The following is a 72089-nucleotide window of genomic DNA, read 5'->3' as shown; positions in this document are numbered from 1 at the left end:
CCGTCTCTGCAGCCGGCTTCCCCGCTCCGATACCTGGTTGCTCTGCTGCACTCAGGCACCTCCAGTCTTTCTGTGACCCCAAGGGTCCTGAGACCACATGGTCCCGGGAGGATTCCACCTCCCCGCTTAGCCACTGGAGCGACGTCCCTCAGCGGAGCCGACTTCTAAAAGTTACGATTTTGTGCTCTGTGGCTCTATCACTTGCCAGAAGCGGCCCACGGAGGCCCCCTCCCCTGCCGTCTATGCTCCCAAATATCGCCTTGGATTCACTTCTCCGCACGTCCTACCTTCCAGTATGTGGTCGCTTCTCTGTTCAGAAAGTTGTTGCTACTCTCCTCTTTGATCTCCTGTTGAGTTCGTAGGTGTTCAGAATGGTTTGATCCCTATTCAGCTGAATTCCTGAGACCAGACGAAATCCAGGTCTCCTCCTCCTCTGCCATCTTGCTCCGCCCCTCAGGAGTGCTTTGTTGACAGATTTTCTGGAAAATTTCTCCTGAGGTCCTCTAGAGACATTTCCTAATATTTATTAATGCCTTGCCAAGTTAGAGTGTTTGAATTTCCTCTAACTATATTAGTACCAGATTTTTCACATTACCATCTGTAATGTTGCTAAAGGAAGGGAAGGGACCAAAAGGAAATGGGGCGTTGATGTCATGTGATTGGGCACCTGCCACTCTGTTGAAATATTCTCAGATGTGTACATTCATTGTACACCTGCATTTTATGATAGATCATGGAACTGCAACTCATAGCATCTATGTGGGTCCATATGGTCTATGCTTCTTATCTATTTTATATTATTTCAGCACTCTCTCATGCAATTACTCTCTATTTAAGCTTTTAGTTTCCTCCTTTTAGAAAGGTCGCATGCAACAGAGGAAACATTTGCTTAAAATAAACCATCTTTGACTGCTTCCTCTTCTGGCAATGTCAAGTGACAATACCTCTGAGCTTCGATTTCTTCATCTGTGAAATGGGAATAATTTTAACTGCCCCACATAATTGGGAGTGTTAAATCACAAAAATATGTTAAGTCCCTGGCTGGGAGGGTTCTCAGTAAATATTTACTCAACATATGGTAGATAAAATTGTGACCCATTCTGGAAAGCATCTGTGAGGTTAGGGAGTGTGGGTCCAGTGGCCTGTTCATCACTACTGTCTCCGGGCTTGTAGAGATGCTCATAGAAGTGGCATGGCTTGTCAAGGTCATGCAGTGAAATCTGGATAGATGAAAACTCTAACCCACTTCTTGCCCATGTTCACTGCGTTCACTGTTCCTTCTCTCACAACTTGATATCCTTTGCTAAACATCGTGGTTCTAAAACTAAGTACTTTTCACCTCATCCTACTAATTAATAGGTGATCCTGTGGGAGATGTTCCAAATAATTTAATGCCCTTAAAACCTATTGTGAAATAAATTTTGTGTATAAATTGCTGAAGGGAAAAAATCCTATCATTTCAAAGTTCTATAATTGCCACTAATGCAAATAGTATTCACATGTACATATACTCATTTTCAAAGCTAATCAGTTAGATGAGATTTTAGAGAAGCTAACCTATTTTTCTCCTTAATAAGGCACAAAAACTTCAAATTAGAAATGATGTCATTCTTTTTACTATGAGAGCCTGATAGTCCCAAATGATTATTAGAGAAATATGTTTCTCAGAGGAGTCATGCTGGAGATCTGAGCATTCTACTGACATGAAATAATTATCTTTCACCCTTTGGGAGCCCTCACATGCAGAGTTTAAAAGAGGAATGAAATGCCTGTAAGATGATTAGTACAATGGTAATGCTGTTTTTAATACTTCTCAAGCCAAGAAACTTGTAATAGACATCATTGAAAAGAGGAAAAATGATATGAAGTTAAAACAAAAATGTCAAAATGGAATATTGCTTTGAGAATTTTTTTTTAAATATTCTACTTGGCTTTTTTCTTGGGTTATGGTAAACATATTCTGTTATCATGTAGTAAGAGTAACATTTGTGTATCACTTGACTCATGTGGCCAGAAATGTTTTCCATACATGACTTCAGTTTTTTTTTTTTTTTTTGTGCTTAACTAGTTTAAGCAAAGCTGAATAAGTTTAATTACACTCCTTTTAAAGATAACACAGGTGAAGCTTAAGGTGATGAAGTAACTTTGGAATTCATCAAATAAGTGAATAGAAAGGGCTTGGGAAAAAGAGAAGTCACATGTTCCTTAGAGACTGGGGAGAAATGGTTTCTAGATGGTTACCCATGTGATTTGGATCTGGAAGCCGATGATATTTGCATCCGACATAATCTGTGACGCTGAAGGCAAAACCATCTTTGGAGAAAGAATGGAACAATATAAGTTGGGACATGAGGAGAATAGTAAGTGGTGGCAGAGGGCAGAGTCACCAAGACCTAATTCAGAGCATCCAAGCTAAGGACAGGGCTGCAGGCTCAGACGGGAATAAAACCATCTCTGGACAGTTACCTCTGAAGGTCAATTATTGCTTCAAAATAGCATTCTCGGTTCCTCCTTCTCTTCCCTAAAATCTGAGAACTAGAATATCGGTGTGGTTAATGTTATACTTTTCAATATAATATTTTGGACCCTAAGAGTTACAACTGAGCACAAAAAACACAGCAGGATTGAAAGAAGTAACTACCTCCTCACCAAACGGAGTATAAACTCTTGAGGACCTCATGAGCAACATCTGTGGTGTCATCCTTGGTTCAGCAGCTGTGACAGCGCTGCATGTTGTCATCTATTTCCCACCCTGCAAAGAATCCACTGAGTGTCTCAGTCTTGGATACTCCAAATGGTCTGTCCTTGCATTCCAAGCCTGGACCCCCATTTCTCTATGCCTTAATTCAACTGGTTCAAAGGTCATAGAGGGAGGAAATTCAAGATTTGTAGAATTGGGGATGAGACAAGGTGAAGAGATAAGATGAAGTGGGATGAGAGGAATTATTCAGGGAGGTACAGAGTCAGAACATTGCACCTCAAAGTCCCTAAGGGGTAGCATGTACCCCCTACACATATGATTCATGGATTCCAATGGGCCAAATAGTAGTTTAAGACGGACACTTCCTTCCACTTACAATGCTTCTCAAGGCAGGATTTTGTTGTGAAAGTTACGTGGGCTTTGGAACTAGATAGTTGTGACTCTCACCTACAAGATCCACAAAGGATTGCTGTACCAGCTAATACTGACAGAAAATTCAACTTTAGGTTATTTATACAGTGAAGGAGATGAATTGAGTATTTTAGATGGAAGTCCAGGGCCTGGTTGTGTTTCATGGTTGGTTTGATTCAATAGCTCAACAATGGTATCAGGACCCAATTTCCATCCCATCTCTCAACCAAAGACACTAGATAACTGACTACCATTCCCACACTGCATGCTACCTTAGCCCTGTCCAGATTGTTGACTTCAGCCAATCAGCACATTGCATTGCTCTGGACACCATCATTGTTTCAGAAAAGAATATAAGTTCTGTGCTTGTTAACTAAGGTAAGTTTTAGATTTAGATTCTGGGACTGGAACCACCTCTCCTGAATGAACCACTTAGTTGTGACTACCTCTGTGAAGGCACCTTAGAAAGGGTCATTGAGAATGGCAAACTTTGCAAGGCTTGGTAGACAGGTTAAATGGTAGTCTGCAAGCTTTGCGTTTTTCATCTGTACATTATGGAAAATGTCAGGGCTGACAGGAATGTTGCATTTCGTAAACATCCGAAAATCTCCTAGTGTAGCACTTGGCATGCAGTATGTTGGCTTCTTTTTCTTTCCCTCTTGTAAAGCAATAATATTCTGAATAATGAAACACAGATACAGAATTGGGTAAACTAGTTTGCAAAGTACTTTCCGGCTCTCATATTTGATACTTCCATGATAATCTGTGTCACTTTGTTTGCCTTTTATTACCTTAAAATTTCCAAGGACTTTAGGGCAACATTCAACCACTGATAGACCTTTGTTTTTTTCTTCCTCCCCTTGTTCTTTTACTTTACCCATTTTTATTATAAAATATAACAGGGACACGTGGGTGGCTCAATTGGTTAAGCGTCTGCCTTCAGCTCAGGTCATGATCCCAGAGTCCTGGGATCCAGCCTCCCTGCTCAGCTGGGGGGTGGGGGGGAGGTGCTCTTTGCCCCCTCCCTCTGCCCCTCCCCCCGCTGATGCTCACTCTCTCTATTTCTCTCTTTCACGCACTTGTTCTCCCTCTCTCTCTCCAATAAATAAATAAAATCTTTTAAAAAATATAACATCCATTACACAATCCTTGCTCCATTTTTAAGTGTTAAGCCTTAACATGATCTGTGGGAGTAGTAGAAACAATTTCTCTTAAAGTTAAATTTTGTACTTGTGAGTAAAGTGGAGTTCAATGCAATGTTTGCACCCGTTTACTTTGTTGGTTATGAGAGCCATTTGTCATTTGTCATGAAGCTGGATACAACTGTGAGAAATGGAAAAAAGAGGCAATGAAGCCAAGCAACATTCTATGAGAACTTTGGAGAAATTCTTAACCTCCTAGTTCCTCCATTTTCTGACCGGCAAAATTGAGAGAAAGAAAGAAGGAAAGGAAGGAAGGAAGGAAGGAAGGAAGGGAGAAAGGAGGGAAGAAAGGAAGGGAGGAAGGAAGGAAAACATGAATTATGAGGATTAAATAAGGAACATGAAGGCTGAAGCAATTTCTGCCAAGATGATATGATAAATAAATGATCCTTATAATCATAATCTCTAAAATTAACAAATTTGCTTTTAAAGTTGCTTTTAAGTATGTTTAATAAAATGAATTGATGCTGTTAGAAGTCAGAATATAGGTTACCCTTAGAAAAACAGTGACTGTTTATCAGTCAGGTTCTCCAGAGAAACAGATCCAGTAGAAAATGTATATGCATAATGTATATAGTATAGGTGTGTTTACACACACACACACACACAAAGAGATTTAATTGAGGAATTGGCTTACACAGTTGTGCGAGCTGGTAAGGCTAACATCTGTTGGACAGGCTAGCAGGCTAGAAATTCCTGGGCAGGATCCTATGCTACAGTCTTGAGGCAGATAAAATCTCAGTTTTAAAGGACTTTAGAAGATTGCATGGGGCCTACCCACATCATTGAGAATAATTTCCTTTATGTAAAGTCAAGTGATTGTAGATGTTAACTAGTTCTATGAAGCACCCTTACAGCACCTAAACCAGGACTTGATTGAATAGCTTAGCCACATGAACACATAAAACCATCACAGACTGGAAAGAAACATGAAGGGAACTTCTAGAGCAGTACACTGTTTCTTGATTTGGTGCTTCAATTTGGGAAATTCTTCCTGCAGTACATTTATGATATGCGTATTTCTCTCTCTCTCTCTCTACACACACACACACACACACACACACACACACACACACAATACTTTAATAAAAGCTTTTAAATTTTATTTATTTCTATTTTCTCTACAACCCAAATCAGAGAGAGCAAGGGATTTCTTCTCATGCAGATTTATCTGGTGGCTGCTTTTGGGACCGAATAAAGAAGAATTCTGTGATTGCATCCAATCTTGGTGGGTGTGATTATTGTGATCAGTTGGTGATAGCTACAATAAACAGGGACAACATGTCACTCCTGTGTTGACCATCTTACTGGTTATTACAGTTTTAAAGTATATGGACTCTATGAAGTCCTAAAATACTTAATACTATGAATTTGTTATGTATTAAAATAATGCTATTGCTAAAATGGTCTTTGTATAAGTGGTTAATTTAACAACATTTATTCAGTTATAAGAGCCCTTAATATGACTTTCTTGTCTACATTCATTTATCTTCCCATCTGCTTTTTCTCTTGTTCTTTTCTTTAGTTACAAATAATGAATAAAGTACATATGACAAGATATAGTTGGAAAACAGCACCGTGTAAACACTACTTGGACTGGCAGTTAGGAGACTTGAAATCTAGCATATATTCTGATGAAAGTTGCATGGTTTTCTGCATCCTGATTTCCTCTCAGTCTTACTTGATGAACCACTCATTAGGGCCTAGACTCTTAACATTTCTCATTGACAAAGGAAATAAAAAATATGAGATCACTGTTCTCCATTCACCCTTCATAGTTGGCCCGATATTGCCAAAGATCAGGTTGAAATCGAAAGAAATTTCCAGGTACCTCTCTCCCATCTGACTCTTTACACCTGACACAGGCTACATTTTTGTTAACCAGGTTCCCTCATGGTTTAAATTATAATGGCTGCTGGCAATGATTATACTGAAGAAGGTGGCATGGAAGGGACCTGCTTTCTGGTCATGCCAGGTTGTTAATACTTACAGTGTACAAATGTCATGGTCATCTGTGAGTGATTCTTTTCTCTGTATGGACTCTAAACAGAAAAGCCTTTTTTTTTTTTTTTTTTTTAAATGCCAGATAACCCTTTCATAAACAAATGATCAGGCCATGTTTCTCTCTGGCATTGGGTGGAAGGGTTAGGACTAGGGTGAGCGAGTGAGGCACTTGCCTCATGTACAGAATTTTAGGGGGCTCCAAAAACTTAATAGTCAAGATCAATATTACATTAAAATAGTATTGATCTTGTTTAATGAGTTGTTTTTGGCTTCCCTTAACTACTGTCCCAAAGCAAGTTGAGTAGAACACAACTGATGTCTTTAGGGCCCTTTCTTTTCCTTTCTGTTTCCTAAACCCATGTGGTTTGGAGTTTACACTTTCTCTTGAATATGTAGTTTCTCTTCCTTAGGTATTTCCATTTTAAATGTATCCAAGCTTAGAAATACCCAGGGGAAAACAGCAGGCAAGGTTTTAAGGTGAACAGTGGTAATTCAATAGATAAAATGAGCCAAATGGGCAAAAGAAAATACAAAGGGAACATGGAGGCAAAACCTATATAGAAATATTTTCCGATTAAGTGGTGAGTGTTCAATTCTTATTATGAAATTTAAGATTTATAAATTTCAGAAAATTGTGAAGAGTAGGAATATTACCTTCCAACCATCTTTACTGCCAACAAATATGTTGATGAGTATCTTCGCATTCTCTCTCTCTCCCCACCTCTGTACATCTAATATCTATCATCTATCTATCTATCTATCATCTACCATCTATCACTTATCATCTATCATCTATGTGTGCAAATACATATAGTCAAAAATTATATCTATATTTATATACCATTTTGTATACTTCCTTTTCCACTTAAAATTTTATAAGCATTGTCCTATGTCAACTCAAATGTACATTTATAAATATTTGTGTTACAAGGCACTCAATTTATATACTAAACTTCAGTTAAATATTTACCTCTTGCTATACATTTAACTCTATTCATTCTTTTTTTGCTATTGTAAATATTTATAAACATGTCTTTAATCATTGTCTAAGGAGACATTCTTCAAAGTTAAACCATAAAGTCAAATGCTATAGGCTCTTAGGTAGCTAACGAGGCAGACTGCCAAATTGTTTCCTAAAAAGTCTTCTTATAGAATTATTGACAACATTTCCTCTTTTTTCATTATTTTTAATGCTTAGAAAGTCCTTTCCAAATCTGAGATACATTATTCAGATATGTTTCCTTTTTTGAATTTGTTTTTCATTGTTTGACTTTTGACATTTAACAGTGTAATGCATTGGGGTTTAATTTTAAAGTAAAGAGTGAGTGTTGCAGTTGCACTTTGGGATCTAATTTAATGTAGAGAAAGCAGAGGTCTTGGTCTGTGTGGTAAAATGTATAATTCTGGATTATGGGTTTTTCTTTTTTTCTCATGGATATGATTCTCCTTGCTCTGTTTAGCAAAGTTTATTTGGTATTAAATTAGACTAATATAAATCATATCACTCATGCTTGCCTTTGGCTTGTTTTCATTTAATGCATCTGTGCTCATCTTTTAGTTTTACCTTTCAGAATCACTTTATTTTTAGCTCTGCCTTCTATAAATAGCAGGTAGTTAAGTTTCTTTAACAGAATATTTAACCTATTTACATTTATCTTAAGTAATACTTATTTTTCTTGCTGTCTTATGTTTACATTTGATTTTTATTTTGTTTAATGCTTTATGGGTTTTGTTTTATTTCTCAAATGATTTTATTTTTTTAGTTTTTAAAATTTTATAAATGGTTTTATTTAAATTTTCAAAATGTATTACTGAATCTATATGTATTTGTTTATTGTCATCAAGAATAAATGAGTTTGGAGATGCCTGGGTGGCTCAGTGGATTAAGAGTCTGTCTTGGGCTCAGGTCATGATCACAGGGTCCCGGGATCAAGTTCTGTATTGGGCTCCCTGCTCAGCGGGGAGCCTGCTTCTTCCTCTGCCTGCAGCTCCTCCTGCTTGTGCTCTCTCTCTCTCTCTCTGACAAATAAATAAATAAATTAAATCTTTTTAAAAAAAGAATAAATGAGTTTTAAGAATTTTTCTTTCAGCTAATATGAAATAATAGTTACTCTCTATTGTAACAATAAAAGAAAAAAAGAACTGAACAAAATATATAAAAAAATAGTTTCCAAAACAGCGGGTATATGATAACAAAGGACAGTGATCCCAGAAGGATATATGGGAATCAGACAGTATTAGCCCTCTGATTGACCCAGCATCGTGCCTTGAGAGTTTCTAGGCTGTGGGGCAAAGAGGGAAAGCCTAGGCAGAGTCCAGTAGACTTCACTTGTTGAGCAGACAGAGTTGGGAATCTGGGGAGACGAGGCAACGAGAATTCAAAGGACAAACTACAGGGTAGGAGAGAGTTGCATGGAGTGAGATCTGTAAAGAGACCCCTCAAGTATTCTGTAGACCACTGATTAGTGCATGTGAGGAAAACTTCTAGAGGCTATGGAAATATCCACTCTAAAGGGCAAAAGAAAGCAATACATTATTATTAACTATAGTTACCATGCTGTACATTAGATTTCCAGAACTTATTCATCTTATAACTGAAAGTTTGTCCTTTGACCAACATCTCCCCATTTCTGCAACCCCTGTTCCCTGGTAACCACCATTCTACTCAGTTCCCATGAGTTCAACATTTTTAGATTTCGCATACAAGTGAGATCATGCATTATTTGTCTTTCTGTGTTTGGTTTATTTCACTTAGCATAATGCCTTCTAGGTTCATTCATATTATCACAAAGATAGGATTTCCTCCTTTTTTAAGGCTCAATAATATCCATTGTATATATACATACCAAATTTTTTAAAAGATTTTTATTTACTTATTTATTTATTTGAAGAGAGAGACAGAGAGAGCATGCAAATGCACAAGCAGGGGGAGCAGCAGAGGGAGAGAGAGAAGCAGGGTCTCTGCTGAGCAGGGAGCCTGACACAGGACTTGATCCCAGGACCCTGGGATCAGGACCTCAGCCAAAGGCAGACACTTAACTGATTGAGCTACCAAGGTGCCCTTATACACTCATTTTATACATTCATCCATCAATGGACATTTAGGTTGTTTTCATATCTTAGCTATTGTGAATAATGCTGCAATCAACATAGGTGTGCATATATCTCTTTGGGATAGTGATTTTATTTCTTTTGGATATATACTCAGAAGTGGAATTGCTGGATCATATGGTTGCTTTATTTTTAATTTCCTGAGGAGCCACCGTTCTTTTTTCTATAATGACTGTACCAATTTATATTCTCACCAACAGTGTATTAGGGTTCCCATAACCTTGCCGATATATGTATCTATACATCCTTACCAACACTTGTTAGCTATAACAAGTTGGCTATAATTAATAATAATGTATTGTATGCTTGAAATTTTCTAAGAGAATAGATCTTAAATATCTTCACCACACACATGCACACACACCCCCCCACAAAGGTAACTATGCAAGATGATGGATATATTAATTAGCTTGAATGTGGTAATAATTTCACAGTGTATATGTATATCAAAACATCACATTGTACACCTTAAGTATATATAATTTTTATTTGTTAATTATACCTTAATGAAGATGGAAAAAATAAATCCAGTTTTGTCACACCAAAAAACAAACAAATAAACATAAAGAATAGAAGAAACAGTTCTTATTGCTCACTCTAGGCTAGGAACAGTGCCTATTTTTCTATTAGCTAGACTGGAAAATCTCATAATTCATTTAAATATTGGGTAGAGTACTCAGAAGTGTCTTGCCTCCACAGAGGGGGGAAATTAACCCTAGACTAACTGCTTTTCTGGTCCCATCTAACAATCTTAAAAGCAAGATTGAAAGGTTCAAACTATATCCAAGTTATTAAACTTTGTCCCAGAACAAAGCTCAAGAATATTTATGAGAATACAAAAATATCCATCATCCAACAAGGCCATATCCAATAAAAATTATTTGGCATCCAATAAGAAGATACCAAGTTTACAAACAAATAGATGTCATTGTCTATAATGTGGAAAAACATATACTGATTCAAATTTAACCAGAACTGACACAGATGTTAGAACTAGTAGAAAAGGGTATCAAAATAGTGACTTCATTATCTACACTCAACAAATTAAGTAGAGATACAGAAGATAATTGAGAAGATATTAAAAAGATTTATGTAGACAATATAAAGTACTCTCTAAACTTAATAAAGGGACAACAAAAAGTATGGGAAAAGTAGTCTAATATTTTGAAAATATTTTGAAAGGCGCCTGGGTGGCTCAGATGGTTAAGCGTCTGCCTTCGGCTCAGGTCATGATCCCGGGGTCCTGGGATCGAGTCCCACATCGGGCTCCCTGCTCCTTGGGAGCCTGCTTCTCCCTCTGCTTCTCTCTCTCTCTCTGTCTCTCATGAATAAATAAAATCTTTAAAAAAAAAAAAAGAAAATATTTTGAAAATATTTCACTTATTCAGAATGATATGTCCATGACAAAAAAATCACATTGAAAGATACTCAGTGTCATTAATCAATGGAAATTAAATGGAAACTATGCTATTTCACTACCCACCTATTAGAATGACTAAAATTAAAATGAAAGACCTCCTTGACGAGCATGTGGAGGGACTGGAACTCTCATATGCTGCTGAAAAGAAGGTTAAATGGTACAACCAATTTAGAAAACAATTTGGAAGTTTCTAATAAAGTTAAACAAAGCTACCATATGGTCAGGCTTTCTGTGTCTTGGTATTTACCCAAGAAAAATAAAAGCAAATATCTACATAAAGATTTGCATGGGGTGCCTGGGTGACTCAGGCAGTTGAGCATCTGACTCTTGATTTCAGCTCAGGTGATGATCTCAGGGTTGTGAGATTGAGCCCCATGATGGGCTCTGTGCTTAGTGTGGAGCCTGCTTGAGGATTCTCTCTCTCTCCCTCTCCCTCTGCCCCTCGCCTCAACTTGTGCTCTCTCTCTCATTCTCTCTCTCCCTCTAAAATAAAATAATCTTTTTTAAAAAAAGATTTGTATAACAATGTTTATAGTAGCTTTGCTAGTAAAATCAAAAACTGAAAAACAACCCAAATGTTTATCAACAGGTAAATGGGTACATAAATTGTGGTATATTCATACAATAGAGTACTACTAAGCAAAAACAAACTATTAATGCATACTACAGCATGAATGAATCTCAAAAACAATATATATGGTATGATTCCATTTATATAAAAGTCTAAAAAATGTAAACTCATCTATAGTTATAGTTAGCAGGGGGATTGGAGGGGCTGAAGTTAGAATTACAAGTGTACATGAGGAAATTTTCAGAGATGATGGCTCATTATCTCGCTTGTGGTTATAGTTTTTTTTAAGATTTTATTTGTCAGAGAGAGGGGGAGAGAGAGAGAGAGAATGAGTGTGGGGGAGGAGCAGAGGGAAAGGGAGAAGGAGACTTCCCACTGAGCAAGGAGCCTGATGGGGGGCTTGATCCCAGGACCCTGGGATCATGACCTGAGCCAAAGGCAGACATTTAACTGACTGAGCCACACAGGTGTCCCTGTGGTGATAGTTTCAAAGTCATGTTCAAAAGTAAAAACTTGCTAATTTTTATTCTTTAAATATGTGCAGTTTATTGCATTTCAATTTTATCTAAATAAAGCAATTTTTTAAAACAATAAAATAGTTTTCTTGACATCTCCTATTTAAGATTTAATCAGTAAACTTTATTTTAATCCATTAACTTTTAGAGTTGACATAATCCAAGATTTTAGATCCAGTTTATTACTATTGAACATTTAGTTTGCATTTAATTTTTAATGGTATTTTGACAAATATTTAGGCTTAATATTTTAACTTCTTAAAATGCTTATGATAAAATCTTTATAACTTGTCAATTTTTGAGCATTATTATTATTCACTTGTTGCTTTCTTGGTTTATAGCTTTAGACATTCAAATGCATAAGTGATGTATTTTCTGAGACATTCCAAAATCATACATTTATCTTCTATATGAAACACACTTGAGTAAAACATTTGGGGCAACTACACTTGCTTTCAGAATTCTATGATATATCCCCCACATTTCCTGGTACTGAAAAAGAAAAAAAGTTTAAGGATAATCTGAGTATTGAACCCTGGTAGGCAAAATTTTCCTCAAGTAGATTCATAGAATAACTTTTTCCTTCATTAATAATATTAATCATGAAATGTCTAGATTTGGGCTTCCTTTCAGTTAATTTTGGTGTTAAGCGGGCCCCTTTGATTTTAAGACTTTCCACAGTTAGAGTTCTATTTTTTGTCTGTTTGTTTCTTTTATGGTTGATGTCCACTCTATTTGTTATATTCTTTTCTCTAGCAACTATAGTTCTCTATTAGTTAAATCTCTATTTTCTCTTCTCTACTCTGTCATCTTCTCAATACTTTTTTTTATTAATCCTCCTTTGTCCTCAACACCTTGATTTGATTTCCTATAGTGTCAGTTTTCCTTTTTCTACTTCTAATGCAAAATTAAAATCTGTATCAAAAGTAGGAAGAATTTCCTTTTCTTACCTGTTTTTTCATCTCTTCTTGCACCTCTGTTAGGTCCTTTTCACCTCGTATTTTATATATCTTATAACTTATCAAATTTTATTGGAATTATAAAGCTGGTAGCTTAAATTTTTACTTTAGTTTCCTATAGTACTTTTTAACATATGATTTTCTCATCCTGAATATGGATCTTTCATTCATTGTTCAGAGTAGTTTCATTCTTAATTCTTGTTGTTGATGTTTTTTAAATTTAATATCAATCACTACAAATTCTTTGTTGTTAAAAAAAGCAATGGCACTGTCCTAAGCTCTAGACATGCGGAGTTCAAATTCTTACATGACCTCTGGGGGGAATGAATTCAATCTAGAATGAATAAAATTCCTTCGTGCTTGATGTTTGCCAAAAAACCAGAGTGGGTCAGTTTTTTTCTGGTCTCCCAGATTGTCTAGCTTGTTTTCATTAAATTTCTTTCCTAAGATCTAGAGTTGGAGAAGTGACTGTTGTCAGTATCCTGGATGAATTTTTGGTTTTTGGCAGTCTCTGGTGGCTCTCCTAGTTGGAGAAAATTCCTTCTTTGTCTACTGAACTGTAAAATTCTAGGACCTGAGGTAATTTCTAGACATTTTGAAGTTATCTGTATTGTACGAAATTACTATAGCTCATGTCTACATTTGATTAGTAAGAACTGATCTTGACATCTATCCAATTATGGACCTATATTCTTTGTTTCAGGTCCTTTTTTTTATTTATGTATATTTCAATAGGCAGGTGCAAGAGGATGACTCAATTTCCGCCTTCAAGGTCCCCAAGATCTGAAACTACCTTTAAAGTATTTATCTTTTTTCCTTTGTTTTCTTGTTCTTTAAATGTCATGTTATCCATAGAGTGATTGAAAACAACTCTAATTCTTTTTCAAGTGCTTCCATGGAGATGTTATTGTGGTCTCCTGATAAAGCTGTTTAAAAAAAGATATATATTTTTTAATATTTTTAGGGTTGGTTGTATCCTCACTGTGCCAGCCCAGAGCTGGTAGACGGATTTGTATTTTCTCTGAAATGCAAGTTGTAATAAAGACACAGGCTTCCAATTTTGTTGTCAGGTTTCATTATGACTTGTGACAAGTCAGGATGGACTTTTCAGACTTGTAAAGAGCTGACTACAAGTGTCTGGCTGGCTTCCAACTGTTATGCCCTATACATGCTAAAAACAAGCCATCATTGTCCTTAGCACATCCTAATTCTCCCTTCCTAGGAGATCAGGAAATATGTTCATGCTGAATGATCATTTCACCTAAAAGATTTGAAGCCTCATAGTTCTGAATAGCACTTCATAACCACTCATTAGTCTTCCAGTTACTCTCACTCATTCATTCAGTAAATATTTAGTGACTACGTATTACATTCCCGGTAAAAAAATCTCATAAGCAGAAGATTCAGTGATGAAAAAGGCTAACAAGACCATTGCTTCCATGGAGCTCATATTTGATTGAGGAGCGCAGGCAATAAAATATAAACAGATAAAATCACTTCACAAACTCTAAGTGTTACAAAGACTAATGGAATGGCTAGGGAAGGGAGGCACCATTAGATGAGGTGGCCATGGAGACCTCCCCAAGGATATGGATTTTGGCTGAGACCAAGATTATAGGAAGAAGCAATTCAAACACAAAAGGGGAAAAGATTTCCAGGCAGAGGAGACAGCAGTGCCTAAGACCTAAAGCAATTTTTGTATGTTCCCGGAACAAAAAGAAGCCCATGAGGTAGAAGAATTGTGACAGACAGAGACCCAAGTAGTGGATAAAATTGGAGGGGTGAGTGGAGACTAGAGTATGTAGGATCTTTAGCCTGATGAAGATTCAGGATTTTAGGTGTGATCATAAAGCATTACAGGATTTTAAAGAGAAGTGTGTCATAATCTGATTTACAAAAGATCACTTTAGCTGCTCTGTGGGAGAAGGGGGAGGGGAAAGTGAGATTTGGAAGTAGGGGTTTCCAGGAATTGCAGAGCTCTGTGATGCTGGCTTGGACAGCCCTTGGAAAGGGAAACAGCAACAGATGGAAGATGTATTTTGAAGGTAGAACTGATAGCATCTGGTATCCAGAGAACTGCTGGTAGCTAAGAATAATATTCACCTTTTATTTTTCAAATAATATTGAAAGACTTTCAAGGAAAATACTTGCCTGTTTTCCCCACCAATCTTTTTCTATATTGCCTTTCTGTCTCAATCTATAGAATGCTTTTCTTTTTTTTTTCATTATTTTCTTAATACTTTCATATATATTATTTTTCTATTTGATCCTTAGCCCAACCCTGGGAGACAAGCAATGCAGTTTCTCTTTTTCCAATTTTTATAAAGAAATGAGCTTAAGATAGGACAAAGGGAGTCCCCCAAGACTGCCTACCTAGTAAAGCAATAAATTGGGATTCAAAGCCCAATTCATCAGGTTGGTTTCCCTATAGTATAGCTCAGTTGAGCATGAAAAAGGGATCAGATGAAATGGGTCTTCATGTTCCTTTTCATTCATAGTCGTTTAGAAAGTACATCAACCTGCCTTACTATCCATGCCCACTGGAATTGTTCTGTGGTGGCAGGGTCGAGAACTGTTTTTCTCTTTTACTTTTACTTGTCAAAGCTGCTAACACACTGATATGGAGCACTGACTACCAACACTCTCTTTAACTCATTGCTTTGGGCAGAGGTCTACAGAAAGGAAGAATCCACAGGAGAATGAACCTTCAGGAAAACCCTTTGGAGTATTGAGGGTACTCAACAGGGAGAATCAAGAGTAATCTGTGTTCACCCAAAAGCCATAATGTGCTCAAGGGATCAGTTATGGGGAGAAAATTAAAACAGTAAAAGTGATAACTCACCTTAACAGTCAAGGTTATCTTGAAAGAAGTTAAATTTCATGAGTCAAACTTGGTTATTTTTGAATACAGCTCATCTATTCTCAGATAGCCTGGCTCATAAAGCCCCCCAATTTCCCAGAAATATGAACAAGTTTGTGATCATTTCTTCATTTTGCAGGGGGAGCAAATGGGTATTTCTTACCAGAAAGTATACTAAATTGATTATGTGAGAATAACAGCTTATAAATCATATAGTATCCTGCCAAATTTATTATTAATTTTATTATTTTTAATCACTCAGCAAATAGTTACTTAGTACCTTCTATATGGGAGATACAGCACCAAAGTGAACATATTCTACTCTTGCTCTCTTTCCACTCTAAAGTTGCTGGCCATCTTGCTGTTCCAGGAGGCATGCATACTCCTCAGAGCTTAGCCTTAGCATATGCTGTTCCCCCTGCCTGAAGCCTCTTTCCCCAGAATTTTATTTGACTCATTTTCTCGCCTTTTTCAGATGTCCTTCAAATATCACCTTTCCAGTGAGGCCTGATCTGGCTCTCCCACTTAAAATTCCATCCTTATCCCCCACTACCACAACACAAACATTTCATATCCTCCCCCCCCAACCCCCCGTCTTTCCCAAAATATAAGCTTCTGAGGGGCAGGGATGTTTGTCTTGACTGTTATCTTTTAAGGCCTAGGACAGTAGGACAGTACCTGATACATGGAAGGCACTAATGTATTCTGAGCAGATGAATGAATGAAATTAATCCCTGAATCAAAGAACTTGTAGTTTTATTTTTTTAATTTTTATTTATTTATTTATTTGAGAGAGAGAGAATGAGGGATAGAGAGCACGAGAGGGAAGAGGGTCCGAGGGAGAAGCAGACTCCCTGCCGAGCAGGGAGCCCGATGTGGGACTCGATCCCGGGACTCCAGGATCATGACCTGAGCCGAAGGCAGTCGCTTAACCGACTGAGCCACCCAGGCGCCCCAAAGAACTTGTAGTTTTAACTGGAAATTTCTGTTCAATGTGATCAATGTCATGGAAAGGTGAACACCGGGTGTAATGGAGCACAGAGAACGAGTTTGTAACTCACAGAGGGAATGGGTGTCAGGGGAAGCCTGCTGGGAGGAGATGCTGTTAAGCTAATATCCAAATATCGATTAGGAATTAGTCAGGCAAAAAAGGCTCCTGGCTAACTTGCAAAAATTTAAAAATATTTAAATTGCTTAAATTGTGATATTTACAGATGAGATAATGACATGAGCCCAGCTCTGAGATATTCATCTATAAAATCGCCTTTACTTGGTTTAGAGTCCCCAGTCTATCACTCGAGAGGGTCTTAGTTCTCTCACAGACTATATAACTTGTGGTATCTGGAACCTTGGGTGTGTGATCTGAAGCACGTGTTAGAAGTTGAGATTCAGATCAAAACCATTGATGTCCTAAATCTTTTGGTTTTTAAGCACTTATTAATAACTATTTTTATTAAACAATGAATGCAACACTGAAAGAACAAATAGATTGTAAAGGCTGATACACAACTAGAGTCATATTGTGAAGAAACAAAAAAATTAGGGAGCAAAAAAGAATTTACTGTTATTGATTCCCTTATCTATTTTGCACATAAGTGGGAAAACCCTGGTTCTGCTCTCACTGATTTCAGCATCGAACTGGGAATGGCATCTTTCATCAGTGTTGAGAGCCAGTCTGTTACCTGAGTCTCAGACTAGCTCAGTTCCCCTTAGGAACTGCCCAGTTGACACACACTCCTTTTCTTAAGTTAAAAAGAACTAGAATGCGTGGGGAAGGGACACCAGAGAGAGGGAAAAAAGAATGACCTCTGATTTCTGGCTCTTACCTGTCTAGAGGGACCATGCTTTTCTTTGTGGCAGAAGCAGACAACAGAGGTCTTGGTTACATAAGTGCATTTTCCAGCAAAGAGCGAACTGCTCTTTTTCCAGTAGTAAAGGAATAATGTTCCAATTTCTGCTCAAGGAGACAAAGAGAGCGTGCCCTTCTGCAGATTGCACTCTTGCTGTGGCCTGCTCCACTCCAACTTGCTCCATGGCTCAGCTGGCTTCCTTGGTAAATTGGATTGCCCCCAGCAACCCCAACTTCTCAAACTGTTGTCTTTTGCAGAGCTGGCAGGTATAAATCCAAGTTCATATGGAAACAGGCCAGCATTTAAACGGAAAACATAAAAAAAAATTATGAGCGTACCTTTAACATTTCAAGTTTCCAGAATTATTTTTTGCCTCTGACACTCAAATGATGTTCTTTGTTGGTGGTGGTGTTGGTGTTTTTGTTTGCTTGTTTGTTCTGTGTTTTGTTTTTTTAGAAGAGGGGTTCTCAACTGTTAGCGTTTTTAAGTTACATGGGACACTTAAAAAAAAATCCGGTGCCTGGATCCTTTTCCCAGAGATTCTTTTTTTTTTTAGTTTTTTTACTAACTTATAGTGTATTATTTGTCTCAGGGGTACAGGTCTGTGATTCATCAGTCTTACACAATCCACAGCGCTCACCGTAGCACATACCCTCCCCAATGTCTATCACCCAGCCACCCCATCCCTCCCACCCCCGACCACTCCAGCAACCCTCAGTTTGTTTCCTGAGATTAAGAGTCTCTTACAGTTTGTCTCCCTCTCTGGTTTCGTCTTGTTTCATTTTTCCCTTCCCTTCCCCTATGATCCTCTGTCTTATTTCTCAAAATCCTCATATCAGTGAGATCATATGATACTTATCTTTCTCTGATTGACTTATTTCGCTTAGCATAATACTCTCTAGTTCCATCCACATCGTTGCAAATGGCAAGATTTCATTTTTTTGATGGCTCCATAATATTCCATTTATATATATATACCACATCTTCTTTATCCATTCATCTGTTGATGGACATCTAGGCTCTTTCCATAGTTTGGCTATTGTGGACATTGCTGCTATAATCATTGGGGTGCATGTGCCCCTTCGGATCACTACATTTGTATCTTTGTTTCCCAGAAATTCTTATTAGTTGTTCTGGGAGTGACCTGCTTCCATTTTTAATTCTCTGACATGATCAACCACCATCAATGTAATATAATGGAGTTGAGGGGGATGGTATATCTAAAACAGGACTCAGAGCACTTGGCTTTAATTGCAGAGATTATCACTTTCTACCCTAATGGCCCTCTAAGCATCCTTGAACCTCACTTTTTTCCATCTTAAAAATGAGAATACCAGTATCTACTTGTTCTTTAAGGCTAAGTTTGTGTGTTAGAATAAAAAAATATACAGTTTTTAAAATACTTTGAGAGGTGTCTGGGTGGCTTAGTCGGTTAAGTGTCTGCCTTCGGCTCAGGTCATGATCTCAGGGTCCTGGGATCAAGTCCCGCATCTGGCTCCCTGCTCAGCAGAAAGTCTGCTTCTCCCTCTGCCCTTGACCCCTGCTCGTGCTCTCTTCTCACTCTACTCTCTGTCTCTCTCAAATAAATAAAAAAAAAATCTAAATAAAATAAAATACTTTGAAAGTGTGTTTTAAACTGTAATAGATGAGGGGTGCCTGGGTGGCTCACTCAATTAAGCATCCGACTCTTGGTTTCAGCTCAGGTTTTGGCTCAGCTCATGATCTCAGCGTCGTGAGATTGAGTCCTGATCCGGGCTTCATGCTGAACTTGGAGCCTGCTTAAGATTCCCTTAAGATTCTCTCTCTCTCTTAACCCATAAACAAGACAAAACAAAACACAAACCTGTAATGGATGTGATATTTGAAAATATGGGTGAAAATTCAGGTGTTTTATTTTATTTTTTATTTATTTATTTTCTTTTAAGATTTTATTTATGTATTTGACAGAGACACAGGCAGGGGCACAGGCAGGAGGAGTGGGAGAGGGAGAAGCAGACTCCCTGCTGAGCAGGGAGCCCCATGTGGGGCTCAATCCCAGGACCCCAGGAACATGATGTAAGCCGAAGGCAGACGCTTAACGACTGAGCCACCGAGGCACCCTGAAAATTCAGGTATTTTAAAAAGTATACTATTTGCTATTTGTAACTGCCCACCATCTATTTCATCTTGGAACTACAAGCAGGAGGGCAGACCTCATACCCACATGTGACCTAAACCAGGCCAATCAGAGCGTCCTTTGCTAGAAGGCAGGAGAGTTTCTGTGGTCAGGTTTCCATTCAGGTGCAGGCTCAGAACCCAGACCTATTTGCCCTGAGATCTTGTCCTGACCTTGCCCTCAGTCTCAGAGATGCTCCAGTGCTGCCAAATTTCCGAGCTTCTTTTTTTTTTTCTTTTTGTAGGTACACAGTTGCAACTACTCTCCTTTACACTAAACTGAAATGATTCCACCTTGACCTTTAACAAATAGCTCATTTCCTGACATATCCTCAAAGACCCATGTTCCCTGTAGGCTCAGACGGTCTGAGAAGGACAGGGAGGGCTGCTACCCCGCTGCCCATCACACTGCGGGCTGACTTGACTTGATTTCATCTCTTTATACTTCATGGGCTTCTGAATGTGGTGCCGTGCCCCTTATCGTAGTGTGCCTGCTCTGTGTATAGCGCCCCGGAAGAGAGAGAACGATCTCTTGGAAGCAGGGATCAGGAGAAATCAGGAACTTTCTTGGCTTGTTAAGCATTCCATCAGGGAAGGAAGACTGTGGATAAGCATAGAGCAACCAGTGGGCTTTTGGTTCCAGCCTTGGATTCAGCACTGTGTGACCTTGGACAAGTCATTTAACTTCTTTGGGTCACAAGATCAACATCTGTAAATGGGACTCTGAAGTTTAAGGTGTTAAACAATTAAGAGTGCTCTCAATTAAGTACTTTGTATATACGAGAATTTTTTTATTTTTTTTAAATTTTTAAATTTTTATTTTTTTAAAGAGTTTATCTATTTATTCATGAGAGACAGACAGAAAGAGAGAGAGGCAAAGGGAGAAGCAGGCTCCCAAGGAGCAGGGAGCCCGATGCGGGGCTCGATCCCAGGACCCTGGGATCATGACCTGAGCCGAAGGCAGATGCTTAACCATCTGAGCCACCCAGGCGCCCACGAGAATTTTTTATACTAGAAATTTTAAAATGTTGAATAATGATGATGATGAAGAGGAGGATAAGAAAGAAGAAACGGGGCTATGCACTTAGACTGAAGAATTTTTGTTTGTTTATTTGAATTCCAGGAGCTACTTCAGATGGCCTAAAAGCAAATGCTTTTTCGAATCAGTGTTCAGTGCTCATATTTACTCAGGAGATAGGGTACAGAGTTGTGGGTTGCTAGGAACTTTCCTGTTTATGGATCTTTTGTTCTTCGAAGAAAAAGAATTTATCTTGCACCGAAGAGAATTTATAATTAGTAGGCTGTGGTCACCTTTCTTGAAAAGCCTGTTTTTCTTTCTCATCATTCTGTTGCACATTTCTGCACACAAGTATCCACACACACACACACACACACACACACACACGGTTAATTAATGCTAAATCTATATCATCAGTACAAAAAGGCAAAAAGCTTCAGCACCTTCTATGCAAAAACTGGTTATTGTTATCCAGCACAACGCATTATTGTGAACTTGTCCTCACACAGAAGCTTTGCTTTATTTGCTATGAAGCTCTGTTTGGAGAATAGCAAAAAGGACTTGTCCTCAATTTTCAGCTTCTGCAAATTAAAGCATAGTTTTCTTCGATTCACCAACCTGGAAAGAATAAATCTTCTATTTTCCACTGGGCAGGGCATGCACTGCAAAAATCTATCTGAATTTGATAACAAGAATGTGTGGTGGGGTTATTAGTGAAGAACTCACTCCAGCTCCCCTGATATTTGCCTGGGTCAAACTTGTACTGATTCTCGTTGCTGTTTGACAAGCTGGTATTATGGTTACAGAGTAGACATTGTTTGGAGTGTAGGTTCTTCGAGAAAACGCCCAGACGGTTCTTTTGTCTGAACTTTAATTGGAAGATAAGATAGGGTACTAGGAAATCAGGGCATGTGTATTTTTCTTAGGACAAGGTTAGTATCTGGATGATCCTGGGCAGGGAAAAGAGGCTTAGAGATGGAATATGGGAGATTGTGTGGGCTAAACTTACCAAACATTGTGCGAGCAGCTGAGAGCCCATGAAGGTACAAAACAGGAGCACTGGAAGTCTTAGATTGCTATTTCAGGTGTGTCTGTGTCCTTATCAAGACATTATAGCCAATGTTCCTAACAAATTACTTTGACTTCTGTTAGCATTGAGGCCTTGGGCAAGTCACTTCACCCCTTTAAAGCTGCAGCTTCAAAGGTGAGAACATAGTACCTATAGGGGCAGGCATATTTGATGTGACAGAGTTCCTAGTTATATTTAATTCAAAAGGCACAGAATTCAAGACTAATTCTGAAAAATGAGGTGAGGCATTGATTAAGCCTGGAGCCAGGCTGCCTGGATTTAAATTCTACTTCTGCTATTCACCTTTTCTTCATCTGCAAAATGGGGATAATAATAGTCCTACCATGTAGGATTTTTTGAGAAAAACAAAGGGCATGTTACCTATGAAATGCCTAGTTAGTGTCCAATAAGTATTAGCTTTCGTTCTAACAATTCTGATCTTCCACAAAAGTGGCACAATCATGTGTCCAAAGCATAAATACTATTTAAAACTCTCTAGGCTTGTCATTTAAATTAGATAATTCTTCATACTTTTAAAAATTGAGAGACATTTGTTATATTTGAAATTTTATAAATAAAATGAGACTGTGTTGATACTTTTATATTAAATGATTTCAGATTTGCATAATTGAAATAGGCATGACTCCAATTTTCATAAAAAGTGACTAGCTCTGGATGTCACTGGGCTGTCACGAGCATTAAATGTGCTAAAATATACCAGTCTCACTTAGCCCAGGGCCTGGAATTATTAATAATAATGCTCTCCAGGCAGTGAGAACCAAGATTGGGCACTTGGGATGGAAAAAAAATGACCGTTTCCCCATTATATCTTGTAATAATTCACATAATAATTGCCTCTCTCTTTCTGTTATAGCACAGAACTGGTTTGTTACGAGCATGAGGGAGGGATTTAATAATTGTTGCCTACAGATCCCCATGCCGGTGGGCTGGGGGGCAGGATCAGAGAACTCAGGCAAATTTAGGAGCTCCATCAGACTCTTCAAATTCCACACCGGGGGATTGCTGATAATTCAGAAGTCTTCCTATCTCTAAAACTTATACAAAAAGTATGTAAAATTGTAGGTCTTAAGAGAAAAACGTCTTAGTAAATGGTGATAAGTCCACAGGACTCCTACTTTCTATCTCTTACTCCCCCCAATCAATGATATCAGTTTTTGGTGTAGACTCCAAAATCAATTCACCATGGACAAAAGTTGGCTTTGGGTTTATGTCAGACTCCAAAGGGAGCTGTCTCCCTGGAATCAAATTTTATCTCTATCTATCATCTATCTATTATCTATCTATCTATCTATCTATCTATCTATCTATCTATCTATATCTATCTATCTATCTATCATCTATCTATTATCTATCAATCTATCCATTCTTTATTTCTCTATCTATCTATCTATCTATCTATCTATCTATCTATCTATCCCTCCTTTATTTATCCATTTATTTACCAAACTTACATTAAGATTTTACTCTATGTTAAGCATTGTGCTAAGTTTTGGAGAAAAAGAAAAATAAGTGATGGATTGAAGGCCCTTAGGACACACATAGCCCGGAGTGGGAAGAATTTAATGTCACTTACAATCGAAGGTAATAGTGCAGTGATAAGGGATGCTATGAAAACCAAGGGAGGACCATCTAACTCAGCCTTAGGGATGAAGAAAATTAACTGGAGGAAGTTGTGTTAGAGCTACTGGGAAAACAGTGACTTCTGAAAGATCCCAGAAAAATATGACTTTTAATGAACTGTCATAGTCATGTTGGCCTCTAACACTTGCCATTGGTAAAAATTAAGCTAAAAATGCATCAAGTCCACAGAGAACCAAACATTAGCCCATGTCAAATTCAGATTGCATTTTAAAAATAAATAGTCAACAATTTGTGAGAAAAAAATGCAACCACCAGATAGTGAAACCAAAAGTACAAGGACAGTGAAAAACAGGTTAATTCAAAGCCCAGCGGTACCTAGAAAATGTCATGGAAATTAAGTCTGGTTCTTTCCTCAATTTTGAGTCTAGAAGCTTAACATGGTTTACACAACTTTGGAAGAAAAACGATTACCTTATGGTAATCTGTTCATTTACTTACTCAATAAATCCTTTGTATCTCTATTAGGTGCTGGATGCTTTCGCTGGGAGTACAGCAATAGTCAAGAAGGGTATGCTTAACACCAACCAAGGTTATCTAGGACAACAAACCACTCACCATATTGTATTAACATAATGATACAAGGGGAAGGGTGTAAATTGTTTACCTTGGGTGTGGAAGTAAGCCACTGGGGGATACAGGGACTTCTGCAGGTGACCCTTGAGTGCAGATTGGATAGAAAACTGACCCGTTAGGTTAATGTGATGAATAAATCATGGTTCATTGGCAAGGATAGGAACATAAGATGTTGGAAGAGTCTTGGGTGGGTTTTGTTGGAATCAGGACATCTGAACAGGCTGCTCCTTAAATGTGGTTGGTTTTGTTTTCTCAGAGCAGTGAGAACAAGGAAGCAGTCAACAGGAAGTACCCCAAAAAACTTTATCATGATGTTAAACATCTTACTTCCGTAACGATACCCTGAGTAATGAGTTTCATGAACTAGATAACTTCCCGTTGTAAAGGATGTTATGCTTTCCAGTAATTTCTGACTTATTGATAATATAGGGACATGCTACTTAAAGAAGACGTAAGGCAATGGTAGAATGTAAACATCTATATAGTTTTTATCTGAGTATGCTTGTTAAAATCTCTCTTAAAATGTTGACTTCTCAATCTGGAGACCTAACAATATGTTTGATTTCCTGGCCACACTGAGAGTCACCACGCCCTTTTCCCCCAACACACATTCTTGTCACAGGAATCTAAAAAGGCATCTTGAGAGCAAAGGATATAATAGAAGACAACCTTGCAAATACATTTCTGATGCCATGTTTCATTAATACCTTTCCATGGCAGCAGAAATGAGTTGTGTCAGAGTGTAATTTCACTTACAAAGTCAAGCAGAAAATGAATTTCTCCTTGTGGGAGCCTGTACATGTGAGCATGACTATTTTGAAGCCAGCCTCTGAAATCACAGGAGCCAGTTCAGGAGGCATTAAATTACCACAAAAAGGAAAACAATTTTCATCATTGAACTGTAATAGGTGTGGGGGAGGATTTTACATGACACGCAGCCTTTTTAAAAAGTTGTTTTGTAAAAGACAACTTCAGAGCTGTTATTGTGTTACCCTTATCCTAATTTCCTGGATCACCACTGGTATCCAATCCGATTAATTATCAGTCATTTTTTTTTTTTTAAGAGAGAGAGTGCATGCACGTTTGAGCGGCAATGGGGGGAGGGGAAATATAGGGAGAGAGAGAATCTTAAGCAGGCTTCATGCCCAGCACAGAGCCTGACTTGGGGCTCCATCTCTCAACCCTGCAATTATGACCTGAGCTGAGATCAAGAGTCAGCTGCTTAACTGACTGAGCCACCTAGATGCCCCAATTATTAGTCAGGTTTTAAAAAATATATGAGAATATTTCTGTTAGTGATGAGGGAATGATTAATAATAACCCCAAATTGGTACATACTCCAGGTCTCACAAGGCCAGGCAGAACTCTACCTGAGGTTCTTGACAGTAGGAAAACTCCTTTATTAAATATCCCAAGAAGATCTTGGATTTGGAGTCTTATTCTTCTAGGTTAAAATCTCAACTCTGCCATTGACTGGCTCTGTGGCCCAGGACAGCTTGCCAAACATTTTCAGTCTCAACTTTCTTATCTGGAAAATGGAAAAAAGAGTATCTATCTTATGATCTTGAAGTTAAGATAAAAGAGATGGCAAATATAAAATATTAACACAGTGCCTTACTGACAAATGATGCCTATTTACCCCTTGTGGAGTCTCTTCATATGTTATAAGGGTCAGGCCTACCACTTGTTAAAGGTGCTTCAACAGGTAAGTCCCTGGAGGACAAGGCAAATGGCCGGGGAGCATCTTCATCCCTTCAAAGACAGGTCATGAAAAAAAGCAGAATGACCAAAGTCAAGAGCAAAGAATGTGAAAATAAAATAGATTGAGAATATAACATACTAATGTTCTTTTTTTTTTTTTTTAAAGATTTTATTTATCTGAGACAGAGAGAAAGAGCACAAGCAAGGAGAGGAGTAGAGGGAGAGGGAGAAGCAGGCTACCCAATGAGTAGGGAGCCCGACATGGGGCTCGATCCCAGGCCACTGAGATCATAACCTGAGCTGAAGGCAGACGCTTAATCAACTGAGCCACCCAGGGGCCCATATTAACGTTCTCACTGAGATTCATTACTATGATTTTGCAAAACTGATCTTGACCACATAATTTGTATCATGAGTTGTCATGACCATCGTCAGAGTTCTTAGATTTTTTTTGATTTTATTTTATTATGTTATGTTAGTCACCATACAATACATCATTAGTTTTTGATGTGGTGATCCACGATTCATTGTTTTCGAATAACACCCAGTGCTCCATGCAGTACGTGTTCTCCTTAATACCCAGCACTGGGCTAACCCATCCCCCCCCCCTCCTCCCCTCCAAAACCCTCAGTTTGTTCCTTGGAGTCCATAATCTCTCATGGTTTGTTTCCCCCTCCAATTCCCCCCCTTTCATTTTTCCCTTCCTTCTCCTACTGTCCTCCAGGCTATTCCTGATGTTCCACAAGTAAGTGAAACCATATGATAACTGACTTTCTCTGCTTGACTTATTTCACTTAGCATCATCTCCTCCAGTCCCATCCATATTGATGTAAAAGTTGGGTATTCATCCTTTCTGATGGCTGAGTAATATTCCATCGTATATATGGACCACATCTTCTTTATCCATTCATCTGTTGAAGAGCATCTCGGCTCTTTCCACAGTTTGGCTATTGCGGACATTGCTGTTATGAACATTGGGGTGCATATGGCCCTTTGTTTTCACTACATCTGTGTCTTTGGGGTAAATACCAAGTAGGGCAATGGCTGGGTCATAGGGTAGCTCTATTTTTAATTTTTTGAGGCACCTCCACACTGGTTTCCAAAGTGGCTGTACCAACTTGCATTCCCACCAACAGTGTAAGAGGGTTTTCCCCTTTCTCCACAACCTCTCCAACATTTGTTGTTTCTTTCCCTGTCCATTTTTGCCATTCTAACTGGTGTAAGGTGGTATCTCAGTGGGGTTTTGATTTGAATTTCCCTGATGGCTAATGATGATGAACATTTTTTCATGTGTCTGTTAGCCATTTGTATGTCTTCTTCAGAGAAGTGTCTGTTCATGTCTTCTGCCCATTTTTTGACTTGATTATTTGTTTTTTGGGTGTTGAGTTTGAGAAGTTCTTTATAGATCTTGGATACCAGCCCTTTATCTGTAGTGTCATTTGCAAATATCTTCTCCCATTCTGTGGGTTGCCTCTTTGTTTTGTTGACTGTTTCCTTTGCTGTGCAGAAGCTTCTTATCTTGATGAAGTCCCAAGAGTTCATTTTTGCTTTTGTTTTACTAGCTTTTGGAAATGTATCTTGAAAGAAATTGCTGTGGCTGATGTCAAAGAGGTTAGTGCCTATGTTCTCCTCTAGGATTTTGATGGATTCCTGTCTTACATTGAGGTCTTTCATTCATTTTGAGTTTATCTTTGTGTATGGTGTTAGAGAATGGTCGAGTTTCATTCTTCTGCATGTGGCTGTCCAATTTTCCCAGCACCGTTTATTGAAGAGACTGTCTTTTTTCCATTGGATAGTTTTTCCTGCTTTGTCAAAGATTATTTGACCACAGAGTTGAGGGTCCATATCTGGGCTCTCTATTCTGTTCCATTGGTCTATAAGTCTGTTTTTGTGCCAGTACCATGCTGTCTTGGTGATCACTGCTTTGTAATATAGCTTGAAATTGGGCAACATGATGCTCCCAACTGTTTTTCTTTTTCAACATTTCCTTGGCGATTCGGGGTCTTTTCTAATTCCATAGAAATTTTAGGATTGTTTGTTCCAGCACTTTGAAAAATGTCATTGGAATTTTGATCGGGATAGCATTGAAGGTATAGATTGCTCTGGGTAGCATAGACATTTTAACAATGTTTATTCTTCCGATCCATGAGCATGGAATGTTTTTCCATCTTTTTGTGTCTTCTTCAATTCCTTTCATGAGTGTTCTGTAGTTCCTAGAGTATAGATCCTTTACTTCTTTGGTTAGGCTTATTCCGAGATATCTTATGCCTTTTGGTGCTATTGTAAATGGAATCGTTTCTCTAATTTCTCTTTCTACAGTTGCATTGTTAGTGTATAAGAAAGCAACTGATTTCTGTGCATTGATTTTGTATCCTGCCACATTACTGAATTGCTGTATGAGTTCTAGTAATTTAGAGGTGGAGTCTTTTGGGTTTTCCACATAAAGTATCATGTCATCTGCAAAAAGAGAGAGTTTGACTTCTTTGCCAATTTGAATACCTTTTATTTCTTTTTGTTGTCTGATTGCTGTTGCTGGGACTTCTAGTACTATGTTGAACAATAGTGGCGAGAGTGAGCATCCTTGACATGTTCCTGATCTTAAGGGAAAGGCTCTCAGCTTTTCCCCATTGAGGATGGTATTCACTGTGGGATTTGCAAATGTTGAACCACCTTGCATCCCAGGAATAGATCCCACTTGGTCATGGTGGATGATGCTTTTAATGTATTGTTGGATTCTATTAGCTAGGATTTTGTTGAGGATTTTGGAATCCATATTCATCAGGGCTATCAGTCTGAAATTCTCCTTTTTTATAGGGTCTTTGCCTGGTTTGAGGATTAAGGTAATGTTGGCCTCATAGAATGAGTCTGGAAGCTTTCCTTCTGTTTCTATTTTTTGAAACAGCTTCAGAAGAATAGGTATTATTTCTTCTTTGAATGTTTGGTAGAATTCCCCAGGGAATCCATCAAGCCCTGGACTCATTTTTTGGGAGTTTTTTAATCACTGCTTCAATCTCGTTACTGGTTATTGGTCTATTCAAGTTGTCATTTTCTTCCTGTTTCAGTCTTGGCAGTTTATAGGTTTCCAGGAAGGCATCCATTTCATCCAGATTGCTCAGTTTTTTGGCATATAGTTGTTGATAATAATTTCTAATAATTGTTTCTATTTCCTTGGTGTTAGTCGTGATCTCTCCCCTTTCATTCATAATTTTATTAATTTGGGTCCTTTCTCTTTTGGATAAGTCTGGCCAGTGGTTTGTCAATCTTATTCTTTCAAAGAACCAGCTTCTAGTTTCATTGATCTGATCTACTGTGTTTCTAATTTCTAATTCATTGATCTCTGCTCTAATCTTAATTATTTATCTTCTAATGTGTGGTTTAGGCATCGTTTGTTGCTTTTTCTCTAGTTCTTTAAGGTGTAGAGTTAGTTGTTGAATTCGGGATTTTTCTATTTTTTTTGAGTGAGGCTTGGATGGCTATGTATTTCCCCCTTAGGACCGCCTTTGCAGTATCCCATAGGTTTTGGACTGATGTGTTTTCATTCTCACTGATTTCCATGAATTGTTTAAGTTCTTTTTTGATTTCCTGGTTGACCCAAACATTCTTGAGCAGAGTGGTCTTTAGCTTCCAAGTGTTTGAATTTCTTCCAAATTTTTTCTCATGATTGAGTTCCAGTTTTAAAGCATTATGGTCTGAGAATATGCAGGGAATAATCTCAGTCTTTTGGTATCTGTTGAGACCTGATTTGTGACCCAGTATGTGGTCTATTCTGGAGAAAGTTCCATGTGCACTCGAGAAGAATGGGTATTCTGTTGTTTTACGGTGGAATGTTCTGTATATATATCTATGAGGTCCATCTGGTCTAGTGTGTCATTCAAAGCTCTTGTTTCTTTGTTGATTTTCTGCTTAGATGATCTGTCTATTGCTGAGAGTGCAGTATTGAGGTCTACAATTAACATATTCTTATCAATATGACTCTTTATTTTGGTTAACAGTTGACTTATGTAGATCGCTGCTCCCATGTTGGGGGCATAGATATTTGCAATTATTAGATCTTCTTGTTGGATAGACCCTTTAAGAATGATATAGTATCCTTCTGTGTCTCTAACTACAGTCTTTAGTTTAAAATCTAATTTGTCTGATATAAGAATTGCTACCCCAGCTTTCTTTAGAGGCCCGCTGGCATGGAAGATGGATCTCCATCCCTTCACTTTCAGTCTGGATATATCCTTAGGTTCAAAATGAGTCTCTTGTAGACAGCATATGGATGGGTCCTATCTTTTTATCCAATCTGCAATCCTGTGCCATTTTATGGGAGCATTTAGGCCATTCACGTTGAGAGTGATTATTGAAAGGTATGAATTTATTGTCATCATGTTACCTGTGAAGACCTTGTTTTTATAGATAGTCCCTGTAAATTTCTGTTCTGTATCACTCTTGGGGTCTTTCTCCTTTTATAGAACCCCCCTTAATAATTCTTGCAGGGCCAGCTAAGGGTCACATATTCTTTCGGTTTCTGACGGTCGTGGAAGCTCTGCATCTCTCCATCCATTCTAAATGACAGCCTTGCTGGATAGAGTATTCTTAGCTGCATGTTCTTCTCTTTTAGTACCCTGAATATGTCTTAACAGGCCTTTCTGGCTTGCCAGGTCTCTGTGGATAGGTCTGACGTTATTCTGATGTTCCTCGCTTTGTATGTAATGAATCTTTTCCCCCTAACTGCCCTTAAGATGGTTTTCTTGGTTCTAAGATTTGCGAGTTTTACTATTACATGTCGAGGTGTTGGCCTGTTTTCCTTGATCTTGGGAAGGGTCCTCTCTGCCTCTAGGACATGAATGTTTGTTTCATTCCCCAGATTAGGGAAGTTCTCAGCTATGATTTGCTCAAATATATCTTTTAGTCCTCTCCCTCTTTCCCCACCCCCTCCGGATTCCAATAATTGTGACATTGGAATGTTTCATGGTGTCACTTATTTCTCTGATTCTATTTTCTGGGATTCTGAGTTGTTTTTCCCTGGCCTCCTCTTTTCCCTTTTTTTAAATCTATTAAATTGTCTTCCAGGTCACTAATTTGTTCTTCTGCCTTGCTTTCCCTAGCTGTTAGAGTATCTAGATTAGATTGGATCTCATTGATAGCATTTTTTAAGTTCTGCCAGATCAGCTCTCATTTCTGCCTTTGGAGAATCTATGTTGCCATTAATCAATTTCTCCATTCTAGCTATCGTATTCCTAACTGTTACCCTGAAGTCCATTTCTGACATCTTGGTTATATCTTTATCCATTTGTAAATCTGTGGCAGAAGTCACAGTCTCTGAGTCTTTCCTATTTTGGGGGTTCCTCCTCCTAGTCATTCTGTTGAGGAGTGGTTGCAGGAGTGTACAGAGTCCAAATTATTGACCACAACCCAAACAGATGCACCTGTTTTATAGGTACCTTAGGGTTATCAGCCTCCTGTTGTCCTAGCCTGTCTTCTGGGAGAGGGGCCTGCCGGGCTGTTACTCAGGCAACCCTGTTTGGGCAGAGTTGCCCTGCCTCCTGTGGGGGAGGGGATGGCTCAGTGAAAACCAGTTTTTTGGGGGCTTTTGTTCTGGCGGCTTTCCCTGGCAGCTTTCCACATATCTTCGGAGAGTCAGAGCAGAAGAGACCATTTCCAACCCTCTGCCTCAGAGCAGAGAGATCGCAGTCTGTTCTTCAGTGAGCTCTCCAGGCCACACTATCTCCGTTTCTGTCCATTCTGCTATAAACTGCAGTGTCCTGGGTTGTGCACCCTTCAGCAGCGCTCCCAGTCCTGCCTCCAGGTCGGAGCACATCTCTGCCCTTTGTGCTTCTAAAACCACCAGTGGCTCCCAGTTCGCACGTGCAACCCTGCTGCTCCGGGTTTCTGTCCTGGGGGTGCTGCCCTAAAGTCCTTTCCCTGCCGCTACTGATCTATGAGTCTGTGCCCCATCCCCAGCGTGGGAGGCTATCGCTCACCAGCAGTGTAGGATCCCCACGGCCAGGCTCGCTCCCACTGCCATTTATCCTCCGATATCTGCCCTTGGAATCATGGCTCCCCACTTCATACCTCGAAACCAACCACCTGCAATCTTCTGTTTGTAGAGATCCAGATCTTCTTACATCTCAGACTGATTTCGTGGGTGCTCAGAGTGTTCTGGTAGATATCCAGCTCAATTCTGGGGACCAGTCGAAATAGGGTCCCCTACTCCTCTGCCATCTTTCCCCCCCTCTCGAGTTCTTAGATTCTTAAACTGTATTGAATATCCCTGGATGGCAAGTTCCTCCCTTTGTCATCAGCCAGATACATGGGTTTCCAGATTTCAGCTGTCCTTTTCTTTGACTTGCTTTCCCCAATTGGTTTGACAAAATAATGTTCAAATAACTCCAGTTATATTTTGTCTTGTCTTATTTGATTAGGTTGTTTTACTCTCCATTGCAAGTCACAAAATGTAGACCAAAATATAGTGGCCTCACTGTAATCTTTTCTCTACATCTATAGTCATGGTGATCTGAAACAACAAAAAACCAAAATTAAAAAATAAAAACAGTTTTAACTCAGGTAAAATGTAATAGCATGTTTAAGAATTACAGATTTAGCAATTATTTGGCAATTTTTTATGTGAATGAATGATGAGTCACTAAAGGCCTAATTTTATTTTTTATTTTTAACATCCATTTAAACAGTCTCCATGGGTATTAAGGCAATAGTTTTAGTGGAAAGTTGATGAGATTTGGGTCTTCTTGGACTGACTCTGTGAGGAGTCATGAAGGTGATAAAGTTATATATTGTGTTTCAACATTTACTATAATACTGTCTCTGAAAAACCAACCTGATTTTTAAAATATTCAGCTTCTGTAATAAAGCAGGAAGTATACAACTAATAAACCTGGTGTGCATGAATAAATGTAAGTTATTTTACTATTACTTCCAAAATAAAAATGCACATAACTTTTTAAACATTTTCAGTGAGAACATCTTAGAAATGATAGGTGATATTTCAAGTATATATTCCTTTAGTCAACAAGAATCTTTCATTTTAAGGTGGAAATTTATTTTATCACATTAAGAAATCTTGTGATTCTCTAACTGGCATCATATCACATACCAGCTAAGAAAGGAAAAGTCAAACTTTCAACCTAACCAATGTTGTACAAAATAAAAGTAACTTTGGTTTTCTTTTCCCTGTGAGTAAACTACACTGGCCTCTCATATCTTCTTATCATGGATGTGATAAGGCTCCTACCTCCCTGACCTCATCACCTCCCACCCTTTCCTTCAGTCACCATGCTCTAGCCACTTTGACCTTTGTCCTTCTAGATTATTCTGCCAACCTTATTCTGGCCTCAGGCTCTTTGCCTTACAATCTAGAGTGGGCTTCCCCAGAGCCCTGCATGACTGCCTCTTTGTAGTCATTCATTTTCTAGTGCAAGGATTTATGCTTCAGAAGGACCTTCTTCAATCTGAAGTGGTTACCCTCTCTTTCATTCTGTTTTATTTTCTTCTTAGGATGGATCACAATACGAATTTATTTGTAGTATTCATTTGTTTTCTTTAGACCATCTGTTTCCGCCTCTCTCCCTCTGCACTAAACACAAGTCCCATAAAGGGAGGAGATCCATCTCCACAAGCCACTTACCCCATGAATGAATGAAATGAATGAGTTTTCCTCTATTGTAAACATTCCTGCTGGTGGTTCTGTCTTCAGAAGAACTGGGTCATAAACACATAAATCAAAAATAGTTTAGGGCGGCTGGGTGGCTCAGTCGGTTATGTGTCTGCCTTCAGCTCCGGTCATGATCCCAAGGTCCTGGGATGGAGCCCCGTGTTGGGCTCTCTGCTCCACAGGGGGTTTGCTTCTCCTTCTGCTCCTCCTCCCACTCCTTCTCTCAATCTCTCTCTCTCTCAAATAATAAATAAATAAATAAAATTAAAAAGAAATAATTTAGTGGAAGAATAAAAAAACCGAGTAGCTACCCCAAGTTGCCCTCTCCTCCCTGGTAGTGATAAATGGGCTCTGGAGTGAGAATCAAAGGATCTGGATTCTAGCCAATGACCCCATATGAATTATCTGTTACCCTTCATACCTGTTTCTTCATGTATCAGTGAGGAAGTAGATGATTTCGAAGATGTTTTCTACTCCTAATATCTTATCATTTTTAACGTAAATACTGGAACTTGGCAGTCTGATATCATGGTGGATGCTTATAAATTTTGTATGACAACATGGATGAACCTTGAAGGAATTATAGTAAGTGGACTAAGTCAGACAGAGAAAAGCAGATACTGTATGATTTCACTCAGATATGGAATCTAAAGCAAAAAACCAAAAGTTAGAAAACAATGAAACCAAAACTCATAGAGAGAACAGATTGGTGGTTGCCAGAGGTGGAGGGTTAGGGGTGGGCAAAATGAGTGAAAGTGGTCAAAAAGTAGAAACTTTCAGTTAAGAAATAAATTAAGTCATAGGGATATAATGCACAGCATAGTGACTATAGTTAATAAATACATATTAACTATACTATTCATAATAGTATTGCATATTTGAAAGTTGCCAAGAGAGTAGATCTTAAAAGTTTTCATCACAAGAAAAAAAATATAACTATGAATGGTAATGGATGTTAGCTGGATTTATTGGGATCATTTCATAATAAATACAAATATTGAACCCTTGTGTCTTACACCCGAGACTAATATAATGTTATATGTCAATTATACTTCAGTAAAAATATTGCCTGTGAATGTTATATATTCTGGTCCTAAATTAAAGTATCTCACAATTTCTAAGTAACATAAAATGTAATGTTTGCATGAGACTGAAGTTAATGGACAGATTAGCAATTGTTGAAATCTCTGAACTTTGCTGTAGGTTTATGTCCTAAGAGTTTCTTACAAATTTTTAAGTACCAGAGTGAGAGATAAGGAGCTATAAGTCCCCCCACCATCTTCTGCCCAGAGGAGACAACCAGACTTCACAAATAATGTCTGTAACTTGCATTTCATCTACCCAGATAACACTGGAACTTCCAGCCATACTGCTTAGAGAAGGTGGAGGCAAAAGTGCTAGTTCATAAAAAGCAATCTTTCCACTTCTCAATGGACTCCTCTAACATTATGTAGATAAACCTATGAAAAGGTATGAACCATTCTAATACAGTTGATAAGGCCTGGGTCCCAGCTTCATTTCCACTGGCAAGTAGCTGTATGCCCTTGAACAATTTTGGCTGCAGTGGACTCATTTTTGGAATAACTCCACAGACCCTACAAATTCCCTGAAATTGTAATTCCAACTTCCAATTTTTCTGAGTTAATATCTACGGTAATCAAAATTCATTAAAATATATCCTGAGAAATCTATAAGAGAGAAGACACTGGTCAAAGACGAAAGCCCCAGTAGACTTTTTAGGAAGAAATCACAATTGAATGGTTCTTTATTAAGCCTACCAACTTTCTTCAGGTGGAAGAAAGGTTGAGATGAAGAGTGACCATAGTGGGTGTTTTTTTCTGCCTCTCATAAGAGGAAATTTGGTGCAGGGCCGCCAGAATGCAAGAGCATTTCTATGGGCCAATTGTTCAGTGACCTGTATGAAATGAGTTGGCTATTTCTCCAAAGGAGTGATCTCTTGTATAAAGTAAAGGATACAAAGAACAATAATGTCCAATTTGGGAAACTTATACCTTTGAAAGATAAATATACCTCTGGATTTAGGATGGAATCAGCAGGGATCCATTGATGATTACAGGAGAAGCAATGTGATTAGATTAGAATCTTAACTCTTCCCAGACACCTGAAAAAGAATTTAATTCAGTTTTTCTCTCACAGTTCTTTATTTTTCACATAGCAGACTATTCCACATCTGCATTTTTGTTACCATCTTTTCTGTTTGCGTTTCCTTTTCTTCTTTCCTTATCCCCTGACGGCCTAACGATTTCTTTATAATCAACTTCTACCCCCTCTAGTCCATTTCTTATGGTGAAGATTGTTTTTGTAATTCACGTCTTCTATTGGTTATTCTTAAATTTTTATTCTCACACTCATGAAAAATAGATTTACAGCCATGTGTCCATGGGCATGAAAGTGCATATCAGGACTGTCATAGTCAAGAAAACCTGGTGGACTTGATGTTTCAATGGCTTTCTCAATGTTGTGATTAAAAACCATTTATGAAGGAGTTGTAGCCTTTGGTTATTTTTCAACAGGTTGCCAATAATTTTGAAAGATAAATTTCTGGTCCTGGGCTCTTCTTGTACACCAGTGTATATTATACTAATTGATTGTCATGGATACATAATTAGTAGTTGCTCTGATTATATCTTGCCGTGTAACCAATCACTCCAAAATCTAGTGGCTTAACAGAGCTATTTTTTTTTTTAATTTAAGCTCACAAATCTGCTACATTTCCTAAATTTGACTGGCTAAATTTGTTCTCTGCCATGGGTTTTAGCTGTTGTTTAGTCTTTGTGGCATGGGTACATTATACCTGCTGGATAAACTTTGAGGTCTTCCATAGGGCAAGACTTCTTTTGAAATGCTGCATAACACCCATACATCTGCTACATGTCTCCTGATATTGCCATGTGGCCTCATTAGAGCAGACTTGCCTCTTAACAGGTCGCAATGATGGTGATTGTCTTCCCTTGGCATATGTCCTTTCCATTGGCTTGTTTAAGTACCAGATGGCCCTTATCCATAGTTGGCAACTCTAATTTTTTTTTTCAAAAAGAACTCATGGAAGAATCCATGGTATATCACGTATACCAAACTTCTTACTTAATAAAGCTCTGTCATTTAAAGTTACTGAATCCTAGGCAGAATTTAGTTTATTTTTAAATAATCAAGCAAATTGTGCACAACAGGAGCTTTTTCTTCCCTGCACTTTCCTTAAACAAGTTCTCTGTTCAAATTCTGAGATTGATTAAGAGCTTTTATTTATAAACTGCTAGAGGCACTCTCTCTCTCTCTCTCTCTCTCTCTCTCTCTCTCCATCCCCCCCTCTCTCCCTTTCTCTTATACTCCCTCCCTGTGTCCATTTTTTTAAATGTATGTCTTAAGGGGCGCTTGGCGACCCAGCAATTGCACTACTGGCTATTTACCCCAAAGATACAAATGTAGGGATCTGAAGGGGTATGTGCACCCCAATGTTTATAGCAGCAATGTCCACGATAGCCAAACTGTGGAAAGAGCCAAGATGTCCATCGACAGATGAATTGATAAAGATGTGGTACACACACACACACACACACACACACACACACACACACACAATGGAATATTATGCAGCCATCCAAAGGAATGAAATCTTGCCATTTGCAATGACGTGGATAGAACTGGAGAGTATTATGCTGAGTGAAATAAGTCAATCAGAGAAAGACAATGTATCATATGATCTCACTGATATGAGGAATTCTTAATCTCAGGAAACAAACTGAGGGTTGCTGGAGTGGTGGGGGATAGGAGGGATGGGGTGGCTGGGTGATAGACATTGGGGAGGGTATGTGCTATGGTGAGCACTGTGAATTGTGTAAGACTGATGAATCACAGACCTGTACCTCTGAAACAAGTAATACATTATATGTTAAAAAAAAGAAGAAGATAGTAGTAAGGGAAAAATGAAGGGGGGAATTGGAGGGGGAGACAAACCATGAGAGACTATGGGCTCTGAGAAACAAACTGGGGGTTCTAGAGGGGAGGGGGGATGGGTTAGCCTGATGGTGGGTATTAAGGAGGGCATGTATTGAATAGAACACTGGGTATTATACGCAAACAATGAATCATGGAATCAAAAACTAATGATGTAATGTATGGTGATTAACATAACATAATAAAATAAAATTTTAAAAAATAAATCTATTTCTTATGGGGCGTCTGGCTGGCTCAGTCGTTAAGTGTCTGCCTTCAGCTCAGGTCATGGTCCCAGGGTCCTGGGATCGAGCCCCGCATCGGGCTCCCTGCTCAGCGGAAAACCTGCTTCTCCCTCTCCCACTCCCCCTGCTTGTGTTCCCTCTCTCACTGTATCTCTCTCTGTCAAATAAACAAATACAATCTTTAAAAAAATAAAAAAATAAATCTATTTCTTATGACTCTGTCCCTCCTTTTTACAAATATTAAATGTCTCATTTTACTCCATAACTGATTATTGCAGTGAATAATTGCTATTGCTCATCTTCTAAGACTCTTTTTGTATAAAATGTAAATCACAACATCTTCCTTTCACTTTCCTAATTTTGCAGTTCAAGCATGGGCAATTAAAGGGAGAAGCTAGAGAAAGCTTACCCTAATATTTTCTTGCATATCTTCGCTGTGTTGCTGGTGAAACATAAAGAATATACTATTTGGAACCTTTACATATACAATAGCTGCCTTGTATTAGTCCCCTTACCATACTCTACAAGTAGTTAAGATGACCAAAAGAAATTAGAAATTGAAAGGAAAATAAGCACACCAAGATTAACCACCTTCCCCTGGCATATATAACACATGGTGCCACTTAGCTATGGTTAATGTAGACTTAATATATCCATGTACGGTGAAAGACCAAATACCTGCTAATTAGTGATTTGTTAACTTAGTTGCAACACTTTTGATGAAAAAAATAAATATTTCTATATTTGGTGACTTAGATAATCCTTATAAAGTGTATTAATTTGTTTTAATAGTTATACCTCTTGCAAATCCTTTCTATTTCCCTCAGATGCAACAATCTCTTTATTCTTTTTTTAAAGATTTTATTTATTTATTTGAGAGAGAGAATGAGAGAGAGAGAGCACGAGAGGGAAGAGGGTTGGAGGGTCAGAGGGAGAAGCAGACTCCCTGCTGAGCAGGGAGCCCGATGCGGGACTCGATCCAGGGACTCCAGGATCATGACCTGAGCCTAAGGCAGTCGCTTAACCAACTGAGCCACTCAGGCGCCCCTCTCGTTATTCTTTTGAGATGCCAAATCTGAATCAAATTTAAAACATGCAACATCTTCCTTTGTTTGCTACAGAATAAAATCACTTTCTTTTATTGAGATTCCTGGCTAAACACAGGGTAGACTTTTGATTTTAGTGGTAAAGAAGCACTTCAAAGCATTGTTTCTGATCTCGGTCTTGGTTGCCGTTGGTTGCAAGCTATGCTGAACACATGGGCATATATGTACATATGGTCACACTATTTATAAGGTAATGATTTTCTTCTCTTTTACATTCTAGGCTTATGCTTCATTAGGTACACGTTAATTTTTGTGAATGAGAACAGTTTTTATAAATCTCTGTTTGGGTCCCTCTTCTTGACCCTTAGTGTTTTCTTTTTCTTTTTTTTTTTTAAGATTTTATTTATTTATTTGACAGAGAGAGATCCAGTGAGAGAGGGAACACAAGCAGGGGGAGTGGGAGAGGGAGAAGCAGGCTTCCCACCAAGCAGGGAGCCCAGATGCGGGGCTCGATCCCAGGACCCTGGGATCATGACCAGAGCCGAAGGCAGACGCTTAAATTACTGAGCCACCCAGGTCCCCCAGACCTTTAGTGTTTCTTAAATCTTTGACTTTTAAGATGGTATCGTTGTCCTAGTCCACTTTTCTGTGTGACTGTTTCTAAGGACCCCTGCTGGAGTAAATGTTCAAATTATTAATGTTTTTATTTTTCCCTTAAGGTAAAAAATACCATTTGGCACAAAATATGCCAGGTTCCTGCAAATTCAACGAAACAATATGTTAGTGATTCAAAAAAAGCGCAGCTTCTATAGAAATCAGGAGAGCTTTTATGTCTTGAACATGATTTTGCAGCAGAAATCAGTCTTTCCTTCAGTTCTTTATTTTTCCTTCATATAAAAATGAAATTTCTTTACAGAGGAGCCACATAACACCGACAGCACCCCTATGATCACGCACTTAGAAAAATTAGAAGGACCGCGGGGCTCACAATGGCCTAGACACTTCGTGGGGAAAAAAAAATCTAGCTTCTTTTAAACATAGTTGTCTTAATCCGAGTGTTTCCTCTCTGTTCCATCTTGATATCCCACTAAAATTACATAAAAGGAATAAGCAAGCAAGGAATAAGGATACAGAGGCAAAGAGAACTGGAGAGGAGAATAGCAGCGGGGGGAAACGGGCCTCAGCTGGAAGAGTGAGAACTAACGTGGCAGGGAAAGCTGCAACCTAAAAACACACAGGATGGGTACCAAGGAGAAGTCAATGTCCTGTGCTCCATCTTGGGAAGTCTCAATGCATTATGGATGAAGGCATGGGCTGAAAAGGGGGATATTAGTTAAATTAATGTATAAGATGTTTACCATGTTCTCCCCCTCCTTGAGAAAAAATGGAAGTTTATTGACAGGAAAAATGGAAACAGGGAGTTTCCTTGTTTTCCCTGGGGGCTCTGAGACACCTAGTATAGGTAAAGTCAAGGTAAAAAAAAAAAAAAAACCAAAATCAAAACAAGGCGATTGTATAATACTATGAGACTCTCAGTAACACTTCCTCCCTTATAAGTCCCCAGGAGGAGATGATAGAATTCTTCTCTGGAAACTGGTGGGTCTTCCAATAAAGATACAGATAACGACATTTGGAGTGCCATGATGAAAACTCTATCTCTGTATGGCAGGCCAACATTTGTATGAATCCTGCTCTGTGGTCAACCTTAGGCAATATAGTCTCACTGGTTAAAGCTTTTTGGCTTAAGCCACTGAAAGTGTCAATTTTGTCACTGAAGTCAAGAAGTCAAGAAGTGCTGATTCATTCCCTTTGGGAAAATTAAAGGTCTGAATAATTGCAGAGTGGATGAGCAATGTTTCCATGTGCCCCCGCCCCCCTGCCCCCCGAAGCAAACCCTGAGACAGGGATTAAGGAACAAAAAGCCTACTTGGGAAGTGATCTCAGAGAATACTAGAAGGGGAGTGAAGAAGTCAGACAGAGGAGGAAGGCAGCCAATAAACTGTTTAATATCAATCAAGTTACCACTGTCTGTACATGGGGCTTAATCCTTCTGTGGATCATGGGAGTCAGTGGAGAATATACCTCAGAGTTATTCCTTCTGAGGTATGAGCAAGCTGGGGTATTCATACAATGATTCCAAGCTTGCACTGATGGAGGGCTGCTCCAGGAAAGTATTAATTAAGGCAGCGAAGTGAGCTCTAAGAGCCAGGGAAAGACATCAAGAAAAGCAGGGGTGCAGCTGGAACTCTAGCAGGTATGCACTGAGTGGAAAGTGCTAGGGAATTTGGGTAGGGTACAACAGCATCTACTACACATAATGAATTACTAATTTTTAAAAATTTGCCATCTGGATTATAATATATTTGGGCCCCATATAATTAAAGACCATAGCAATACACGAGAAATTTCTTTTTATTATTATTATTTTTTTAAAGAAGTAGAAAATCTTTGAACAGGAATCTTGGGTTACCCACGTTTCATGGAAAAAAAATACTGATTTTAAAATTATTTTTCATGAGATTTTCCCCAAGAATATTTGAAAGTATATTTTAAACAACCTGATAGCCAACTTTCTTTTCTCTTTTTGGATCCCTTTTTTGTTTCCAGGAAAAAATAAAATACTTAAGATCAAAGACGGTGAAACTCTTATAAACTGAGGCAGTTCCTAAGGGTCAAATAAAACTAGAGAGGAAAAGGAACATACTTCACAAATATTGGGCCAAGAAAGTACACAGAGGAAGCCTCAGTTAAAAATCTTTGCTATTTGTGGAAACTAAAGCGTATTCCTATCTTCAGCTCACTCTAGACTTGGAAAGGTGAAGAGAAATCTCAAGAACCCTCAGACTCTGATGGACAGAGAGAGATGAAAGGAAATGGGAGCCAAGCCTGTATGTTCTGTATGCATCTCCTTGTTCACGAAAGAAAATCCAACCAGTCCACTGGCAAATAAATATGGCCACTCAGAGACTGCTGTGCTCATGAAAAAAAAAATCTTTTATTGTTTTTAAGATTGAGAGGCAAACAATATACCTTAAAAGACACTGATTTCTTATGGCCCACACATATGAAAGGCCTATCAAAATTTTAGCTGACAGCAATACTGTTTTCATCACATATGCCTGTATTTATTTCTTGTCATTAATTACATCCAAGGTATACAAGTGGCCTTTATTTTTGTTGGCTACCAGCAGAAAAAACATTTCCTGGGGAAAGCATGAAAGGTCAAGGGCCAAGTTCCTTTTTCATATTTTCAGCCTTATAGTATGTGCCTAGAATATCTTAGATACAATACTAGAAAAAGAGGCTATTTTCTTTTTGAAATTGAGATCTATTTTAGGAGTAAGGAGCAGCCTGGATGTGTCTTCAGATTAATTTTTCTTCCGAAACATTCTTCCCATAGAATTCTTTCTCTGAATTGTTTCAATGCAGTATCTGATTAAGTCATTGTTTTTCATTATGGCCATGCAGTTTTTCCATATTTCTCAAAATGAAATTTATTATTTGGTTTAGTTGTTTCTTGGCCTGTTTTGCTCCTATATTTTTGAGGCAAGATGTTAAAATATTATTTCATGAAATACTTCAAAGTGCTACAAATGTTTGGAATTATTCACATATTTATAACTTAAGGGCTGGTGCATAAACTTCCATTTGCTCCCTTAATTGTTGTTTGTTTTACATTGGGAGAATTATATCAAAAAATAAATAACTTCTCAGCTCATTCGGGTACTTTTCCAGGTGCAGAGTTATACTGTTTTTTTCATTTGTTTCATCTAATTCCGTATTCTGTGGGAGGGTATATCTAAAATAAAAAAATACAACAAAACCAACAAAATCGACAGTTTCTTTCCAATAAACTCATCTTTTTTTTAAGATTTTATTTATTTATTTGAGACAGAGAGTATACATGAGCAGGGGGGAGGGGCAGAGGGAGAAGGAGAAGCAGACTCTCCGCTGAGCAGGGAGCCCGAAGGACCCTGGGATCATGACCTGAGCCAAAGGCAGATGCTTAACAGACTGAGCCACCCAGGCACCCTCAAGTCTTCTTCTTTGTTTTAAGAAAATATTTATTATTATTTGTTATGGATTGTCTGTTTCTGTCTCCAGCCCCACCCTACCCTCATTCATATGTTGAAGCCCTAACCCCCAATGTGACTATATTTGGAAATAGGACGTTTATGGAAGTCATTACGTTTAAGTAAGGTCACATGGGTGGGGCTTTGGTCAAATAGGATTCATGTCCTTATAAGTGTCAGTGGAGATCCCACTCTTTCTGTCTCCACCATGTGAGGACACAGTGAGAAGGCAACCATCTGCAAGCTGCGAAGAAAGCTCTCACCAGAAATAAAATCAGCTGGCCTCTTTGGAAGGCATAACAATGATCATGAATTGCTTCACTCCTAAGAATAAATTGTCATACTCTGGAAATTAGTTGATTTAGGTTTCTTTGCATCCTTAGATCTCTGACATATTAAAACAACAACAATAAAACAACAACAACTTTGATTTTATAGCTTACCTAGCTTGTTATTGTTAAGGTGGAAGAAACAATAACAGGAATTTCCTCATCTTCTTTGAAAATGGAAATCTCTAACACTTTAAAATGCAATTTGAAAATAGTTTTGACTTTATGTTGGTCTTGTTTTAGAGATCCACAGTGGAATTTGCTAGCTGCACAGTACATTGTTTTATGTTTGATTAACATCTATCAACTGGCTAATGTATTCCAATGATTGACAAATTTGTAGATAATGATTCTACTTTCAATAATGATTCATTTACTGGAACATAGACTTTGGGTTAGACCAGCCTGGCACTTACTTAAAATTACTGCCACTGTATGTGGTAAGCCCTTTACTGGTCCTTGACCTGCTAGGATTTTTTCACTAAAGTTCTTCCATTATCCTTGGATGAACTGTCTTCATCTTATTGTTTTAACTATTTTCTTTATAATTTCATTTGTACATATTTATCTGTATTGCTCATGTTTATACTATTTTTTTTAATTTGGCATCTATTTCCTTTTACGTTTCATTTAAGAAAAATCATCTGCATTTACTTGAATTTATTAAAGAAAAGTCATGCTTAATTTTATTTTAGAGTGATACATATATTTCCTGTCCAGGTCCTTCTCCAGTCACCCTCCCCCTCAGGAATCTGAGTTGTGCAAGTCTCATTGCCTATATCATATAATGAATGTGCCCACGGACATCATAATCACTTTATTAATTCACTAGTTATCATTTATCTTTTAACAAGTGGTAATTGGGCACCCACCAGGTACTCTGCATGTGCTCGATGTTTGATACAATAATGTGCAAGAAACAGTCATTGACCTAGATTGATTACATTACGTTGTCCCACATTCTTTCACGCTTATCTCTTTTTGGTCAATAATTTTATGTGATGTTTTTCATAGATGCTAATATCAGTAACCTAACTCACTTTTCAGTAGTCTTTCGCAATGCTGAGTCAAGTTAAAGATGAAAAGCCCTTATCTGGCTTATAGAATCTAAGAAGATTTATTGATTTAATGTTGCCTTCATAGACATTCCAGGTGGTAGGTCCAGCCTAGCACCTGGCAGATAGTCTCAGTAAGAATCATATAACAAATAGAAAATATACTTAACTAACAAGATTTCACAGTTATCCCATTTTTAACCTCCCTTCAAATGCAATAAAACCCCAAATTTTTATGGATGGAGAGACATTAAAAGAACATATAAGAGAAGGCACTGCAGCTTGTGTTCTAATTCTAATATATCAGATTTCATGGGAGATGTTCATCTATCTTTTTGTGATCCCATGGCATCTTGTTCTACCATTAGTTGACATTCTAAGGGGTGACTGGCACTATAAAAATTCTCAAGATTGCCAAATTTCCCTAAAATTTCATGAGTAAAGAATTGATTATTCTGTTTGGTTCAACAGATGAATATGCAATATACACACTTCTTTTTTTAAGATTTTACTTATTTATTTGAGAAAGGGAGAGAGTGAGAGAGAGCATGAGCAGGGGGAAAGGCAGATGGAGAGGGAGAGGCAGACTCCCTGCTGAGCAGGGAGCCCCACACGGGACTCGATCCCCGGACTCCGGGATCATGACCTGAGCTGAAGTCAGACGCTTAACCTACTGAGCCCCCCGGGCGCCCCTATATAACACTGCTTGATAAAAACAGGTTGTCAGTTACTTAAGCCATTTTTTAGGATGAGAAAGGTTGTGTTAATATGACCTTGAGCTATTTATCAATTAGTGGTCAATTATTTTAAATTTTCAGGATTGCCTATCTTTAACCTTTATTTATCCATCCTCCTTCCCTAGAGTTTTACCTACCCAATAATAGCCAGTTAGCATAACTTTTAATCATTCTGTGTATTCATGATCTGTACTTAGGTTCAAGTGTGATTGACAGAGTGCTTAGTATATTAGTTGCCATCTGGATGGACCAAACATTGAAACCTGATTGTTCTCTTTTGGAAATAAAATTTAATTGCTGTTATATACCAACACTTGAGTATCCTTGGGGAGACTATCTAAATATATCTGTGCTAACTGTGATACGAAGCCCCTTCTAACCCGGGCTGTAAATATGTGATTCCAGGAGAGATCCTGAGACTGATGGGCAGGAGCCACTTACCATGACTTGTGACTTCCAACAGAGCCACTGACACCGCCACGAGTCACTGACAGCCCTGCCTTGGTAGCCTTCCTGGTCCATACCCATAAGCTTTTCCCTTTCTATTCTATCTCCATGTAACAATAAGGTGGAGAATATTTTCCTTGTAGAAATAAATACTTAGGCTACACATAAACATACTGAATGTCAAGTGAAGCCTTCCATAGATAACTTGCTATCCTTAAGTGGGGGGGGAACAAATCAAATTATTGATTTCAACTTCAAAGTCAGATAAATTAGCCCATAAAATTCTTTTGGAGAAAAGCATTAATTATGGCATCCAAAGTGGAAGCTGAAGCAAAGGAGAACCGATTTTTGTAACCTAAAACTAACATGATGGGAAACTTGTTTTATTGAAAGAAAAAAAGGGGACCCAAGAGTTTAGAGAATCATTTTCCATGGCCCTGTCTCTGGAGTAACCCAAAGAATGAGCTACAAATACACATTTTATCATATTTATATGCCTGATTTAATGGTTAATTACTTCTACCATGTTTCAAATTAGCTAGAAAAATGAGCGGACACATAAATATTCAAGTTGAAGAAAAGAGAGGGCAGAAGACATCTTAAGAAAATGTTTGGTGGTAGACACCTAGGTGGCTCAGTTGGTTAAGTGACTGACTCTTGATTTCAACTCAGGTCATGATCTCAGAGTCATGAGATTAAGCCCTGTGTTGGGCTCTGTGCTAAGCGGGGAGTGTGTTTGAGATTCTCTCTCCCTCTCTCTCCATCCCTCCCTTGGCTCCTGCTCTCTCTCTCTAAAAACAAATAAATAAATCTTAAAAAAAAAAAGAAAGAAAGAAAATGTCTGGTGAAAAGTTAAGTATGCAAGCTGAATTTCCTTTCTACACCCATCTACTCTTTGGAAGAATCCTTATATCTTAAATAAGAAATCTCTCTGCCTTATTGTCCCTTCTCCCAGACTCTCTTCTTTCTTAGAGCTTGATGTGATGGTGGGGTGTACCGCCTAGGTCTTGGGTCACTCAGTCAGCTTATCAGAAGGCTGTGTCATGCTTAAAACAGAGATCTAACAGTGTTTTTTTGGATTTTTTCCAAAATCCACTGATCGCTTTAAGGGAGGGTGGAATGCTCTCTTATACTCAGTTTTCAAGCAGTGATTCAATTTAACACACATACACATTGTGCCAACTACTGTGGTAAGAACCGGGCATATAAATTCAGTCTAAACATCTGCTATAGCCCTCCTGCACGTGTTAAGCCTGATTAGTCACCATTGCATTTTAAGTCCAAAATCCTTCCAATAATTTCTATGACTTCTTTCCTCATTTTTTTCTGACTTTGCATTCATGCATCAGTGCACACGTATTGTTTCAGACCTATGCTGACCAGTAGACATGTCTAAGTCCTGTTGCTATTACCCATGAGAAACTGAATCATACTCAGAATTTTCTAACTTTAGACACTTTAGTGAAAAGTTGAAAATAATGAGGAAGGGACCCATGACGCACTTTCTTGTTTTCTTCCATATTTTTGGCCCATTTCTCTCATTCTTTGTCTTATCAAAGGACTTGACCTTGACTGCTTGACCTTCTTCATCGCATGCCCCTTAAAAATGTAAAAATACACTTTTTTTTTAACGTGTTTCTCCTGGGAGTGTGGGTCCAACAGTCAAGGTTACTTCCATAGAGGGACCTCTACCCTTCCCTTTAGTGTAAACAAATTAGTTACTCAACATTTAATGGTGTAGCTAAATAAATGTGAACATGAATGTAGACAAGTCTCTAGGGAAATTCAAATCTCCTGATTAACTTTAAAAAAAGTAAAAAACCTGCATAAATTAGAGATGGAATATCTGAATAGAAGAAAATTAGAGGCAGTCAAATATCTACCCACAAATCTGCGTCAGGGCAAAATAATATCTTTTGTTTTGCCCAATTTTCAAGAATCTCTAGTTTATATTTTATAGAAAATCCTCCAGAGTACAGGAATTAATGGTAAATATGAAAATCTTCCCAAATTGTTCTATAAGCATAATATAACTCTGATATCACAAATGAAAAGTGAATGCATAAAAACTTCATTTTCTTAACAGTTTAGAGGTATTAGTTTAATTTTTTCTTGAGTCAATATTGAAAAGCTAAGTTTTAAAAAATGTGTTCATTTTGATGTAAGTCTTAAATTTGTTAGCATATTAACATTAATTCCATTCTCTTATTATGTTTTTTAAAATTTAATTTTATCAGAGTATCACATACATATAAAATGTGCACAAAACCCTTGTAAGGTAGATTGATTTTCACAAAATTAAGTACAAATAAAAGCAGTACTCAGAAAAAATAATGCAATATTATTACATATCAGAAATCCCCTCCATCGTCCTTGAGGGAAACGATGTTAGTGTAACCATTATTCTGCCTGTGCAACCATGGACTAGCTTTGCATTTTGTAAAATTTATATAAACTGAATCATATGGTATATATTCTTGTGTCTGGCTTTCATTCTTAAGGTTTAAGGATTTGTCCATGTTATAGAATGTAGTTATAATTTGTTAGTTTTTATTAGTGTCTAGTATCCCATAGTGTGAATATGCCACAGTGTATTTATTCCTTCTACTTTTTTAAAAAAGATTTTATTTATTTATTCATGAGAGATAGAGAGAGAGAGAAGCAGAGGGAGAAGCAGGCTCCCAAGGAGCAGGGAGCCCGATGTGGGACTTGATCTCAGGACCCTGGGATCATGACCTAAGCCGAAGGCAGATGCTTAAACATCTGAGCCACCCAGGCGCCCAATTCCTTCTACTTTTTAAAAAAAGATTTATTTATTGCTTTGAGGGAGAGAGAGCAAGAACATGCCAGTGGTAGTTGGGCAGGGGGGTGGAAGCAGAGGGAGAGGGAGAGAGAATCTCAAGCAGACTACAAGCTGAGCTCAGAGCCTGACATGGGGTTTGATCTCATGACCCTGAGATCATGACCTGAGCTGAAATCAAGAGTAGGATGCTTAATTGACTGAGCCACCCTGGTGCCCCAGTTCCATTTTTGATATACATTTGAGTAGTTTTCAGTTCTGGCTATTTCTAAAATAGGAGAAAATTAAAAGGGAGTTGAAGATCTTTCCCCAAATAGGCATCAGGCTCAAATAATTTGGGGATCAAGTTCCACCAGATTTTAAGAACCCATAACTTCTATTTTCTATAAACTGCTCTAGAACATTCTTTGACATGCCTTTTGGAATACAATTGCTGGATCACAGGGTATAAACACGTTCAAACATTTTTCTAAACTGGTGCCCCAATTTAAATTCTCAGCAGCATAGCTGTAATATACTGCTCCCCCACATTTGGCATTCACAGTCTTTTTCGTTCATTACAGGTGTGTACTAGTATCTCATTTTGTTTTAATTTTCATTTGTTTATAATTAATGATATTGAGCCCTTTATATGTACCTACTGGCCATTTGGATGTTTTTTTTTTTTTATTGTGATGTGTATAATCTCTTAACCCACCTGCTTTTTCTTATTAAGTTAAAAAAAATATATCCTAGATGCAAATTTTTCATCACGTATGTGCATGGAAAATATTGCCTCTCAAAGGCTTTCCCTTTCACTGCCTTAAATGGTGTCTTTTGAAGAAGAGAACTTCTTCATTTTAACTTAGAATAATTTATCCATTTTTCTCCTTTATGGTTTTAGCTATTCTTGTAACTTACTTAAAATATCCTTGCCTAACACAGGGTTTAAAGACATCGTCCTATGTTTTCTTCTAGAAACTTTATTGTTTTACTTTTCTTAATTTAATCTAGGTAATCCAGTTGTGTGTGTGTGTGTGTGTGTGTGTGTGTGTGTGTGTGTGTGGTATAAGATATTGTCAAGATTTCATTTTCTCATGGGGTATTCTATTCTAGCACCATTTATTGGAAAGACTGTCCTTTCCCACTTTCTCTGCAATGGTACCCCTTTTCATAAATTTAGTAACTGTAGAAGTATAGGTTTGTTGCTGAGCTCCACATCCTGTGACATCGGTTTTGATACCTATTCTTTTACAATAAATTTGATATTTGACTGTAGGAGTTCTCCAACCACTGACCTTCTTTAGTCTTGGCCCTCTGTATTTGTATATAAACTTCAAAATTATTAAGCTGGGGCATCTGGGTGTTTCAGTCAGTTAAGCGTTGGACTCTTGATTTTGGCTGGGGTCATGATCTCAGGATTGTGAGATGAGCCCTGCGTTGGGCTCCACACTCAGCAGGGAGTCTGCTTGGGATTCTCTCTCTCCCCCTCCCTCGGCCCCTCCCATGCTTGTGCTCTTTCTTTCTCTCTCTAAAATAAATAAATAAATCTTTAAAAAAATAAAATAAAATTATCATGGCTATTTACACAGAGACACATACATACACACCTGGTGGGATTTTAACTGAAACTATATTGATTCTATAAATCAATTTGTGGAGAATTATTATTTTTTTTAACAAAATTGAATCTTCCAGGAACATGATCTGTCTCTCTGTTTACTTAGGTATTTTTAAATTTCTCACAATTATGTTTCATAGTTTTTAGTGTACAACATGTTATCTTTATTCTTAGCTACTTGATTTGTTCATGCTATTGTATATATATTTTTTTAAATAGTGAGTTTTCTTTTTTTAAATATTTTATTTATTTATTTGACAGAGAAAGACACAACAAGAGAGGGAACACAAGCAGGGGGAGTGGGAGAGGGAGAAGCAGCCTTCCCGCCCAGCAGGGAGCCCGATGTGGGGCTCAATCCCAGGACCCTGGGACCATGACCTGAGCCGAAGGCAGACACTTAACGACTGAGCCACCCAGGTGCCCCGCTATTGTATATTTTAATATTTTCTGATTATTTGTTGCTGGTCTGTAGAAATCTAAATTGACTTCATATTCTGCAACCTAGCTACATCATTCTGTTATTTTTAGGTCTCTCTTATCGGCAATTAGTTAACTTCTATATGCCCTATTTTCTGATGTGTAAAAAAGAAACATATTAGTAGTTTAACTACACAGAGATAGTGTGATAATTAAGTGAGATAATACATATCAAACGCTTAGAATAGTTTTTAACCCAAAATAATTGCTATATAAGTGGTAGATATTATTATATATACTAACATAAAATGATCTCCAAGACATTGTTAACACACCAAGTTATAAATTAAAGCATTATAACTCCAATATGCTTAAATAGCAATGATTATGTGTGCAAGTGTATATTTACATGAATGTATAGAAAAGGTCTGAAAGAACACTAATTAGTGCATTAATAATGGTTACTTCTGGGATGAGCATGAGGTGGGGAAATGTAAAGACTTTATTATGTGTACTTCCATATTTGTTTTCTTTTTGTTTTTTTCTTTGTAATGAGACTGTATTTAAATTTTACTTACATTCCCTAAAATTCTAATTTTAAAAATCAACTTTGATTGCTCTATGAAATGTAGAGAAGAACTGGAAAGCTCACGGGTCAATATAATCTATTTTTTTTAAAGATTTAAAGATTTTAAAGAGAAAGAGAGCACATGGGAGGAGGGGCAGAGGGAGAGAATCTTCAAGCAGATTCCCGGCTGAGCATGGAGCCCAGTGCAGGGCTCCATCTCGGAACCCAGAGATCATGACCTGAGCAGAAACCAAGAGGTGGACGCTCAACTGACTGGGCCATCCAGGCACTTCTCAATATAATCTTTCAGTGCTAGTGAGGTAGTTAGAAGGAGAAATTTCCAGGGCTTATAAGTGGCAGCAAGCCCAGGGAATGGAGCAGAAAGTATGGAATGGACAGATCTCAGTGATGATCAGATGCGAAAGGTAAGGAAGAGAGAGAGGACTTCTCTCTGATGTCCAGGTTTTTGGTTTTGGTGACTGCGTAGACGGTTGTGTTAGTCAACAAGATGGCAAATGCCAGAGGCAGGTAGGCTTGTAGGAAGAAAAAAAGCCAATTTCAATTTTGGACCTGCAAAATCTGAGAAATGTGTGCTGCATTCATGTGGATCTTGTCAGTAAGCACTTGGGGACCTGTATATGGTGGTCAGTAGAATGGCTTGGGCTAGGGCTTATATTTTGGAGCAGACTATGTCTAGTGCATATTTAACAGCCTGAGATGTCCATGCAAAGATGCATGGAGATGGATGAGAAGAAGGCTGTGGCCATTAGCTCTTCTTTCACCTCCTTTTTTTTTATTGACAGTTGGGGGTACAAGACAGAAAAGCAAGATGCTCCAATGGGAGGCATAATAATCTTTTTTTCTTCTCTTCCTTGAAAGATCATTATTCTACACATATCATAGAATGTGAAACTCCTTTTTTTTTAATGGTGATGGTGGTCTGCTTTCTCAAAAAGCTGAACTGCTCTTCAAAAATAAAAGTAAAATAAACTCTAGATGCTTTTCTACTTCTACACAAACTAATAGGATCCCCAGTGGCTTAGAAAAGTGTTCCTCTTCCCGTGTTTCTCTGTAGTTACCTCGCGAGGGCTACAGATTCACCTACCAGCTGTTCAGAAATGGTGTGAGGTTCTGAGGCCTGAGGGCATCTGAAGGCAGGTCCCTTTTTTAAAGTTTGGGTTGACCAGAGGTATGTTGTCTCTGCAAATACAGCATGACTCCTGAGTGAGAAGTAAAAATAAAACACCATTAGTTTGTTGTTTCAGGTAGCTGACACAGATTGGTTGATGTATTATTTTTTCCTCTCATTGAATTGACTGTAGCAACAACTCATTATTCAGAAAATTTTCATTAAATTTCCTGCAAGTTCAGGAAACTGGACCAGGCCTAGTGTCTTGGATTTAAATATTAGGGGGTCATTGTCATTTTTATGGCTCTCAGAAGGGCCCTAAATATTTTTCTGTATAAGTGAGTTACAATACTTTACAATAGAATAGTGAATAGCACTTTGGAATATAAAGTGCGGAATTTTTGGTATTCATTTATGGATTACCTTGTATTTTTATGAGAGTATCCAAACAATAAAGGTTTAACAAATTATCAGCTTAAACACATAGTAATATCTCAGGCCTGAGCAAACAACATGGCTTTTATTTAGTTACCAAGAAGAGGAGTCTCTATTGGGTTTCATTTTCTCAGCATAAAATCGACAACATTGACATTTCTTGGAAGGTTCCTTTGTGTTGAGACATGGTCTAGGTATGAGGATATATGGTAATTAGTCAAACAAATAATAATTAAAGCTATCATTCTGTGTGTGTGACTAGAAAACAATAAGCTAAGGAGAAATGTGTCTGAATGATAAAAAAACAAACAAAAAATGAGTGGGTAGTGTGTCATGAAACCTTGGCAATGGTTTGCCAGGGACTGTATCTTAACCCAAAGGGAAGAAACCAGTGCATGGATTTCCTGACACTTTTACATTCAATTTGAATGTTAGAATTGGGGCATCTGGGTGGCACAGTCAGTTAAGCAACTGACTCTTGGTTTTGGCTCAGATTGTGATCTTAGGGTCACAAGATCAAGCCCCGGGTCAAGCCCTGTGCTCAGTGCAGAGTCTGCTTGAGATTCTCCCTCTCCCTCTGCCCCTCCCATTGGGGCTCTCTCTCTCTCTCTCTAAAATAAATAAATGAATCTTTAAAAAAAAGTCAGAATAAAAACTGACTTCTTAGACAGAAAAACAGACAGGCAGACAGACACACACACGCACAGGTCTACACAGTAAAGAACATAATTCTGTGAATACTTTAGTCCAGAGCCAACATTCAATTTAGAGGATAATTAAGGGAAAGGGAATTTCTTCCTGAACTATCCACAATTGACTTTCAAATAGCTGTCACTGGAAGCAGCAAAATGCAAACCAACAAGAAAATACAGTTTTTTCCGGAAATGTTTTAATAACTCAATGTATTAGTTTCTTATTGCATCTGTAACAATGATTTGTGTCTTTCTCACATACACTATGAATTCACTCCAACCCTAGGTCCCCACAAGTCCCAACCCATTAGAGTATCAAGTCAGGTTCCAAATCTGATCTACATCTCATTGGTTCTAAAGTCCCAAATCTCATCATTAAATCATCTAAATTGGGTGTGAATGAGACTCTAGATATATTTCATCCTGGCACAGAATTTCTCTCCATCTGTGTACCTATAACACTGAAGACTCAAGTTATGTGTTCCAAAAATAAAATGATGGTACAAGCGTTGGATAGCAGTTATATGTATCCCCATCCCCCAAAGGAGAAAATGGAAAGAAAAAAGGAGGTCCCAAGCAATTTTGAAATTCAAGTGGGCAAACTCCATTAGGTTTTAAAACCCAGAAATAGTTTATTCCTCTGTGGTCCATGGATCCAACCTCTGGGCTCAAAGTTCTCTTCTTCTGCCCCACAGAATCATCCTTTCCTTTTTCACTGAAGGTACTATGAGTTTTATCAGTCTGTTTCCTGCCTACAAATTTTTGGGAGTCCAAAGTCTTCTGGGTCTCCTGCTAGCTCAGGGATTCATTCCATTAGACAAAATGTTTCTCCACTGGTCTTTTCTAGATAATATCTCTATTTTTGTCCTCTGCTGAAATAGCTGAGGGGATGCATGATTCACATGCCTCATCACTTCAAAGGGCCTTCTCTGTGAATGAATACTGTGACCTTTTGTCTCTTCTAAGAATCTAGGAAAAGGCTCCAGAGAATCACCCTTGGATTTCTCTCCAGAGCATACCTTCCTGACAGTGAATCTCTTAATTTTGCTATATTTTACAATCTGGATAAGGCTAAATACACACTTCCACCAAGTCCTTTTTGCGTCATGGCTCCTCTCTCAAATTATCTCTTTTTTCCTCAAATTTTACCATAGGCAGCAAAGAGAACCAGGCTGCATCTTTAACACTTTGCTTGGAAATCTCCTCAGCTAAATATCCAAGTCCACTGTCTATCAGTTCCGCTCTCCACTCAACTCTGTGACACAATTCAGCTATGCTCCCTGCCACTAAGTAAGAGGGGTGCCCTTTCTCTCAGCTTTCAATAGCATTTTACTCTTTATTTCTGAGCCTTTAGCAACAGCCCCTTTAAAATCCATATTTCCATCAACAGTTTTTTTTATGATAATTTTAATGTTCTCTAAAATGATAGGGACTTCCTTCTGAGCCCTCACAAGCAGCACTGTAGTGCCCATATTTGAACCAATAGTCGGTCTGAAGGAATCTAGTCTTTTTCTTTCATGCACCTCAGAATTCCTCAATCTTCTATCCATTACCCAATTCCAAAGTCACATCCACATTTTTAAGTATTTGTTACAGCAGGATTTCCAGACACCAAAATATGTATTCATTTCTTATTGTTGCTGCAACAAATCGTCACAAATTTGGTGCCTTAAAATGGCACAGATATATTCTCCTATAGTTTGGAAGGGCTGGAGAAGTCCAATATGAGTGTCGAGGAACTAAAATCAAAGTGTTAGCTGGTTTGATTCATTCTGGAGTCTTTGAGGGGGGAATCTACTTCTTTGCTCTTTTCAGCTTCTAGAAGCTGCCTGCATTCCTTAGCTCCTGGCCCTTTATTGCATTATGCTAACTTCTTACTTCCAGTGTCATACTTCTTAGTACTTTTCTGATCTTCGGCCTCTCTCTTATAAGGACCCTTGTGATTACATCACCCCCCCAGGTAATCTCCCCACCTAAAAACCCTTCACTTACTCACATCTACAAAGTACCCTTGCCATGTAAGATACCATATTGACAGGTTCTGGGATTAGGATATTGGATATATTTGGTAGACATCTTTGGGGGACTCACTCAAAGAAAACAGATTTTTGCCCAAATTATCCAATTTGGAGAATTTTTTTCAGCCCTCTACTTTTGGCATTTATTCATTCATTTGTCTTTTTATTTAATTCATTAACATTTAATAATCATCTCTTCTGGACCAGGCTCTGTGTCATGTATCAGGGCTAATAAAGATGATTATTAGGTTTCCTATACTCAAAGCACAAGGGGAGAGAATTGCAAAACAATATTGTAAGAACAAAATGGAGTTACAAACAAAATGTCAGATCCGTGAGAATCAATATCCTAGTACCTGTTTGCCAGTAAGTGAAATGACATAATCACATATGTCAAGTATGTTTCAAAATATTGACCAACTTACAGCCATCTCTTGGGAGTCTCGGATGAAGACTGACTGCCTGGCAACTCTTAAACACTTCCTCACAATTCTGAGCAATATAAGAGGCTTAAACCTGAATTTTTCTTTAGCAGGAAGCATTTTATGTATTTATCACATCAATTCCCATACCTTGGACAATCCTGGTCCCCAACAGTGGCCAACAAAGTTCTAGAATCATTGAAAATGCTTACTAAATACTTGTCAAGCTGAATTGAATTGAATTTGGATTTGAGTTGCAAAAAAGGATTGCTTGAAAAAAATCATTCTGCTGTTTTAGGGGGATCTAAGAAGAGTGTAATGAGGCTCTTTGTTGACTTCCACTTCAGCTGGTTGTCAGAGAAAAGAAACTCTTATCAAGTGTGACATGGAAAAATGAGATTGGAAGAAAAGAACAGTGCTGGTTGGGTTTGAGATGTGATCAGGAAGGTTTTTATTTATCCCTTGGTAACCTCTAGAGAGCGTTGACAGCTGTATCTTCCCTTAAAGCCTTAATAACCCAACCAATCTGTTTGGCATTGGTGGTAGAGCTGCTGGTCATCAATTTCATACTTGCTAATGATTTACTAGTAGCAAACCCAGCCCCAAAGTCTGCAATCCAGTAGCACTGGCAGCCGTAGAGGAAATACTGGCCTTGAGGCACTACACAAGCTATAAAGAACCAGGATTGTCTAGACTTGACACTTTTTAATGCTGCCCATAACAGTACAGCCTTGGACACAAACTCTACTCCTGGCTTAAAAAATGACACTATCATTGATATCAAAGATTTATTCTATAATAGACAGACTGTGCTGGTGTGGAAACTTGTCATCTATAATCCACTGTTTCCAGAAGGCTGGGCTAAAATGTATCTTTTCACTGTGGACCAAATCCATGCACCAAAGGTTTTGCTGAACAAATGGGTAGAATAAATATGGGAGTGTTTATCTGCCCTAAGGGTAAAAGGCAAACAAATTAATTTCAATCTCTTTAGCAGATGTCTTGGTTTTCCCAAAATGAGTGTGATAGCTACCCATGTCTCCTATGTATCAGTTAAAACATTCTAGAGATTCTCTAAAATCCAGAGCCTGTGTATCCTGTCTCCTCTCTACACTACCCAGGCAGCAGTGACTTTTCTGCTTTTTCCTCCATTATAATCATTATCAACCCACCATTTATTAAGCACCTATTATATACCATGCACTTTAACGTGCAGTTTATTTAAATGATCCCTTAATTTCATTTAATGCTCTTGTATGAAAATTTTCTATTCCCAACATCAGTTTGGGGTGTTTTTATCTTGCTCAATCCAAGCCCAAATTTTAGGAGAAACTACCTTCATACCCATAATCCTCCCAGTGTCCTTGGGCCCCTTTTGTGCTTTCAGATGCCTTGACATGGGTCAGGGAGGAAACGCTCATAGAGCAGCCAAGAGCTATGGCCTTCAACGATGCAAAGCTTGGGCAAGATGTTGGCCTACTTACATTATGACTAAAGAACTGGCTTGTGGGAGCTCTGGATATGGAATGGGTACATTGTGACTTACCCAAAGGTAGCTAGCCAGTTTTGGCTAATTTTACTCCAACTGGAACCTAAGAGCTGATGAACTGTCTCATACTCTGAGACAGGAGGACAATGCCCATCGTAGCACTTTTTGCTCTGGTCTATATACCTGGCACTTCTACACTGACAGTACTCCTCTAGAGCCTGGGCCTCAAGATTTCCACACCCTGAGTTTGGCACTTCTCTTCTTTGGGCTTCCACCAATGTCCCCCTAGATCTAAGATATCTAGAAGTGCTTAGGTTTCCTAGATCTGGGCCCCTAAGCATTATTCACAGATAATGTGTTTATTTTATGTCAAGGGTAAGAAAGTCTTGGTATTTGTGGCAAAATTGTGGGTCCAAGGGCTTCCAGAGAAAGAATAAATAGAGTTGAGTTTTATATTAAAAATTAGAACAGGGGGCGGAGCAAGATGGCGGAGGAGTAGGAGACCTGGATTTCGTCTGGTCTCAGGAATTCAGCTGAATAGGGATCAAACCATTCTGAACACCAACAAACTCAACAGGAGATCGAAGAGGAGAGTAGCAACAACTCTCTGAACAGAGAAGCGACCAGTTACTGGAAGGTAGGACGTGCGGAGAAGTGAATCCGAGGCGATATTCAGGAGGATAGACGGTGGGGGAGGGGCCTCCGCCGGCCGCTTCTGGCAAGTGCTAGAGCCGCGGAGCACAAAATCGGACCTTTTAGAAGTCCCACTGAGGGACGTCGCTGCAGTGGCTAAGCAGGGGGTGGAATCCTCCCGGGACAGTGTGGTCTCAGGACCCTTGGAGTCACAGAAAGACCGGGGGAGCCTGAGTGCGCCAGAGCTCCCAGGTATCAGAGCGGGGAAGCTGGCTGCAGAGACGGAGCCGAGGCGCGGGCTCTCAGCTCGAGGTTGCCACAAACTGTGATCCGCGGCCCAGTCAGGCCACGGCTCCTCCAGCAGGGACCCAACAAGCGGCAGAGCCGGGGAGACTCCCCTTCCTTCCCGGGGAGGAGCGGCACGGGAGCGCACCGCAGGGATCTGCTGGGTTTGGAGACTCCACACGGGGTCGGGTGCCAGAGATAGCAATGCTTGGTCACGGGCCGGGTGAGCACGGAGTGCGGCCAGAGACCGGGGACACGGGAGTGACTGCTTTTCTCTGGGGGCGCACTGAGGAGCGGGGCCCCGAGTTCTCAGCTCCTCCGGGTGGAGATTGGGAGGCCACCATTTTTGCCCTGGTCCTCCAAAGCTGTACCGAGAGCTTGCAGGGAACAAAAGCTCCTGAGATCAAACCCGAGCGGCTTGCTTAGCCCGGACCGACAAGGGCGGGGCAATTCAGCCTCCGGCAAAGACATTTGGGAACCACAGCAACAGGCCCCTCCCCCAGAAGATCAGCACAAACAGCCAGCAAGCCAAGACCAAGTTTACCGATCAAGGAGAATGGGAGAACTCCAGCGCTAGGGGAATACTGCCCATAGAATTCATGGCTTTTTTTTTACCATGATTCATTAGTTCATCAAAGTTAATTTTTGTTAACTGTTTTTTTCTTTATTTTTCTTTTTCCCTTTTTCAACCAACATCTTATCAATCCTTTTTTAAAAAAAAAAAAACATTTTTTATTTTTCATTTTTAGAGTCATATTTTATCCCTTCATAGTAGTTACCCTTATTTTTGACATATATATATAAGTTGTTCTCTCTTTAAAATTTTGAGATACAGTTTCTTCTAACAGATCAAAATATACCCTAAATCACTAGTGTATGGCTTTGTTCTAGTCTCCTGCCTGATCACATTCTCTCCCTTTTTCCTTTTTTTTTCTTAAATCTTTCTTTTTTCAAACAACTTCTTATCTTATCAGGTCCTTTTATAAAATCTTTTATAATTTTCATCTTTAGAGTCATTTTCTATCCCTTCATTGTATCAACCCTTATTTTGTACATATATGTCTTTCTTCCTTTAAAATTTTAGGAGGCACTTTTTTCTAACAGACCAAAATACGCCCAAAATCTAGTGTGTGGCACTGATCTATGCACTAGCCTGATCATATTTGATCATATTCTGCTTTTTTTGTATTGTTCTGTTTTTGTTTTTATCTTTTTTTTTCTCTTTCTTTCCCTTTCTTTTCCTCTAGTTTCAGGTCTTTTCTGATTTGTATACAGTATATTTCCTGGGGACGTTGTAAACCTGTTAGCATTTTGTTCTCTCATTCATCTATTCTCCTCTGGGCAAAATGACAAGACGAAAAAGATCACCTCAGCAAAAAGAACAAGAGGTAGTACCGTCAGCCAGGGACCTACTCAGTACGGACATTAGTATGATGTCGGACCTAGAGTTCAGAATCATGACTTTAAAGATACTAGCTGGGCTTGAAAAAAGCGTGGAAGTTATTAGAGAAACCCTTTCCGGAGAAATAAAAGAACTAAAATCTAACCAAGTCGAAATCAAAAAGGCTATTGATGAAGTGCAATCAAAAATGGGGGCACTAACTGCTAGGATAAATGAGGCAGAAGAGAGAATCAGTGATATAGAAGACCAAATGATGGAAAATAAAGAGGCTGAGAAAAAGAGAGAGAAACAACAACAGGATCACGAGGGCAGAATTCGAGAGATAAGTGATACGATAAGACAAAACAACATTAGAAGAATTGGGATCCCAGAAGAAGAAGAGAGAGAGAGGGGGGCAGAAGGTATATTGGAGCAAATAATAGCAGAGAACTTCCCTAATGTGAGGAAGGAAACAGGCATCAAAATCCAGGAGGCACAGAGAACCCCTCTCAAAATCAATAATAATAGGTCAACACCCCGACATCTAATAGTAAAACTTACGAGTCTCAGAGACAAAGAGAAAATCCTGAAAGCAGCTCGGGAGAAGAGATATGTAACCTACAATGGTAGAAACATTAGACTGGCAACAGACCTATCCACAGAGACCTGGCAGGCCAGAAAAGACTGGCAAGATATCTTCAGAGCACTAAACGAGAAAAATATGCAGCCAAGAATACTATATCCAGCTAGGCTGTCATTGGAAATAGAAGGAGAGATCAAAAGCTTCCAGAACAAACAAAAACTAAAGGAATTTGCAAACACGAAACCAGCCCTCCAAGAAATATTGAAAGGGGTCCTCTAAGCAAAGAGAGAGCCTAAAAGCAGCAAAGAGCAGAAAGGAACACAGACAACATACAGTTAACAGTCACCTTACAGGCAATACAATGGCACTAAATTCATACCTTTCAATAGTTACCCTGAATGTAAATGGGCTCAATGCCCCAATCAAAAGACACAGGCTATCAGATTGGATTAAAAAACAAGACCCATCAATATGCTGTCTGCAAGAAACTCATTTTAGACCCAAAGACACCCCCACATTGAAAGTGAGGGGGTGGAAAACCATTTACCATGCTAATGGACACCAAAAGAAAGCTGGGGTGGCAATCCTTATATCAGACAAACTAGATTTTAAACCAAAGACTGTAATAAGAGATGAGGAAGGACACTATATCCTACTTAAAGGGTCTATCCAACAAGAAGATCTAACAATTGTAAATATCTATGCGCCGAACATGGGAGCAGCCAATTATATAAGGCAATTAATAACAAAAGCAAAGAAACACATTGACAACAATACAGTAATAGTGGGGGACTTTAACAACCCCCCCGACTGAAATGGACAGATCATCTAAGCAAAAGATCAACAAGGAAATAAAGACTTTAAATGACACACTGGACCAAATGGACTTCACAGACATATTCAGAACATTCCATCCCAAAGCAACGGAATACACATTCTTCTCTAGTGCCCATGGAACATTCTCCAGAATTGATCACATCCTAGGTCACAAATCAGGTCTCAACTGGTACCAAAAGATTGGGATCATTCCCTGCATATTTTCAGACCACAATGCTTTGAAACTAGAACTCAATCACAAGAAGAAAGTCGGAAAGAACTCAAATACATGGAGGCTAAAGAGCATCCTACTGGGCGCCTGGGTGGCTCAGTTGGTTGGGCGACTGCCTTCGGCTCAGGTCATGATCCTGGAGTCCCGGGATCGAGTCCCGCATCGGGCTCCCTGCTCGGCGAGGAGCCTGCTTCTCCCTCTGGCCCTCCCCCCTCTCATGTACTCTCTCTCTCATTCTCGCTCTCTCAAATAAATAATCTTTAAAAAAAAAAAAAAAGAGCATCCTACTAAAGAATGAATGGGTCAACCAGGAAATTAAAGAAGAATTAAAAAAATTCATGGAAACCAATGAAAATGAAAACACAACTCTCCAAAATCTTTGGGATACAGCAAACGCAGTCCTGAGAGGAAAGTATATAGCAATAGAAGCCTTTCTCAAGAAACAAGAAAGGTCTCAAATACACAATCTAACCCTACACCTAAAGGAGCTGGAGAAAGAACAGCAAATAAAGCCTAAACCCAGCAGGAGAAGAGAAATAATAAAGATCAGAGCAGAAATCAATGAACTAGAAACCAAAAGAACAGTAGAACAGATCAACGAAACTAGGAGCTGGTTCTTTGAAAGAATTAACAAGATTGATAAACCCCTGGCCAGACTGATCAAAAAGAAAAGAGAACTGACCCAAATCAACAAAATCATGAATGAAAGAGGAGAGATCACAACCAACACCAAAGAAATAAAAACAATTACAAGAACATATTATGAGCAACTCTATGCCAGCAAATTAGATAACCTGGAAGAAATGGGTGCATTCCTAGAGATGTATCAACTACCAAAATTGAACCAGGAAGAAATAGAAAACCTGAAGAGACGTATAACCACTAAGGAAATTGAAGCAGTCATCAAAAATCTCCCAAGAAACAAAAGCCCAGGGCCAGATGGCTTCCCAGGGGAATTCTATCAGACATTTAAAGAAGAATTAATACCTATTCTCCTGAAACTGTTCCAAAAAACAGAAATGGAAGGAAAACTTCCGAACTCATTTTATGAGGCCAGCATTACCTTGATCCCAAAACCAAAGACCCCATCAAAAAGGAGAATTACAGACCAATATCCTTGATGAACATGGATGCAAAAATTCTCACCAAAATACTAGGCAGTAGGATCCAACAGTACATTAAACAGTACAGTACATTAAGAGGATTATTCACCATGACCAAGTGGTGCAGCCCTGGGCTGCAAGGCTGGTTCAACATCCACAAATCAATCAACGTGATACAATACATTAACAAAAGAAAGAACAAGAATCATATGATCCTCTCAAGAGATGCAGAAAAAGCATTTGACAAAGGACAGCATCCTTTCTTGATCAAAACTCTTCAGAGTATAGGGATAGAGGGTACATACCTAAATATCATAAAAGCCATCTATGAAAAACCTACAGCAAATATCATTCTCAATGGGGAAAGGCTGAGAGCTTTTCCCCTAAGGTCAGGAATGCGGCAGGGATGTCCACTCTCACCACTGCTATTCAACATAGTATTAGAAGTCCTAGCCACAGCAATCAGACAACAAAAAGAAATCAAAGGCATCCAAATCGGCAAAGAGGAAGTCAAACTCTCGCTCTTTGCAGATGATATGATACTGTATGTGGAAAACCCAAAAGACTCCACCCCAAAACTGCTAGAACTCTTACAGGAATTCAGTCAAGTGGCAGGATATAAAATCAATGCACAGAAATCAGTGGCATTCCTATACACCAACAACAAGACAGAAGAGAGACAAATCAAGGAGTCGATCCCATTTACAATTGCACCCAAAACCATTAGATACCTAGGAATAAATTTAACCAAAGAGGCAAAGGATCTGTACTCAGAAAACTACAAACTACTCATGAAAGAAATTGAAGAAGACACAAAGAAATGGAACAACGTTCCATGCTCATGGATTGGGAGAACCAACATTGTGAAGATGTCAATGCTACCTAGAGCAATCTACACATTCAATACAATCCCCATCAAAATACCATCCACTTTTTTCAAAGAAATGGAACCAATAATCCTAAAATTTGTATGGAACCAGAAGAGACCCCGAATAGCCAGAGGAATATTGAAAAAGAAAAGTAAAGCTGGCGGCATCACAATTCCGGACTTCCAGCTCTATGACAAAGCTGTCATCATCAAGACAGTATGGTACTGGCACAAAAACAGACACATCGATCAATGGAACAGAATCGAGGGCCCAGAAATGGACCCTCAACTCTATGGTCAACTTATCTTTGACAAAGCAGGAAAGAATGTCCAATGGAAAAAAGACAGTCTCTTCAACAAATGGTGTTGGGAAAATTGGACAGCCACATGCAGAAGAATGAAACGGGACCATTTCCTTACACCACACACAAAAATAGACTCCAAATGGTTGAAAGACCTAAACGTGAGACAGGAGTCCATCAAAATCCTAAAGAAGAACACAGGTAGCAACCTCTTCGACCTCAGCCGCAGCAACTTCTTCCTAGAAACATCGCCAAAGGCATGGGAAGCCAGGGCAAAAATGAACTATTGGGATTTCGTCAAGATAAAAAGCTTTTGCACAGCAAAAGAAACAGTCCACAAAACCAAAAGACAACCGACAGAATGGGAGAAAATATTTGCAAATAACCTATCAGATAAAGGGCTAGTATCCAAAATCTATAAAGAATTTATCAAACTCAACACCCAAAGAACAAATAATCCAATCAAGAAATGGGCAGAAGACATGAACAGATATTTTTCCAAAGAAGACATCCAAATGGCCAACAGGCACATGAAAAAGTGCTCAACATCGCTCGGCATCAGGGAAATCCAAATCAAAACCTCAATGAGATACCACCTCACACCTGTCAGAATGGCTAAAATTAACAAGTCAGGGAATGACAGATGTTGGCGGGGATGTGGAGAAAGGGGAACCCTCCTACACTGTTGGTGGGAATGCAAGCTGGTGCAACCACTCTGGAAAACAGTATGGAGGTTCCTCAAACAGTTGAAATTAGAGCTACCATTCGATGCAGCAATTGCACTACTGGGTATTTACCCCAAAGATACAAATGTAGGGACCCGAAGGGGTACGTGCACCCCAATGTTTATAGCAGCCATGTCCACAATAGCCAAACTGTGGAAAGAGCCAAGATGTCCATCGACAGATGAATGGATAAAGAAGATGTGGTATATATACACAATGGAATATTATGCAGCCATCAAAAGGAATGAGATCTTGCCATTTGCAACGACGTGGATGGAACTGGAGGGTGTTATGCCGAGTGAAATAAGTCAGTCAGAGAAAGACATGTATCATATGACCTCACTGATATGAGGAATTCTTAATCTCAGGAAACAAACTGAGTGTTACTGGAGTGGGTGGGGGTCGGAGGGATGGGGTGGCTGGGTGATAGACATTGGGGAGGGTGTGTGCTACGGTGAGCGCTGTGAATTGTGCAAGACTGTTGAATCACAGATCTGTACTCTGAAACAAATAACGCAACATATTTTAAGAAAAAAGAAAAAGAAGAAGATAACAGGAGAGGAAGAATGAAGGGGAGTAAGTCAGAGGGGGAGAGGAACCATGAGAGAGGATGGACTCTGAAAAACAAACTGAGGGTTCTAGAGGGGAGGAGGGTAGGGGGATGGGTTAGCCTGGTGATGGGTATTAAAGAGGGCACATTCTGCATGGAGCACTGTGTGTTATGAACAAACAATGAATCATGGAACACTACATCAAAAACTAATGATGTAATATATGGTGATTAACATAACAATAAAAAAATTTAAAAAAATTAGAACAGATTGCATATTACTGAGAGAAAGTGGAGCATGGTGGCTAGACTGTGTGTGTTCTCAGGCCAGTCTGGCTGGGTCTGCAGCCAGACTCTACCACTGACTAGTTCACCTAGGAAAGAAGTTGGCAATTTTTTTCCATTAAGGGTTAATAGTAAATAGTTTGGCTCTATGACCATGCAGCCTTTATTACATCTACTCAGTGCTACCACTGTAGCATGAAAGCAACCACAGGCATTGCATAAACAAATGAACATGACTGTATTCCAGTAAAACTTTATTTAAACAAAAACAAAAATAAAAACAAAGAACAGATGTTAGGCTTGATTTAGTTCATGGGCTATAGTTTACCACCCCCTAACCTACGCCGATTTACTTAATGCTATGGACTGATTGTGTGTGTCCCCAAATTCATCCCAATAGGATGGTATCTGGAGGTGAGCTTTTGGGACTTTTTGGGTGCTGAAGATAGAGTCCTCCATGAGGATAGAGTCCTCATGAATTGGCTAGTGCCCTTATGAAAGAGACCCCAGAGAGCTCCCTCACTTCTTCTGTCATGTGAGGACATAGGGAGAAAGATGACCATCTATGAACCCGGAAGCGAGCTTTCACCAGACACTGAATCTGCTGGCCCCTTTATCTGGGACTTTCCAGTCTCCAGAACTGTGAAGAATAATTGTTTGATGTTTAAGTCACACAGAGTACGGTATTTTTGTGATAGCAGCCCCAAGAGACTAAGGCACAGCCTCTCTGACCTCATTTATAAAATAGGGATAATAAGATAATACTGATGCACATAAATTACTTAGAAGCATGCCTGGCACTCAAGAAATTCTATGACTATTGTTCTTACTATATAATTTTATATCCAGCTGCCTAATCAACATTTGCACTTGGTTATCTGATTGACATTTCAAATTTAATAAGTCCAAATCTGAACTTTTGATCTTTCTTCTCAAATCTGTCCCTCTCTCAGACTTCCCCATTTCAGTGGATGGCAATTCCATCTTTCCAGTTGCTCAGACTAAAACCCTGGACTCAGCACCAACTCTATTCTTTCCCCAATATCCTATATTTAATCCATTAAGGTGTTCTTTTGGCTGTATATCTAAATATATACAAAACCTGATGACTTCTCCCCATTTCTACTGCTACCACTTGGTGTCTCTTGGTTGTAATTGGACCTTTTCATGGAGGTTTAAGGAAAATCCTCCTCCCATCTTTGCTCTCTGGCTAACCCCACCTTCCCTCCTGTGGCTTACTAAAGTTAGTTTTACTTTATTTGCAACTATTTTAAAATCTTAAATAAAGTCAATGGGCAATATTTTCCTGGCCAGGATACCATCATTGGAGAATCTTAAGCATTAAACTTAGGGAATAAAATCATTCCAATTCATGCAGAAAATCTGCCAAGAAGAACAAGAGGAGGGGGACTTAAATTTTCTGTGGTTAGTTAAGTTCCCGTACCTTACCAGATGCCGGGTAGAAGATTGCTCAATTGGAGCTGGTTTAGTTACGACTTCTTCATCAAGAAGCATTAAGTCTGGGTGGGGCCGGGACAAGGGTGGAGACAATGAGATACTTGCCTCTGTTGCAAAATTGAAGAGGGTGCCAAAACCTCTGTAGTCAAGAGAAATACTATTTTAATACAATATTCTAAAAGAATCAAATCGGCGAACTATGACTTGTGGCATAACCTCCTGTTTTTGTCAGTGAAATTTAATTAGAAAACACCTATCCATTTCTGAGGGCGATGGGACGCAAGCCTGGAGGGAGAACAGTAGGGAGTTCAGTGGGCAAGCTGACCAGCAAGTCTTCATGCCTACAATTGCCTCTCACTAATAAGGATCACTTTCCACATGACCCTGGTGCAACGGGAAGGAAATCGGCCTGGGAAGCTGGCTGACCAGCATTCTAGTTCTGGCACTGCCACGGGCCCTGGGCAAAACTTGTAATCTCTCCTCATCCATGAAATTAAAGGTTTGAACTTCATCATTCTCAAAGGTCTTGTACTTCTAAAATTCTACAAAACGCATTTGCCAAACTTTCTCTAGGTACCTAGTCACGTATGCCATTTGTCTTGTTCCCTGAATCCTCTGCACTCACACTTTGCTTTTTTCCAACGAAGTTCCTTTCGTTCTTAGTTTTGAGGTGGTTAATTCTGATACCAGCATAGTTAAAGTAGACCCTGGAGCCACCTCCAAATCCCATATAGTACTGACTTATTAGCATCTCCCCACAGAACACTGTGCTCTCCTTTTGGTGCAGATGATCATGGTACACGCTAGAATTCTCATTCTGTTGCTTTCATTCTGAAAGTGCTTTTATACCCTGATCATAAATCTGAATAATAATAACTTTAAATTGGAGGCTGCTGGCTAGCAGCTTTATTCTTCTCTGAAGGTGACACCGAAGTGAACGGGCACATAGCAGACACACTTACAGGAATTAAAAAAGAAGAATGTGGGAAGAATTCACTCATGAAAGTGCCGACAATCCTTTAAAGAGTTCCAAGCCTGGCTTTGATGAGTAGAGTGAAAGCAGAGAGTGACCAAAAGGATTCAGGAAACATGGCTTGATGCCCCTGAGCAGTTGCAGCTAATACCAACACTTCATCCAGTCTCTGTTGTAGTGCCACTGGCTTTTCTACAAATCATTGTTAATTTACCACTGTTACACCCATGTATTAAAAAGTACATTTAGGGGCACCTGGGTGGCTCAGTCCATTAAGCGTCTGCCTTCAGCTCAGGTCATGATCCTAGGGTCCTGGGATCGAGCCCCACATCGGGAGCCTGCTTCTCTCTCTCTCCCTTTGCCCCCTACTCATGCTTGCTCTCTCTCTCTAGTGCTCTCTCTCTCTCTCAAATAAATAAATAAATAAATAAAATCTTTAAAAAATAAAATACATTTAACTAGCATAGAAGACACTATGAATTGAGCATACCCTCAAGCGTATCAATTTTTCTATACTCATAAGTCTATTTCCTTCTTAAATATCTAATGAATTTTTGTGGACACTAATATGAACCATCCCTCTTTCTCTTTACTTGCTTCATTTCCCACAAAAAAAAGAAAAGTAACCATTCAACTCACATTAAATTTTTTTTAAAGATTTTATTTATTTATTTGAGAGAGAGCAAGAGAGAGAGAGCACAAGCAGGGGGAGCGTCAGGCAGAGGGAAAAGCAGGTTCCCTGCTGAGCAGGGAGCCTGATGTGGGGCTTGAGCCCAGGATCCTGGGATCATGACCTGAACCAAAGGCAGATGCCCAACCGACTGAGCCACCCAGGTGCCCCAATCACATTAGATTTTTATCAAACCAATAGCAATCACTATTTTTCACACTTTTTCCAGTCAATGAAGAAATTTTCCACTCACCACTCGAGAAGCATCCTGCCAGCCTGGGACTGACCACCAGAAAGACATATACCTTGTAGAAAATCCAGTGGCTAAAAAATGAACAGCCACTCCAGCCAGCCCATGCATCATTAGAGTTGGTATAGGAAACCTCTCTTCCTTTCCCCTCAAAATGATACCTGCCAGGTTGTTAGTCTTCAGGCACCATTTGCACACACCTCAGCTCTCCTTGTTCTGTCCCAAGCTAACCCCTTCTTAATGGATGTGGAGTCTGGCATCTTTCTTTCTATGCGTACCCACTCATCTTCTGCCTGTACCCTTGCGGTCTTCTCTATACAATTCTGCCAGGGAGTTGATTTTCTGAGAAACCAGAATCACAAAGGGCCAAAGAAATTTCTGAGAGAACTCAAGCGATCAGTAGATGTGATTGACATAACATGCCACAGGTTCTCTGAGACTCGTTTGCTCTTACTGTTATTGGAGAACCCACATTGCCTTTCAGTGAATGTTGATCATCATTTTTTTAGGGCCATTTCCTCACCAAAATGATGCTTAAAAAATAGGAGTGTCTTTTATTATCTATGAAAATGGCTTTTGTTATGTTTTAAGTATATAAAATCATTTTAAAGCCCTTTGTGTTTGTTAAAAAAATGTTACAAGACTGGAATAATTTGTTTTTATTTATTTATTTTAAAAGATTTATTATCTATTGAGAGAGAGAGAGCATGAGTGGCAGGAGGGGCAGAGGGCGAGGGAGAGAGAGAATCTCAAGCAGACCCCCTGCTGAGGGCAGAGCTGGATACAGGGCTCGATCTCATGACCCTGAGATCACTACCTGAGCTGAAACCATCTACTAGGTGAACTAGTGAGTCATTTGTGACAGTAATGCTCTCTGTTGCTCTAATGTTGGGTAAGTAACTTTGGGGGATGTGGTCTCCACTTCCATTTCCATCTACTGTCTCTCTTACCTGTGTTTACTGCAGAGACTCTATTTTTTTGATTCCTTGAAGCTTGGATTCCATGGTAATCATGTGACTTAGTGACAAGTAAATGGAAGTCTTTTGGTGTCATTTCTTTCTCTTCCTATTCTTTCCATTTTCTCTCTGAGACACAAAGATGAAGCTGGAGCCGCTATCTTGCAACCACGAGGCTACAAGCATTGAGGAATACCCTTAGGATGGCAGAAGGGAATGACAGAGGAGCTTGGATCATTGAGCCAGCACACTGGCCCTGAATTACCTAATTGTAGATTTAATATTATGAAAACAGATAATCTCTTATTTTTTAAAGTACCGTGGTTGTCTTTTCTGTTATTTGCCGCTGTACTTATTCATTAATGATACAGTTGATGAGCCATATGATTCTTTTTGATATAACTGCTCTTGCACCACTTGAAACTACTCAGTTGTGACATAGCGATGCCTCTAACCATGATCCTGATGATGACCCAGCGGCGGCTGCCATGAAGTTTCCATGTTGGTCTTCCTTGTGCAATTCAGGAAGCAGATGCTGGTGTTGGAAATGCTTGTGTGAGCTCTTCACCTCTGATGGCTCTCAATCAGTTAAGGCGAAGGTTTCTTCTACTACCCAAGGCTTGTTAGAATCAAGGTAGAAATATCCAGAGGAGGACAGTGGAGAACAGCTGTTGGGAACATTTGATGATGTTCTTTCTTTATGTATTTATTTAATAAATAAATATTGAGAGCATGTTATGAGCCAGACACTGGGTTAAGGCACTGAGATGCCCAGATGGCTGATTAAAGAAATTTCTTAGCTACAGCTTGGTTGAAGCACCTCTGGAGAGTGTGAGAGAGAGCAGAACGCCACCAGAGCTAAGGCACTTGAGAGAAGGATTCAAAAATGGAAAGGTGACAAATACTTGATTGCAAGGAAAATAGAGAAAGGTGGTTGCAGGTCCAAAGTCAAAGGCAGACAGACTAAGAGAAAGAGAAAGGATGTGAAAGAAAGGAAAAGTTCTTCCTCTGTCTTGCAAGGTCTTCTAGCTGGACTAAGAATTAAATTCACATGAGACAGATTAACAAGGAGGAAAAAATCAAAGTTTTATTACATGCACATGGAGGCCTGATAATGAAATTGAGACCTAAAGAGATGACCAAGGCAGGCAGTTTTTATATTTAAGACCATAAATAGGTGAGGAATTGACAAGACAAGGAAAATAACTTTGGGAGCTTCCATTAGTAAGGAATTCTAAACAGTATTTGGGCTGGGGCGGTCAACTAGTAAAGTAACAAGGTTTGTTTATATAGCCTTCTTGGCTCTAAATTTCCTATCCCTGGTGATAAGGATGTCTCTCCATCCTGGTACAGGGAGGATGCCTTCCATATGGAGATTTATTTCCTGCTTGAAGGGGGACAGAGGGTCAGAGTGTCCCTGTATGGGCTGTCTCTTAAGTAACTCTAATTTAAAATAATCAACATGCAAAGGGGCACATTTTGGGGCAGCCTGATTTTGGCCCCTACAGATGATAAGAAGTACAGTCAATCAGACACTTTTACTTTTTAAATAACCAAAACATATATGCATGCACCACATGTAAGAAGGAATACCTATAATAATTGTACAGCTCCACGAATTTTCACAAACTGAATACATTTGTGTCACCAGAACCCAGATCAAGAAAGAATATGATCAGCATCCTGGAAGTCCCCCCTCCCCCCACCCCCTGCTTCTTTCTGTCACAATTCCCCTAGGCCTAGCAACTATCTAATTTTTTTTTTAAGCAAGCTCTATGTCCACGTGGGGCTCAAAGTCACAACTCCAAAATCAAGAGTCACACACTCTATGGACTGAGCCAGCCTGGAACTCCTCTCATTTGTTAACATCATAAGTTAGTTTCGTCCATTTTGTTACTTTGTAACTTTATAGTAATGGAACCATCCAGTAGGTACTCTTCTGTGTCTAGCTCATTTTGCTAAACTTTATATGAGTGAGATTCACTCAGATTGTTGCTTAAAATTAGCATTTATTCTCATTGCTGTGTAGTTTTCCATTGTGTTACTGGTGCAGAAATTTTTTAGCCAGCCAGCCTACATTTGATGGTTATTTGAGCAATTTCCAGTTGGGGCCATTGCAAAAATATGGGGAAAAAAAGGTCACGTACATATGAGTGGTATACTTCTGTAAGCATTTCTGCTGGCTATATAAACCTAGGAGTGGATTCATTGGGTTATAACATAGGTGCATATTTATTTTTAGAGAAACTGCCAAACATCTTTCCCAACATTATTCTACAAATTTATATTCTACGGCAGTGCAGCTGCAGCTGCTTCACATTCCTGCCAACACCAGGTAGTTTGCATTATTTTCAATTTAGCTGCACAGCGCCACTATGGTGGGTATATAGTAGTTTCTAATTGTGCGTGTGTTTTATGCTCAAATGCCTTAATGAAATATAAATATAGTGAAATTACACAACTTTGAGTGTAAATCTCAATGAATTTCTACTAGTGTCAACACCCACGTAACCGTCCCTCATATAATGATGTAGAATATTTCTATCACCACTCACTATCCTCTCCTGAGGCATTCTTACAATTTCTAACACCAAAGATGAGTTTTGTCTGTTCTTGAATATTTATCAAGTGGAAACGTATAGTACACTTTTGAGGTCTAGCTTCTTTAGCTCTTCTTTAGCCTGAGACTAATCCATTTTATTGACGTATTAGTTATCTATTAATTCCTTTTGCTGGGTAGTATTGTATTGTATGGTACTTTTTCAAGGCAAAGGGCCAGGCTCACCCAAACTAAACTTGGTCTGTCTCCCAGGAATCTGGGCATCTACACCTCTTCTAATATGAGTTTTTAGAGCCTCATAATCTTTTGGCGTAATTGCATGGCCTAACTTAGCCTTGGCTAATTTTTAAAATTGTTTCTCCCTAGAGCAATCTCGTTTTGGTGGAAGTAGCCTGACATGACCCTTTGACATCAGAATGCCTAGTCAATTCTCTTATTCTTGCCTTTCTACTTTCACATTTTCCTTGCTACTCTCATTTCCGTTTCTTTCCTCTAGATTTAGACATAAAAATGTACCATTTAAGTATGAATGTCCTTTGAAAATTGCTAATGCTCTAGAAGCTTT

The sequence above is a fragment of the Callorhinus ursinus genome, unplaced genomic scaffold, assembly GCF_003265705.2.
Source record: "Callorhinus ursinus isolate GAN/ISIS: 27379988/994484 unplaced genomic scaffold, GSC_fseal_2.0 scaffold1, whole genome shotgun sequence".
NCBI classification, from domain to species: Eukaryota; Metazoa; Chordata; class Mammalia; order Carnivora; family Otariidae; genus Callorhinus; species Callorhinus ursinus.
Note: the sequence above shows the minus strand (reverse complement) of the source record.